General features: G+C 43.0%; 1 protein-coding gene across 2 annotated transcripts; it reads left to right on the top strand.

Annotated features, from left to right (window-relative positions):
- Nucleotides 1–6,953: 6,953 nt before the first annotated feature.
- HAVCR1 (hepatitis A virus cellular receptor 1) lies at nt 6,954–46,795 on the top strand. 2 transcript variants are annotated; one of them, XM_054488393.2, is made up of 10 exons: nt 6,954–7,065; nt 17,289–17,408; nt 17,868–17,925; nt 20,323–20,655; nt 23,184–23,513; nt 26,734–26,841; nt 33,363–33,418; nt 38,465–38,579; nt 42,941–42,974; nt 46,006–46,795. In XM_054488393.2, exons 3-10 carry the CDS (start codon nt 17,880–17,882, stop codon nt 46,112–46,114), a joined length of 1,131 nt encoding a protein of 376 aa, XP_054344368.1. In that variant the 5' UTR covers nt 6,954–7,065; nt 17,289–17,408; nt 17,868–17,879; the 3' UTR covers nt 46,115–46,795. The 2 variants fall into 2 exon arrangements, with proteins under 2 accessions (XP_054344368.1, XP_063521385.1); XM_063665315.1 differs by lacking the exon at nt 23,184–23,513.
- The last annotated feature ends 12,579 nt before the right edge of the window (nt 46,796–59,374 follow it).

Below are 59,374 nucleotides of genomic sequence, written 5' to 3'. Positions count from 1 at the left end.
GGAATTACAGGCGTGAGCCGCCGCGCCTGGCCATGAAATTAATTTTAAGAATATATTTTATTTAACTCCATTCATCTAAACTATTATCATTTCAATAATGGAATAAAGATAAAAATAATTAATGAGGGCTGGGCGTGATGGTGCACACCTGTGATCCCAGCACTTTGGGAGCCTGAGATGGGCAGACCACTTGAGTCCAGGAGTTTGAGACCAGCCTGGGCAACATGGCAAAACCCCATCTCTATAAAAATACAAAAATTAGCTTGGTATGGTGATGTGTGCCCCTAGTTTCAGCTACCTGAGAGGCTGAGAAGTAGGAGGATTGCTTGAGCCTGGGAGGTCAAGGCTGCAGTGAGCCAAGATCATGCCATTGCACTCCAGCCTTGGTGACACAGGAAGACCCTGTCTCAAAAAAGAAAATGGAGGAGAGAGTTTATGTTCTTCCGCTGTAAATTTTCAGAATTCAGTAAAAATTCAGTGTGCACTTTACATTTAAAGCACATCTCAGTTCTGACTAGCTGCATTTTAAGTGCTCAGTAGCTACGTGTGGCTAGTGGCTACAGTATTATCACAGTTCTGCACTATTCTCTATTCTCTCTCTCTCTCATTTATTTATTTGTTTTATTATTATTATTTTTTGAGATGGAGTCTCACTCTGTTGCCCAGGCTGGAGTGCAATGGTGCAATCTTGGCTCACTGCAACCTTTGCCTCCCAGGTTCAAGCGATTCTCCTGTCTCAGCCTCCCGAGTAGCTGGAATTACAGGCGCCCACCACCACACCTGGCTAATTTTTGTATTTTTAGCAGGGACAGGGTTTCAACATGTTGGCCAGGCTGGTCTCAAACTCCTGACCCCAAGTGATCCTCCCACCTCGGCTTCCTAATGTTCTGGTATTACAGGCGTTGAGTCACTGCCCCTGGCCCTGTGTTTTAAAAATAGAGATGGGGGTCTCACTGTGTTGCTTAGTATGGACTTTAACTCCTGGGCTCAAGCAATCCTCCCACCTCAGCCTCTTAAAATGCTGAGATTGCATAGTAACTTTTGGGTAGAAGTTAAAAAACCAAACCAAAACAAGAACCTCCAAAAATAACAAAGTGCTGGATTACAGGCATGAGTCACAGTGAGCCACGATACCCAGTCTCTCTCTCACACACACACATACACACAAACAGATACAGGTTGTAACTTTTTTTTTTTTTAACCATTTGTAGAAGGCTATTAGTCCATGTCAGAATATTTGGGAGAGTACCTTTTATTTAGATAGCTATATAGTATTGAGTAGAATAAACTTGTATGTTCTGTTAAATCATTTCCCTGTTGAAATATATTTATTTTCTTTCTCTGTTTCAAATAAGGCTGTAAGGAACATCCTTTATACAAAAACTTATGTGCATTTGTGTATTTTCAAGGTATAGAGGTCTAGATGTAGAATTGCTTTGTCAAAGGTAATGATGCTGGTGGAAGTATTATGACTATAAAACAATAATATATATTTCAAACCAATATGCCAGCAAGTGTATAGCTAAATATATACCATCTGTTTCAAGGCAATCATTTTAGAAAACCACATTTTAATTCCAGCATGTTCCTTCACTAAAAATAATTTGGTTTTGCTTTTTGAAATTTGACTTAAAAACCAGTTTAAGCTAAAAAAATCTAGGTCAACTGAGTCTCATGAGGCTTGCTCTTTTGTAATCAGAGTTATTTTTATTTTTTGAGGCAAGATCTCACTCTGTCACTCAGGCTGGAGTGCAGGGGCTTGATCATGGCCTACTGCAACCTCCACCTCCTGGGCTCAAGCAGTTCTCCAGCCTCAGCCTCCTAAGTAGCTAAGACTGCAGGTGCTTGCCACCACGCCTGGCTAATTTTTGTATTTTTTGTAAAGACAGGGTTTACCATGTTGGCCAGGCTTGTCTTGAACTCCTAAACTCAAGTGATCCACTCGCCTCGGCTTCCCAAAGTGCTGGGATTACAGGCGTGAGCCACCGGCCCCAACCTGTAATCGGAGTTATTTTTATCTCTCATTCATCCATTTCTTTCCTCCCTTCTCTCTTTCCTTCCTTCCATCCATCTGTCTATGCATCCTTCAAAGAAATGGCTCCTAATTGGTAGCCGCCTAGTCCACTTTTGCTCTCCTTGTAGTTTATTCTCCTCACACAGTAGCCTAAGTATTTCCAGTATTTCCTTTCTTTTTTTTTTTTTGAGATGGAGTCTTGCTCTGTCATTACCCAGGCTGGAGTGCAGTGGCACAATCTCGGCTCACTTCAACCTCGCCTCCCAGGTTCAAGTGATTCTCCTGCCTCAGTCCCCCAAATAGCTGGGACTACAGGCACACACCTCCATGCCTGCCCAGATAATTTTTGTATTTTTAGTAGAGATGGTGTTTCACTATGTTGGCCAGGCTGGTCTTGAACTCCTGACCTCATGATCCACCTGTCTAGGCCTCCCAAAGTGCTGGGATTACAGGCGTGAGCCACCGTACCTGTCGTTCTTTCTCTTTCTTAAATCATTAACTGGATTCAATTACTCTTATTTAAAACCTTTCAATAGCTTGCCATTGAACTGAAATTCTGCTGACCTCACCAACCACTCCTTATTCTCTGTTTCAGCCACACTGATGTTTCTGCTTCTAGAACAGCCCATGTTCTTTCTGATTCCAGCCTCTTTTCAGGCCATTTCCTCTCTTCAGAATACTTCTCTAAGACTGTTTGTAGAAAGCTTCCCCTTTCTCATCTTTTGGTTTCTAGTTTAAATTTCTTTTTTTTTTAATTTAAATTTTTAATTTTACTTATTTATTTTTGAGATGGAGTCTTGCTCTGTCACCCAGACTGGAATGCAGTGGCGTGATCTCAGCTCACTGCAACCTCCTCCTCCCAAGTTCAAGTGATTCTCTGCCTCAGCCTCCCGAGTAGCTGGGACTACAGGCACACACCACCACGACAGGCTAAATTTTTTTTGTATTTTTAATAGAGATGGGGTTTCCCCATGTTGCCCAGGCTGGTCTCAAACTGCTTGCCTCAAGTGATCTGCCCGTCTCGGCCTCCCAAAGTGCTGGGATTACAGGTGTGAGCCACTACGCCCAGCTTAAATTTCATCTAAGAGCTTTTCCCCAACCACCAAATCTAAGTAACTATCTTCCCATCTCTAATTCAGTTTATTTCCTACATAGTTTGTTCCGATCTGAAATTCTCTTGCTTACATTTTTTTATGTGTGTGATCTATCCACCCCAACCCTCAACTGGAAAGTAAACTCTATCATTCATGGCCTCTATCCCAGGGGTCTAGTACAATGCTTGGCTTACAGTGGGTGTGAAATAAGTATTTGTAGACTGAATGAATGAATGAACATATGCCTGCTGTATTGCAAACACAAGCTGCGACACGGGCGCCACAAAAAGGTTTACGTTTTTCCTTCAAGGAAGTCAGAATATGGCAGGGCAGCCTGATCCCTAAGAATATAGTTATAATAAAAGGCAATAAGCATATAGCAGACCCACACACTAGAATCTGAATGATACAGAAAAGGGCTTTTTGGTGATGTCTTTAAGTAAAAATTTAAAGACATTTAAATTTTATTTAAATAAAAAAATAAAAATTTAAAGACATCACCAAAAAGCCCTTTTCTGTATCATTCCGAATAAAAATTTCTGGAAATACAAATCCTTAGCTTTACCACTTGCCTAACTTAACTCTGTAAAACTCCAAATGAGTCTCATAGAATAAGGTTGCCTGGCACATAGCAAGTGCTCAGTAAATATAAATGAGTGAATGCATAAAGTGACAGAGGTGACGCAGATTCTAACAGCAGTCCCTCAAATAAATATATATAGTTGACTCTTGAACAATATGGGGGCTAGTGGCACTGATCCCCTGTGCAGTTGAAAATATGCATATAACTTTTCTGTCTCTCTCTCTCTCTTTTTTTTTTTTTTTTTTTGAGACGGTCTCACTCTGTTGCTCAGGCTGGAGTGTGGTGGCATGATCACTGCTTACTGCAGACTTGACCTCCCCGGGCTCAAGCAATTTTCCCATCTCACCCACTTTAGTAGCTGGAACTATATGTGTGTGCCACTATGCCTGGTTAATTTTTGTATTTTTTGTAGAGATAGGGTTTTGCCATGTTGCTGAGGCTGGTCTTAAACACCTAGGCTCAAGTGATCCTCCTGCCTTGGCCTCCCAAAGTGCTGGGACTACAGGCATGAACCATTGTTCCTGGGCTGTATATAATTTTTGACTCTCCAAAAAATTTGCTAACAGCCTACTGTTGACAGGAAGGCTTACTGATAATGTAAACAGTCTATTAAAACACATTTTTGTATGTGATATATATATGATATATTCTTAAAGTAAGCTAGAGAAAAGAAAATGTTACTAAGAAATCCTATGGAAGACAAAATATATTAACTGCTCATTATAAGGATCATCCTCATCGTCTTTCCATTGAGTAAGCTCAATGTGAAGGAGGAGGAAGAAGAGGAGGGGTTGGTCTTGCTGTCCCAGGGGGAGTAGAGGTGAAAGAGGTAGAGATAGAAGGTGAGGCAGGAAAGGCAGGCACACTTGGTATAACTTTTACTGAAAAAAATCTGCAAATAAGTGGACCCTTGCAGTTCAAAGCCGTGTTGTTCAAGGGTGAACTATAGTGACCGGATGTATTTTCTTTGTAGAAGAACATGTGCTTTGTGGTGTAGCGCTTTTATGTTTATTAAAGCATTATTTCATAATCTTCCATCTTTCTAGATGCTTGGTGATGTCCGAGTCTAGCTTTTGGCAACTTCAGTTGCTATTTTTTCTCTCTGTCTTTCTGGGTAAAAGAAAAGGATTGTAATTAGGCTGTGAAAAATGAAGTACATTATGTGAATGTAAAAGAACTTCCACTTATGGCTGGGCGAGGTAGCTCACACTTGTAATCCCAGCACTTTGGGAAGCCAAGACAGGAGGACTGCTTGAGCCCAGGAGTTTCAGAACAGCCTGGGCAACATAGTGGGACCTTGTCTCCACAAAATATAAAAAATATTAGCAGAGTGTGGTGGCTGGTGGCATGTGCCTGTCGTTCCACCTACTCAGGAGGTCGAGGTGGGAGAATTGATTGAGCCCAGGAGGTCGAGGCTACAGTGAGTAATGTTTGTGTCACTGCATTCCACCCTGGGTGACACACAAATACCCTGTCTCAAAAGAAAAAAAAAAAAAAGAAGAAGAACTTTACTTTTGCAAGAATGTATAGTTTTGGGATTGGGTTTTGCTTTTTGTCATTGTTGTTAAAACACTTTGCATGCATTATATTATATAAACAGTACATTGGTACATTCTTGTAAAATACTGAAATGATACATAAATGGCTGGGCACAGTGGCTCACACCTGTAATCCCAGCACTTTGAGAAGTCAAGGTGGGCAGATCACGTGAGGTCGGGAGTTCGAGACCAGCCTGACCACATGGAGAAACCCCGTCTCTACTAAAAATACAAAATTAGCCGGGCGTGGCGGTGCATGCCTGTAATCCCAGCTACTCGGGAGGCTGAGGCAGGAGAATCGCTTGAACCTGGGAGGCAGAGGTTGCGGTGAGGTGAGATAGTGCTATTGCACTCCAGCCTAGGCAACAGGAGCGAAACTCCCTCTCAAAACAAACAAACAAACAAACAAATGATACTAAATATATAGCCTCAAACTGAAAGTTCCTCTTGTCTCAGCTGGCTTTGCTACCAGATAGGATACTCTGACCTGACTAGTTTCATAGATTCTTTCCAGTAACTTTTCTGTATAGGTACATATGCATATATACATACATATGTGTCATTTTGTTGTAGTGTTTTTGCAAAAATGGATTCCTATAAACTAGGTGGTGGTTGCTGTGTGTGTGTGTGTGTGTGTGTGTTTTAAATCGTGTTTTCCTCTCACCTCAGCCTCTCAAGTATCTGGGACTACAGGCACACGCCACCACACTCAGCTAATTTTTGTTTGTTTTTCGTAGATGCAAGGTCGCACTGCATTGCCCCGGTTGGGCTCAAACTCCTGGACTCAGTGATCTTCCCACCTCAGCCTCCTAAAGTGCTGAGATAACAGGCATGAGCCACCATGTTGTTGTTTTTTTGATCTAATATTTCCTTTTTGTTTGTTTTTGTATTTTTTTGAGACAGGGTCTCCTCTGGAGAGCAATCACGGCTCACTGCAGCCTCAACCTCTGGGCTCAAGTGATCCTCCTGCCTCAGCCTCTCTAGTAGCTGGGACTACAGACACCTGCCACCATGTCTGGCCTAATTTAATATTTCCTGGAAATACTTCTTTTCTTTTTATTTTTAAACAGAGTCTCATTCTGTCACCCAGGCTGTAGTGCAGTGGTGCAGTCTTGGCTCATTGCAACCTCTGCCTCCTGGGTTCAAACAGTTCTTGTGGCTCAGCCTTCAGAGTAACTGGAATTACAGGCATGTGCCACAACTTCCAGTTAATTTTTTTCTTTTTTTAGTAGTGTCTAAAATTCTAAATACTGGCCGGGCCCAGTGGCTCACACTTGTAATCCCAGCACTTTGGGAGGCTGAGGTGGGTGGAACACCTGAGGTTAGGAGTTCGAGACCAGACTGGGCAACATGGTGAAACCCCATCTCTACTAAAAATATAAACATTAGCAGGGTGTGGTGGTAAAAGCCTGTAGTTCTAGCTACTCGGGAGGCTGAGGCAGGAGAATTGCTTAAACGCGGGAGGCGGAGGTTGCAGTGAGCCGAGATTGGGCCACTGCACTCCAACCTGGGCGATGGAGCAAGACTCCATCTCAAAAAAAAAACAAAAACAAAAACAAAACAAAACAAATGCCCAGTGGAGAACAAGTACTGTAACAATCTCCCTGCGATCTGTTTAAATTTGTAAGTGGATCAAATCCAGTAAAAAGATCAGCCAACTGGAGAAATGTAATGTTCAAACGTGCTTCCCCGTATTCTTATGTAAAGGTGTGGCAAAGAGATAAAGAATGGAATTCCGGGAGAAAGTAGTCTTAATCTATAAAGATCTTTGGAGGAGGGCTACAAACAGACCAGGAGGAGGGAGGAGAAGCTGGAAAACTGCCTTCTAACTAACTGGTAAGTGCGGTCCTCTGGAAACTTATGACAAAGAGAAAATCAGGATATAGTTGCTTGGACTTTCGTAGTTTTACATGAGATATAAGGACAATAATGATTGAGCCAAGAAATTTAGGGGAAATTTACATAAAATAGAGTTTTTTGGATTTCCTGAGAAATTGACTTTTATTTAAATGGAATCATGGACTGCCATAGCAGCCTTATTTAAACTTTACCTGGGCAAATTTAGTGTGAGAAATAGGAGGAAAAACTAAAACTGCAGAAAATTGTGTGGTACATTTGTGTTAAGCTGTGTTTATTCAGGCTGGCTTGAAACTGTGACTTTAGGTGCAATACATACTTTTGGTGAGCTTCTCCTTATCTGTAAAATGGGTATTATGTAATAATATGGAAATGTGTTGAGGGCATAGCTCTGTTAGTAGTTTTATGATTTGTAAAGTAAAAATATTAGGGGGTGTGGTGGCTCATGCCTGTAATCCCAATGCGCTGGGAGTCCGAAGCAGGGGGATTGCTTGAGCCCAGGAATCTGAGACCAGCCTAGGCAACATAGTGAGATCCGCCTGAAAAATAATAGAAAAATTTGCTGAGTGTGGTGGCACATGCTTGCAGTCTCAGTTACTGGGGAGGCTGAGGCAGGAGGATGGATTGAGCCTGGGAGGTGGAGGATGAAGTGAGCCAGAAAACTCTGTCTCAAAAAAAAAAAGAAAATTGTAAAAAAAAAACCCATATAAAGATAATGTTCAGTAAAGTAGAAGCCTAGTACTGACTGCTGACTTTTATGACAGAGTCTTGCTTTGTCACACAGGCTGGAGTGCAGTGGCTCAATCATAGCTCACTGTAACCTCGAACTCCTGGGCCCAAGCGATCCTCCCACCCCAGCCTCCTGAGTAGCTGGGACTACAGGAGTGCACCACCATGCCCGGCTAATTAAAAAAATTTTTTTTGTAGAGATATGGTTTCGCTATGTTGCCCAGGGTGGTCTCAAACTTCTGGGCTCAAGCAATCCACTTGCATCAGCCTCCCAAAGGGTTGGGCCTACAGGCGTGAGCCACAGCACGCAGCCTTGCTGCTGACTTTTTGTTTTGTTTTTTTGAGACAGAGTCTTGCTCTGTCGCCCAGGCTGGGGTGCAGTGGCTCCATCTCAGCTCACTGCAACCTCCACCTCCCGGGTTCAAGCAATTCTCCTGCCTCAGCCTCCTGAGTAGTTGGGACTAGAAGCACCTGCAACCATGCCTGGCTAATTTTTTTGTATTTTTAGTAGAGATGGGGTTTCACCATGTTGGCCAGGCTGGTCTGGAACTCCTGACCTCAAGTGATCTGTCTACCTCGGCCTCCCAAAGTGCTGGGATTACACGTCCGGCTGTTTTGTTTTGAGAACAGGTCTTGCTCACTGGGAGCGGTGGCTCCCAGTACTTTGGGAGGCCGAGGCAGGCAGATCACCTGTGGTTGGGAGATGGAGACCATCCTTGCTAACACGGTGAAACCCTGTCTCTACTAAAAATACAAAAAATTAGCTGGGTGTGATGGCACATGCCTGTAATCCCAGCTGACACAGGAGAATCGCTTTAACCCGGGAGGCGGAGGTTGCAGTGGGCCGAGATCGAGCCATTGCACTCCAGCCTGGGCAACAAGAGCGAAACTCCATCTCAAAAAATAAAAATAAAAATAAAGAAAAAGAGAGAGACAGAGAGAGAAAGGGTCTGGTTCTGCTGCCCAGGCTGGAATGCAGGGGTGCAATCACAGCTCCTTGCAGCCTTGACCCCTGCTCAATCGATCCTTCAACCTCAGCCTTCCAAATAGTTGGGACCACACACTTGTGCAACCATGCACAGCTAATTTTTTTATTTTTATTTTTTGTAGAGATGGGGACTCACTCTGTTGCCCAGGCTGGGCTGCTGATTTTTGAAGGTTTGTAGTAGTCTCATGTGTTAGAAATTATTGAGCTTGCAAAGATTAGTGAGTATAAGCAATATGGTTTGTTTGGAACTTTGTGAAGCTTAGAGTGACAGGGTGTGACCAACCTGGGAAGGTGGGCAGCTTTTAGAGTTTGGACTTTGCCTTAAAGGCACTGGCAAGCCATTAAATGCCTTTGAAGTGGAAAAGATGTTTAGAGAAATACATGGGAAGATTAAGAAGTTATCCGCTGATGTGAGTCCTCTTCCTCCCCCATAGCCTGCACCTGCAGGTAGCTGCAGAGCATCAACCTCATGATCTCCTACTTCCAGTGATACCTGAGTGCTGCCAGATGGTGGAACATTTGTCCTTACTTGATTTGCTCTCCTAAAGCTCTCTTCAAATTCCCCAAACCTCTTCCCCATCCTTACTGCTAACCACAACCTCCGCCTCCCGGGTTCAAGTGATTCTCGTGCCTCAGCCTCCCGAGTAGCTGGGATTACAGGCATGTACCACCACGCCCGGCTAATTTTGTATTTTTAGTGGAGATGGGGTTTCTCTGTGTTGGTCAGGCTGGTCTCGAACTCCCGACCTCCAATGATCCGCCTGCCTCAGCCTCCCAAAGTGCTGGGATTACAGGCGTGAGCCACCGCGCCCGGCCCTTACTGCTAACTTTTAACTGTTTCCTTTTTCACTGAGGAAGCAATCAACCTGGAGCTTCCCCAGACATAAGTGCTCACTTAGCGTGTGCACCAACAGGATATCCCTGGTTGTGAATTAGAACCTTCTACTTGGGCAAAGGATCACACTCCTCTGTTGACTTGTTGCCCCAGCAAATTTTCCCTTTCTTCCCCTTGATTGTCTCCAGATCATACAAACATGCTGTTATTTTTATCACTAAAAAAAAAAAAAAAAACACCCAGGATTTTCTCCTTCCATTTTTGCAAAACTTTTTTTTTTTTTTTTGGAAGACGGGGACTCACTCTGTTACCCAGGCTGGAATGCAGTAGTGCTACCATATCTCACTGTAGCCTCAAACTCCTGGGCTCAAGTGATCCCTCCCCCTTAGCCTCCCAAATGGCTGGGACTATAGGCACTCACGTCCAACTACTTTTTTCAATGCAAACTCCTTGAAAGTGTTTCCTGTATTCAATTATCTCCTGATTTTCCTCCTTGTAAACTTTTTACTGCAGTATAAAGTACTGGGCTCACTGATAATCTCCAGCTTGCTCAGTCTATGACAAATCTTAACCCTTTCCTTTGCAGCTTTTGACCCACGATTGCTGCCTGTTCTTTGATGCATTTGCTTCACTTGTCTTCTAGGACCTTTTCGCTTTTTCTCTTACCTCCTTGGGCTGCTTCCATTTCTGTGTTGGTGCCTCTTCCACCTCAGCGCTCTCTCACCCAGGCTGGAGTGCAGTGGCTCACTGCAAGCTCCGCCTCCCAGGTTCACGCCATTCTTTTGCCTCAGCCTCCTGAGTAGCTGGGACTATAGGCGCCCGCCACCACGCCCAGCTAATTTCCACTTCAGCCTTTAACAAATTTTTTTTTTTAATTGATTAATTTTTTTTTTTGAGATGGAGTCTTGCTCTGTCACCCAAGCTGGAGTGCAGTGGCATGATCTTGGCTCACCGTGACCTCTGCCTCCCAGGTTCAAGCAATTCTCCTGCCTCAGCCTCCTGAGTAGCTGGGATTACAGGCATGTGCCACCACACCCAGCTAATTTTTGTATTTTTAGTAGAGACGGGGTTTCACCATGTTGGCCAGGCTGGCCTGGAATTCCTGACCTCAAGTGATCAGCCTGCCTTGGCCTCCCAAAGTGCTAAGATTGCAGGTGTGAGTCACCACACCTGGCCTTAAAATTTATTCTTATGTAGAGATGGTGTTTCACCATGTTGGCCAGGCTGACCTGGAACTCCTGACCTTAAGTTATCAGCCTGCCCCGGTCTCCCAAAGTGTTGGGATTACCTGCATGAGTCAACATGCTTGCCCCCATTTTAACCTTTTGATGCTGGAAGTCCCCAGGACCTAGTCCTTAGCATCAAGCATTCTTTTGAATCTCATCCTTTGAATTCCTACCTCATTCAGGCTCCTGGCTTTAAAATACCATTTCTAAGCCAATAACTTGTAACTGTATCTTTAGCTCAGACCTCCCTCCTGAACTCCAGCAGTCTCCACACGGGCCTAAGACATGTCAAACTCAACATACTTAAAACCCTGAATATTTCCTCTAAAACCTGTGGTCATACAGGTTTTTTTTTTTTTTTTTTTTTAGACGGAATCTTGCTGTGTTGCCCAGGCTAGAGTGCAGTGTCACGATCTTGGCTCACTCCAACCTCTGCCTCCTGGGTTCAAGCAATTCTCCTGGCTCAGCCTCCTGAGTAGGTTGGATTACAGGCACCCACAACCATGCCTGGCTAATTTTTTGTATTTTTAGTAGAGACAGGGTTTTGCCATGTTGGCCAGGTTGGTCTTGAACTCCTGACCTCAGGTGATCCACCCGCCTTGGCCTCCCAAGGTGTTAGGATTACAGATGCGAGCCACTGAGCCCAGCCTTTGCAGCTTTTTTTGTCTTAATTGGTTGGAACCTCCAGTTCTTCCAGTGGCTCAGGCCGAAATCCTTGGAGTCATCTTAGGCCCTTTCTCCTCATATCCTACAGGAAATCCCGTTTGCTCCACCTTCTCCACCTCCTTGGCTCAAGCCATTCTCCTGCCTCAGCCTCCTGAGTAGCTGGGACTACAAGTTGCATGCCAGCATGCCTAGCTAATTTTTCTTTTTCTTTCTTTCTTTTTTTTTTTTGTAGAGACAGGGTCTCGCTATGTTGCCCTGAGCTCCTGGGCTCAAGCAGTCTTCCCGCCTTGGCCTGCCAAAGTCCAGGGATTACAGCTATGAGCCATCACATCTGGCTACTTTAGCTTGAGTGAGGAAAGTTCATTGACCACTTCTACTGCTAACCCATCCCTTCTGGAATCTTGCCATAGTCTCCTGACAGGTCTCCCTGCTTTTCAATCTAGCAGCCACAGTGGTCCTTCTCAAAGGAAGTTAGATCCTATCACCCTATGCATCTGCAGTGGTGCTTCTTTTCATGTGGGGTAAAAGCCTATGTCCTCAGAATATGGCTCCTAAGTTCCATGTGTCTGTCCTCTACCCTCACTCCTCTGTGATCCCTGTCCCTCGCTCTGTTGCTGTCACGCTGGCCTCTCTTGCTCTGTAAACACACCAGGCACCCTCCTGCCTTAGGGCCTTTGCCTTTCCTGTCTGTCTCCATGGAAAGCTTTTGCTGTCTTGGCTAACTCCCTTGTCCTTTGTCTTAGTTCAAATAATCACCTTCTTGGTGAAAGTAATAGAGACTATTCAAACCTGACCACCTTGTTTAAAATTGCAACTCAGTGCCTCCTGAACCCTCCACTCCCAACCACCTTTACCCTGCTCTTGGGTATCCTTTTGCCTTTTTTGTATTAGTATTCATCAACTTGTAATGTGCTGATAAATTACATTTTAGTGATGTTTTAAAAATCTGTATATTTATTTTTCAGTTAAATGTAAGTTACATGAGGCCGGGCGTGGTGGCTCACACCTATAATCCCAGCACTTTGGGAGGCCAAGGTGGGCGGATCGCTTGAGGTCAGGAGTTTGTGACCAGCCTAACCAACATGGTGAAACCCCGTCTCTACTAAAATTACAAAAATTAGCCGGTGTGATGACGCATGCCTGTAATCCCAGCTTCTTGGGAGGCTTAGGTAGGAGAATCACTTGAACCCAGGAGGCAGAGGTTGCAGTGAGCTGAGATCGTGCCATTGCCCTCCAGCCTGGGCAAAAGGAGGGAAACTCCATCTCAAACACAAAAAAAATGTAAGTTACATGAGGTCAGGGGTCTTTGGTTCATTGGTACATTCCAGATGAATAGGCTCATTTCTAACGTATTGCAGATCATCAACAAATACTTGTTAAATGAGTACACTTTTGGTATTTTTATATATTTTCTTTTTTGAGACAGAATCTCATTCTGTCACCCAGGCTGGAGTGCAGTGGTGTGATCTCAGCTCACTGCAACCTCCACCTCCCAGGTTCAAGCGATTCTCTTGCCTCAGCCTCCCTAGTACCTGAGACTACAGGCACGCGTCACCACGCCTGGCTAATTTTTGTAGTTTTAGTAGAGACAGGGGTTTGCCACGTTGGCCAGGCTGGTCTTGAACTCCTAACCTCAAGTGATCCTCCTGCCTTGGCCTCCTAAAGTGCTGGGATTACAGGTGTGAGCCACCATGACTGGCCTTTTATATATTTTCTATGGTAAACATAGGTGGTACCTTGTAATTTTTATATCTTTGTAAAAGATATGAAAAAACAGAAGCATCATATTACTTGTTATGAAATGAGAGGAGTAAGTGAAGGAAAATAACTAGCTTAGGGCAGTGGGCAGGGCAGGAAGAGAAGTGAAAGGTAGGAAGACAGTTTTGGAGGGAATTGCAGAAGTCTGGATTATAGAGGCCTAATATAAAGTGATGGGGATGAGGGAGAGACTGACAGGTACAATGACGTGGAGTTGGTGAGTCCCTAGTTGTGGAGGGGGCCTAAGAAGATCTTGCTGTGGTGAAAGCATGGGGAATATGAACAGCTGAACTGTTTTGCAGGAGGCTGGAGCTGGAGGTACGATGTGCGCTGAGATAGCAGGGAAGTAAGTGGTGGTTGCAAGAAAGAACAGTGAATTATTTTCTTTTCTGAATTCTTTCTTTTTTTTGAGACGGGGTGTCAGTCTGTTGTCCAGGCTGGAGTGCAGTGGCATGATCTCAGCTCACTGCACTGCAACCTCCACCTCCCGGGTTCAAGCAATTCTCCTGCCTCAGCCTCCCAAGTAGCTGGGATTACAGGCACCCACGACCGCGCCCGGCCCATGTTCTGAATCATTTCAATTCACTGCCGTTAATCTTGGTTTACACAGATGCAGTTCCCTAGTGAGCAGCTGGAAATTCAGCTTTGGTGCCCAAGTATTGTCACTTCCAGCTTTACCCCACAACTGGGATGCATCCTTCAGGGGGTCATTAAGTTTGCCCTAAAGAGTAGTGATTCATGGAGGTTATATAGCTCATTAAAAAAATCCACTGTGCTATATTGTTTGGGAGTCTTTAGAACACAGGTGTCTCTCATGGGAGATGGTCCTGTGTCAGAAAATTCAATCCTATGGAATTGTACAGTTATGTAACATCTCAGAGCCTTGGCTCCACGTCCCTGTCTTGCCTCTCTCTGGCTCATCTTTTCCTCCCCTTGAAACACCCTCCACTCATTCTTCTCACATGTCACTTTTTAAGAAATTCTTCCCACCCCCCACATTCCATCATCAAAATGAATGATCTTTCCCTGCGGGTTTGTGTTTCCATTTGTTTATCTATTCAATTAATAACTTTTTTTTTTTGAGAAGTCTCACTCTGTGGCCCAGGCCAGAGTGCAGTGGCAGGATCTCGGCTCACAGTAACCTCCGCCTCCCGGGTTCAGGCGATTCTCTTGCCTCAGCCTCCTGAGTAGCTGGGATTACAGGCACTCGCCACCACACCTGGCTAATTTTTGCATTTTTGGTAGAGTCCGGTTTCACCATGTTGGCCAGGCTGGTTTGGAACCCCTGACCTCAAGTGATCCTCCCGCTTCGGCGGCCTCCTTTGGATTACAGGTGTAAGCAACCATGCCTGGCCTCAACACTTAAATTGCCTTAAAGGAGTTTATGGTCTGGAGTTGGGTGCCACGCAACACAGTCGCTATGTGTGACAATTTAAATTTTATTTTTTTATTTTTAATTAATTTATTTTTTTGAAAGCTCTGTCATCTAAGGCTTGAGTGCAGTGGTGCACGCCCCGAAGACTGTCTCCTGGGCTCAAGCAATCAGAAATTTTAATTAAAATGAAATTAAATAAAAATTTTTAGGCCAGACATGGCGGCTCACACCTGTAATCCCAGCACTTTTGGAAGTTGAGGTGAGCATATCACTTGAGGCTAGGAGTTCCAGTCCAGCCTGGCCAACATGGTGAAACCCCGCCTCTGCTAAAAATACAAAAATTAGCCAGGCATGGTGGCCCGTGTCTGTAGTCCCAGCTACTCAGGAGACTGCGGCAAGAGAATCGCTTAAACCCAGGAGATGGAGTTTGCACTGAGCCGAGATTGTGACACTGCATTCCAGCCTGGGTGACAGAGTCAGACTCTGTCTTGGAAAAAAAAAAAAAATTAAAAATGCCTTAGTTGCCCTAGCCACATTTCAAGTGCTCAATAGTCATATGTGGCTAGTGGCTGCTGTAGTGCACGAAACTCACACAGAATAACTCCGTTACCAATATTCTACTGGAGACAGAATCGATCCTATGGAATTCAAATTCAAATCCTACGGAATTGTATAGTTATGTAACATCTCAGAGCACTGGCTCCACATCCCTGTCTTGGCTCTCTCTGGCTCATCAGTTCCAGAATAACTCCGTTACCAGAATAACTCCATTACTAAAATTCTACTGGGCAGCACTCTATAGGAGGGAATAGAGACAGACACTACATATATTGCACACACAGATAAAATGGATTAAGGAAAACAAGATAATAACAGTGAGAGGGACTGATTGGCTACTTTAGATTGAAGGACCAGTGAAAAATGTGCAGGGAGGTAACATTTAAGCCAGGATAAAAATGAAAAGGAAAAAAGTGAAAATGGTGGGGCCGGGGAGCTAGATGGAGAACACAGCCAAGGAAAAGGCCTTAGGGTTGAGGCAAGTTGGAAGAAAGCTCTAGTGGCTGGGGCTGAGTCAGCAGGGGAGAGAGTGGTAGAAGAAATCGATGGGGTAGGTAAGGGCCAGATCACCAGGGCTTCAGTAATTTGAGTAAAGATTGAGGAATTATTATTATTATTATTTTTCTGAGAGAGGTATGAGAGGGTTATAAGTGGGGGAATGACGTAGTCTGATTATGTATTTACCTTTACTTCACTCATCCTGATTTCATTAGTTGCTTACTTACCCGTGTCCCTGCCCGATTACACAATTCTGGATTTTTGACGTCCTTAGTATATTGAGTCATGTCCCATCAGCTCAATATGTTAGTAATAACTGGTTGAATTGAATTAGCTTTTTTTTTTTCAATCTTTTTTTTCCTTAAGAAACAGGGTCTTGCTCTGTCACCCAGGCTGGTGTGCAGTGGCACAATCATAGCCTCCAACTGCTGGGCTCAAGCAATCCTCCTGCCTCAGCCTCCTGAGTAGCTGGGACTACAGTCATGTACACCAGGCCTGACTATTTTTGTTTGTTTTTTTGCAGAGAGGGAGTCTTGCTATGTTGCCCAGGTTGGTCTCAAACTCCTTACCTCAGGTGATCCACTTGCCTTGGCCTCCCAAAGTGTTGGGATTGCAGGCATGAGCCACTGTGCCTGGCAAGAAATGAATTTTTATTTTTATTTTTGAGATGGAGTTTTGCTCTTGTTGTCCAGGCTAGAGTGCAATGGCTTGATCTCGGCTCACTGCAACCTTCACCTTCCAGGTTCAAGCAATTCTTCTGCCTCAGCCTCCTAAGTAGCTGGGATTACAGGTGCCTGCCACCACCCCCAGCTAATTTTTGTATTTTTAGTAGAGTCAGGGTTTCACCATGTTAGCCAAGTTGGTCTTGAACTCCTGACCTCAGGTGACTGGCCTACCTTGGCCTCCCAAAGTGCTGAGGTTACAGGAACGAGCCACCATGCCCGGTCAAGAAATGAATTTTTAAACACTGCCATACAAAACACTATGCTAAGACCATCCACTTCCCCATGAACCCTGTCATGAGCTGCAAGATATAGAGCATCATTGCCTCCTTGGAAGTTACTGAATTCTTAGACCAGAAGAGGAGTTAATGAAGTACTAGGCAAGCTTACTCATGTTTGTATGGTTTAATGATTAAGAGCAGAAGTCAACCGCCCAATTTAACGCATGTGGGTGCTTGACACAGAGCCTGCTATATAGTATTCTCCAAAAACCTTAGCTAGTGCTATTAGTGCATATGATGTAGGTTTAGTTTTCGAAGTTCTTCCGTGGCCCTTTTTGCTTATTATATCAATCCTTGATGGGAGATAGAGGAAGCATTTTTAGTGCTGTTTTACAACTGAGGAAATAGAGGTTTGAAGAGAACTCAGGGACTCTCAGGGTTACCCAGCATTGTGAGTGACACAGCTTGGATCTGAACGTAAGTCTGCTCCAGACTTCTGTTTCCTGAAGCATTCTCTTGAAATCCATTGGTAAGGAGATGCAGTCTGAATCATGTTGTCTAGGAGCATGAAAGGTTAAGCACAGTGATTCACATTCACTCTCAATTTCTCTTGCTCTGTCGCCCAGCCTGGAGTGCAGTGGCGCGATCTCGGCTCACCGCAAGCTCCGCCTCCCGCGGGTTCACGCCATTCTCCTGCCTCAGCCTCCCGAGTAGCTGGGAATACATGCGCCCGTGACCACGCCCGGGTAATTTTTTGTATATTTAGTAGAGATGGAGTTTCACCCTGTTAGCCAGGATGGTCTCGATCTCCTGACTTCGTGATCTGCCCGCCTCGGCCTCCCAAAGTGGTGGGATTACAGGCGTGAGCCACCACGCCTGGCCGTTTCCTTTTTGTTTGTTCCCTGATCCCCTGTATCAGGACCAGGAGTCAGTTTGGGGGCTATGTGTGGGGAAGAAGCTGAGAAGTCAGGGGCTGTTTCTGTGGACAGCTTTGCCAGTCCTTTGGAAGGCAGAGAGCTCTCAGCTGCAGGGAACTAACAGAGCTCTGAAGCCCTTATATGTGGTCTTCTCTCATTTCTAGCAGAGCAGGCTCATATGAATCAACCAATTGGGTGAAAAGATAAGTTGCAATCTAAGAATTAAGACTTGATCAGATACCATCTGGTGGGGGGTACCAACCAGCCTGTCTGCTCATTTTCCTTCAGGCTGATCCCATAATGCATCCTCAAGTGGTCATCTTAAGCCTCATCCTACATCTGGCAGGTAAGTGAGTAGGTGCCCTGGGCGGGAAGAAGGGAGTAGAGGGGGGTTAGAAGCCAGAGAATGGGGTAGGGGAAGGGGAGGGGATGGTGGTGGTGGATGGATGTAGATGTTCTTTGGGCACTGTTGTGTGGCTATGAGTTAACTGGTGAGCAGGACCAGAATAAAGTTTTAGGCCAAAGAAATTGCTTAACTGCTATGAATTACAACATTCATGGCTAAATGAACAAGGCAAGATGCAGCACAGTGTGTCACAGGCTGCCATTTGTGTTTAAACAAAAAGGGAGTGGTTAGATATATATGCATAGACACATGTATATAGGAAATAGTGACAGTGGGTACTGTGGGATGGGGACAGAGGGTGGGAGGTGGAGGGAGGGTTAATCCTTATTTTATTCTTTTATGCCTTCTGATTTTTTTCAGCCACGTTCAATTCTTTCTTTCCTTCTTTCTTTCTTTCTTTCTTTCTTTCTTTCTTTCTTTCTTTCTTTCTTTCTTTCTTTCTTTCTCTTTCTCTCTCTCTCTTCATGAGGTCTCACTCTGGAGTGCAGTAGGGCAATCTTTTTTTTTTCTTGAGACAGAGTCTCACTCTGTCGCCCAGGCTAGAGTGCATTGGCACAATCTTGGCTCACTGCAACCTCCGCCTCCTGGGTTCAAGCAATTCTCTGCCTCAGTCTCCCAAGTAGCTGGGATTACAGGTACTGCCACCACTCCCAGCTAATTTTTTTGTATTTTTAGTAGAGACAAGGTTTCACCATCTTGGCCAAGCTGATCTTGAACTCCTGACCTTGTGATCCACCTGCCTCGGCCTCCCAAAGTGCTGGGATTACAGGCGTGAGTCACCACGCCTGGCCTAGTTGGGCAATCTTGATTCACTGCAACCTTGACCTCCTGGGCTCAAGTGATCCTCCCACCTCAGTCTCCCAAAGTGCTGGGATTATAGGCGTGAGCCACCACACCTGGCCTAAGTATTTTATTTTGAAATAAACACTTTAATTCAAAACATTCTATGAGATAAGGAAAGATTAAAATAGGCATATCCTAATTTTTAAACACAAATTTCTGGAGTGATATATGCCTTTGGGATTATGGGGGAAAAATAATCTCTCATTATATACTTCTATAACCAAATTGTAATAGCATGCATTATATGTGTAATCCAAAAAAAATGATACTAGTATTAGGCAAAATTAAATAAGAATTTCTTGGTGGCCAGGCGTGGTGGCTCACACCTGTAATCCCAGCACTTTGGGAGGCCGAGGCGGGTGGGTCACGAGGTCAGGAGATCAAGACCATCCTGGCTAACATGGTGAAACCCCGTCTCTACTAAAAATACAAAAAAATTAGCCAAGCGTGGCGGCATGCACCTGTAGTCCCAGCTGCTGGGGAGGCTGAGGCAGGAGAATGGCGTGAACCCGGGAGGCGGAGCTTGCAGTGAGCTGAGATCGCACCACTGCACTCCAGCCTGGGCCACAGAGCAAGACTCCGTCTCAAAAAAAAAGAAGAAATTCTTTTTAACAAGACTAATTTAATTTTTTTAAACAAGACTAATTTAATTTAATTTTTTTTTGTCTAAAAAAAAAATTAAAAGAATGCTAACATAGAAAAATGCTTATAATCTCAAATTTTAAAAATTCCAGCGATATCAGCTAACTTGGAAAAAGGGGAAAAACCTTCCAGCTATAATGTCTATTTACAAGGCTGGGCATGGTGGCTCATGCCTGTAATCCCAGCACTTTGGGAGGCTCAGGTGGGTGGATCACTTGAGGTCAGGAGTTCAAGACCAGCCTGTCTCTACTAAAAATACAAAAATTAGCCAGGCATGGTGGCATGTGCCTGTAATCTCAGCTACTTGGGAGGCTGATGCACGAGGATTGCTTGAACCCGGGAGGCGGGGGTAGCAGTGAACCAAGATCTTTGTGCCACTGCACTACAGCCTGGGTGACAGAGCAAGACTCTGTCTCAAAAAAATAAAAAATAAAAAATGAAAAAATGAATAAAATATTTTTTTAAAGAAACTAAAACAAGTAAAAAAAATTAAGAGAATTCTTTTTCTTTTTGGGGTGGGGGGAGACAGAGTCTGCTCTGTCACCCAGGCTGGAGTGTAGTGGCACAAGCTCAGCTTGCTGCAACCTCCGCCTCCCGGGTTCAAGCACTTCTCCCTGACTTAGCCTCCTGAGTAGCTGAGATTACACCACCACACCCCGCTAATTTTTGTATTTTTTTTTTTAGTAGAGATCAGGTTTTGCCATGTTGGCTAGGCTGGTCTTGAACTCCTGACCTGGGTTGATCTGCCTGCCTTGGCCTCCCAAAGTTCTTGGATTACAGGCGTGAGCCACTGTGCCCAGTCAAGATGAAATATTGAGGCCTCATTCTCAGTTTGTCTTTTCTTCATTGCAGATTCTGTAGCTGGTTCTGTAAAGGTTGGTGGAGTGGCAGGTCCGTCTGTCACACTACCCTGCCACTACAGTGGAGCTGTCACATCCATGTGCTGGAATAGAGGCGCATGTTCTTTATTCACATGCCAAAATGGCATTGTCTGGACCAATGGAACCCACGTCACCTATCAGAAGGACACACGCTATAAGCTATTGGGTGACCTTTCAAGAAGGGATGTCTCTTTGACTATAGAAAATACAGCTGTGTCTGACAGTGGTGTATATTGTTGCCGTGTTGAGCACCGTGGGTGGTTCAATGACATGAAAATCACCATATCATTGGAGATTGTGCCACGTAAGTTTTTCTTTGATATTTCTGGCTAGTTAATTGAATTTTCTGTTCGGTAGTAATTTTCTTTTTTCTTAATAGGGAAAGAGGAGGTTCCTGTAAGTCCTGTTTTAAAATAAACTCTTGTTCTTGGGAAATAGAATAACTTCTGTGTAGATGAAGTTGCAAGGCCAAGCATAATTCAAGGTCAGGCTAGAATCAAACCAGCTCCTAAAGCAGTACAGTTGTTCCTTGATATCCATGGGAAATTGGTTCCAGGACCCCCTTGATACCAAAATCTGCAGGTGCTCAAGTCCCTTATATAAAATGGTGTAGTATTTGCGTGTAAACTATGCACATAGTCCCATATGCTTTAATCTCTAGATTACTTATAACACCTAATACAATGTAAATACTATGCAATTGGTTGTTATACTGCATTATTTAGGGAATAATGACAAACAAAAAAGTCTATATTTGTTCAGTACAGCAGACAACATATCCTTCTTTTTCCACCATACATTTTCCATCCAAAGTCTTGGTTATATCTACAGATATAGAACCCACAAATATGGAGGGCCAAATGTACTTCAAACATAGTAGTTGGTCCAAGAAATAGCATTTACTGCTCCATAGTAAAATACAGTGAATATTTTTATCAAGCTGAATTTATTCACCTTGAAGAACTGTCCTTTTTTACTTTTTTATTTACTTTTTTTGAGACAGAGTCTCGCTGTTGCCCAGGCTGAAGTGCAGTGGCACAATCGTGGCTCACTGCAACCCTCTGCCTCCCAGGTTCAAGCAATTCTCCTGCCTCAGCCTCCTGAGTAGCTGGAACTACAGGCAGGCGCCACCATACCCAGCTAATTTTTGTATTTTGTGTTAGTAGAGATGGGGTTTCACAATGTTGGCCAGGCTGGTCTCGAACTCCTGACCTCAAATGATCTGCCTGCCTCAGTCTCCCAAAGTGCTTGGATTACAGGTGTAAGTCACCACGCAGGGCCTTTTTTTTTTTTTTTTTTGAGATGGAATCTCACTCTGTTGCCCAGGTGGCAGGCTGGAGTACGGTGGTGTGATCGCTACTCACTGCAAACCCCACCTCCTGGGTTCAAGTGATTCTCCTGCCTCAACCTCCTGAGTAGCTGGGACTACAGGAGTACATCACCATGCCCGGCTAATTTTTAAAATTTTTTTTGTAGAGATATGGTTTCGCTATGTTGCCCAGGCTGGTCTCAAACTTCTGGGCTCAAGCGATCCACTTGCCTCGGCCTCCCAAAGGGCTTGGCATACAGGCATGAGCCACAGCACCCAGCCTTGCTACTGACTTTTTGTTTTGTTTTTTTGAGACTGAGTCTTTCTCTGTCGCCCAGGCTGGGGTGCAGTGATGCGATCTCAGCTCACTGCAACCTCCACCTCATGGGTTCAAGCAATTCTCCTACCTCAGCCTCCTGAGTAGCTGGGACTACAGGTGCACACCACCACGCCCGGCTAATTTTTGTATTTTTAGTAGAGATGGGGTTTCACCATGTTGGCCAGGCTGGTCTCAAACTCCTGACCTCGGGCGGTCTACCCGCCTCGGCCTCCCAAAGTGCTGGGATTACAGGCGTGAGCTACCGCCCCCAGCCGTTGCTTTTTCTTAATGAATCTTCTTCCACTAAGGTCTTACAATGATAATAGAACCCAATACCTATGACCTTAATAAGCTGTGTCTCTATTTTCGTTTTAATTAAGAGGAACTTTAATTTGCAGTCTCTTAGCTTTTGGACTTGGATTGTTTCCCTTGTAAGGGTGAGCAAGATGAGGTCAATTCTTTTTTTTTTTTTTAAGACAGGGTCTCGCTCTGTTTCTCCAGCTGGAGTGCAGTGGCCCAGTCTCTACTCACTGCAACCTCCACCTCTGGGGTTCATCAATTCTTGTGCCTCAGCCTTTCAAGTAGCTGAGATTACAGGCATGTGTCACCACACTTGACTATTTTTTGTAGAGATGGGGTTTCACCCTGTTGCCCAGGCTGGTCTCGAACTCTGAACTCCTGAGCTGAAGTAGTCCACCCACCTTGGCCCCATAAAGTGCTGGGATTACAGGTGTGAGCCACCACACCCAGTCTCTACAAAAAAAGTTTTTTTTTTTAAATTAGCCAGGTGTGGTGATGCCTGCATGTAGTCCCAGCTACTTGGGAAGCTGACACAGGAGGATTGCTTGAGCCTGGGAGTTCGAGGCAGCAGTGAGTTGATCATGCCACTACAGTTTGGCCTGGATGACAGAGTGAGACCCTGACCCCAAAAAAGTGCTTCAGTGCAAATATGAGGCATCTGTTCTTATTTGCTGAATATGCATGCACCTTTCAATACATCTACTTTTCTTTTGGAAGGAGGGGTATGTCTCCAAGGCCCTCTCCTGTCACAGTTTCTAGTTGGGCAATGACCAAGATTGACAGTTCAGGAAGTTAACTCCACCTAGGGACAGTCTGTCATTGGTGTGCTAGGGTATAGTTCCAGCCTGAGGCTCTCGTTTCTTGTTTGACTTATGCTCACTCTCATGTTGATTTCTGACTCCAGCCAAGGTCACGACTACTCCAATTGTCACAACTGTTCCAACCATCACAACTGTTCAAACGAGCACCACTGTTCCAACGACAATGACTGTTCCAACGACAATGACTGTTCCAATGACAACAACTGTTCCAACGATGACTGATCCAATGACAATGAGCATTCCAACGACAACGACTGTTCCAACGACGACTGTTCCAACCACAATGACTGTTTCAATGACAATGAGCATTCCAACAACAATGAGCATTCCAACAACAACAAGTGTTCCAGTGACAACAACTGTCTCTACCTTTGTTCCTCCAATGCCTTTGCCCAGGCGGAACCATGACCCAGGTAAAACAGATGTGTTTGGGAGCCCAAAGGCCTTCTAATGAGGAGCTGCAGACCATCCAGGGCATTGTATCAAGGTAGAAGGACAGTCTAGAGTGAGGGGTCTTACCTGGGTTTCAATCAGGGTCTCCTCAGGGTTTGTGATCCTCCCCAACTCCCAAGTTATATGCATCGTTTACACCAATAAGCATTTTTGGAGTGAGGGAACCCATTGCTTTTTGTCAGATTCTCAAAGAAATTGATTATTAACAAAAAATAGCTGGACCACTGATGTAGAACATCTAACAGGGATACTGTGGATCTGACTCAGCTAGGTACGGCTTTATGATGAAAACACAGGGAATGCCAGAGAACCAAGGTCAGATAAATGAGATTGTGTCCTCACGAAGAGCTCTGAAGAGAGATCATTTAGTCTATTCTGAAAGCAGACCTTGATTTCAAAGAAGTTAACATTTACTGTTTTCTATCTACCAGGCACCGTGCTTCATGCATTTAATTCTTAGGATAATTATATTCACTGTAGGTGTGGTTTATAATTGTCAGAACTGAGACAGAGTCTAAAAGTTCATTGTTGAAAGTTACACAGATAGAAGCCAGGTGCGGTGGCTCATGACTGTAATTTTAGCCGAGGAGTTCAAAACCAGCCTGGGCAACATAGTGAGACCTTGTCTCTACATGGTGGTGCATGCCTCTAGTCCCAGCTACTTGGGAGGCTGAGGTGGAGGAATCGCTTGGGACTGGGAGGTCAAGGCTACAGTGAGCCATGATTGCACCACTGCACTCTAGCCTGGGTAACAGAGTGAAAAAGAAAGAAAAGAGAAAGAAAAAAGATATTTACACAGTTAGAAAGTGGTTGAGTCAGGTTTTGATTTCTGTTAGCTTGAAACAGGGCCAGTACTTTTAACTACTGGATCATGCCTCCTATTATGAGCACTGAGTTTTATGTTTGGATGAGTTTGCCCTGATCTAACATTTTTACTGAAAAAAACCCTTAAACAACCACACTGTCTTTTCAGGGTAGTCAATGACTTACACATTTTTACTTCAAAGGTCCTTTAATTTATTTGTGTACAGTGGAAATTGCAAAAGGTGTGATTTATACTTAGGAAAAAGTAACATTGGATTTAAGGGCTTCAGGGATTTAGAATGTACAGGTTTATTTTTTTCAGTTCAGGCCATATAGTTGATACTTCAAATTCCCTGTAAATAAGACATTAGATTTAATACAAATGGAGGATAACTTGACTTATAGGTAGGGAAATAGCTTGTCATTCTGAGGACAAGTATAGGTTCAAATCTTCCATTTCCAGGATTTAAAAGATAACTTTTAGTGGAGATTCTCAAAGCCCTCAGAAATCCATTGACCCCTTAGGGTGGCTCTGGATTCTGAGGCGTAACAAATGTCACAACCTCTTAGCTGGAAAAATCTGATGGAACATATTGATTTCCCTTGACTCCCATTGAATTGTGTGTGTATTTAACCAGGAGAGATCTGAAGGATTGGGCTAGTAGCTCAGTTTGGAAGAGAGGGTGTTAATTAGGTCATACCTTGGATTTTAGAGCCATAAAAGTTTTGTAAGAAAAGCAGTTTTGTTCCAGGCAGCTGCACACACTAGAGAGTCTGTTAGACTTTCTCAATGTTGATTTCACTTTTTAATACTTAGCTTGTGTCTGCTAAGGTGTATAGATGAGTGGACTTGTTTTGGAGAACATCCCCAAGTCACTGACTTCATTTAAAGCCGAGATTTGGGAGAAAGTTGCCTTTCTCCTAAGAGTTGGTTTATATGGCTATAACCTGGAGGATGGTATCAATTGAGGTTTTTCTTGTCTGGGTAGTTTTCTAAAGAGTTTGCGTGAGTTGAACATTACAGTCCAGGAATGAGAGAACCCTGGAGCAAATAGAATGCAGGGACATTTATCTTTGCATCCAATCCTCCCTGCTCAGTGCTGCTAGTACCTGCTCGCTGCCTAAAACATCCATGGAAGAATTGTATGTATGGTTGTAGGAGCAGTGGAGAAAAGAAAGATGCCATAAGGACCCAAACTTAGGAAAGAAGTTAAGCTCAAGAGATCTTTTGCACAGAACTCAATTGGGTACAGACTGCCCACATGACTCTCCTGTGTTATTCTGTTTTTCGTTCCGAAAGAGAGCCACATCCTCTTACAGCTTTGAGCACTAGAGGAAAACAGGAAAAAGTTGACAACAGGAGAAAGAGCGATGTTGAAAAGTGAAGTTATGGAGACTGTGGTGGGGAAGGAGAAACAGACCAGTGAGAGGCAATAAGGAAAGCCCAGGTTTGGGAATTCAACCAGTCACCATCACTAATTGACTCTAAATTTCTGTGGTGCTCTAAGAGAAGGGAATCATGTAAATGCATTGTGAAGAGGCAAGTGATCAACTTTGCAAATAACGTGAGATATCTGATAGGAAATAAAGGAGGGATTTCAGGAAAGGAAAGGTGAATATAGCCCTATGCTGGAGAACTCCTAATGGAAGCTTTACAGTGAGAAGTGTAAGATGAGTCAGAAAACACAGGAAATCACCCCTAAAGGAATGACTAGAATGCAGATGTGGAAGGAGCTGGGGTCAGGGCCTGCCAGGAACCTTACCTTTTAGGGTTGCAAATCATTACCAAGGCTGACGTTGGGCAATATTGTCAGCTTTAAGAGACCTCAAGGAATTAATATTGTATCTATTCTGTTAGTTATTAGATGTGTGGATAATTGAACTTGAGTAAGGCCAGGAAACCCAGAATGGGGCTGTTGTGAAGGGGGTAGGGCATGTTAGTGCAAATTCCTAAGCCCCCATTTTCTGAAAGTGAAATATCACTTGTATGAATAAAATAAAGCTTAATTGGGTGTTCTACATAAAATGCCCTTTTGTTGGCTTTGTCTATTTAGAGGGAACCTGGGAGTATAGAAAGTTTGAGATAATCGTATATATTGACTGTGTAGAACATTATCTAGATCGCATTTCCTCGTGTTAATGAGATAATTAGATAGCAGGGCAATGCCTGAAGGCCATCTTTGAATACATTTCTAAGAGGAGCCGAAAGGTTCAGAAGTGGGTCGGTAGAAGCCCTGCATGCCCACTGTGGAAGGCCAGGAGAAGGGCCCATGGAAAGTTGATGGTAATTCCTGATTCTAGTTTTGTTCTTTATTTTTCTTGGGGTGCACGTTTTCCTCCACAAATGGAACAATTCTTCCATTCTTTTCATTCCAGTAGCCACTTCACCATCTTCACCTCAGCCAGCAGAAACCCACCCTACGATACTGCAGGGAGCAATAAGGACACAACCCACCAGCTCACCATTGTACTCTTACACAACAGGTAACTGCGTTCTCTTTCCTGAACACCTGGGATCATTCAAACCTTGATAACCATTGACTTTGTTGAGAGCACACGCTCTGGAATACGACTGATCTGACTTGAGTGCCAACACCAGCCACACAGATCAGTCATTTGACTTGTGCAAATATCTACCCTTTCTGAATGTTTTGTCATTTTTGTGTGTGTGTGTGTGTGTTTTTTTTTTCTTTTTTTTTTCTGAGATGGAGTCTCACTCTGTCGCCCAGGCTGGAGTGCAGTGGCATGATCTCGGCTTACTGTAAGCTCCACCTCCCAGGTTCACGCCATTCTCCTGCCTCAGCCTCCCGATTAGCTGGGACTACAAGCGTCCGCCACCACACCCAGCTAATTTTTTTGTATTTTTAGTAGAGATGGGGTTTCACCATGTTAGTCAGGAAGGTCTCCATCTCCTGATCTCGTGATCTGCCCGCCTCCACCTCCCAAAGTGCTGGGATTACAAGCGTGAGCCACCACGCCCAGTCTTTTTTTTTTTTTTTTTTTTTCTCTCTTTTTGAGACTGAGTCTTGCTCTGTTGCCCAGGCTGGAGTGCAGTGGCATGCTCTTGGCTCACTGCAAGCTCCGCCTCCTGAGTTCAAGCCATTCTTCTGCCTTAGCCTCCCGAGTAGCTGGGATTACAGGAATGCACCACCATGCCCGGCTAATTTTGTGTTTTTAGTAGAGAGGGGGTTTCACCTTGTTGGCCAGGCTGGTCTCAAACTCCCGAGCTCAAGAAACCCTCCTGCCTTGTCCTCCTAAAGTGCTGGGATTACAGGCATCAGCCACCATGCCCAGCTGTTTTGTCATTTGTGAAAAGGATGTAATACCATGATCTTGCAGAATGCTTGTGAGGATCAAATGGGATGAAAGATTTGGGACATAGTTACAGGGGGTAAATGATAAATATAATAGCAGCTATTATTATTATTCCTTAGAACATCAAGAGTCCAAATGCCTGACTGCCACAGGTAGCTTATGTGATTTGGAAACATCCACATGCATATTACCTTGTTTTTAGAAATCAAATCAACCAGTCTTGAATCCAAACCTATTATTTTGACTTGATTCCTTGGGCCAGGGCCTTAAAACAATTAAATCCAGCCCTCTGGTATTTAGCTCAAACACCAGACCCTACGCTTCTCATAAGTCCCAGACCCCAAAAAGTACCAGGAGGCTTCCACTGACTCATCAAATTTGTATTTACATGAGCATTCTCAGATGGGGCTATGATTTGAATGTTTGTGTCCTTGCTATTAAGGGAAAACTCCCAAACTGGGTTTTCTCTCTCTTCTCACACCACGTCAACAAAAATCATCAACTCAGATGAAGACTTCTGTGACCAAATGTGTGAAGTTTTTCCCCATACACCAAGCAGTGGACACCGGCTGTGTGTTTAATTCAATTCTCACACGGTCTACCCGGAGAGAGGGTCAGATCCCACAGGTTAGGGGCTCAGACCCCAAGACTGCCCCTCCCACCCCCACCACACACACCAGTCACAGGTTCGGGGTCTCTGGAACTTCTGACTGGCCAGTTTCAAGTTGGGGTTCCCACAACCCTCTCTTTGGGTTCTATTAATTTCCTGCAGTGGCTTCCAGAACTCAGGGAAACACTTATGTTTACCAGATATTTATAAAGGATATTGCAAAGGATACTGATGATGAGATGCACAGGATGAGGTATATGGGAAAGGGTTCCATGCCCTTCCTTGGGAACTCTACCTTCTAGGAACCTCCAAGTGTTTGGCTATCTGGAAACTCTCAAAACTAGTCTTCTTTTTTTTTTTGAGACAGGGTCTTGCTCTGTCATCACCCAGGCTGGAGTGCAGTGGCACGATCTCGGCTCACTGCAACCTCTGCTCCCAAGTTCAAGCAATTCTCCTGCCTCAGCTTTCCAAGTAGCTGGGATTACAGGCATGTGCCATCATGCCCGGCTAATTTTGTATTTTTAGTAGAGATGGGGTTTCATCATGTTGTCCAGGCTGGTCTCAAACTCCTGACCTCAGGTGATCTGCCCACCTCAGCCTCCCAAAGTGCTGAGATTACAGGTGTGAGCCACCACACCCAGCCCTTTTGGGTTTTTATGGAAATTTCAAGTCAACATTCCATCCCCCAGGGGCACAGGGGAGGACTCTCTCTGGGAAGTGTCTTATGACCCACAATCAGAAAGGCAGGGGAAATTAAAGTTCTGCCTTGTCAGGTGAAAGGAGAGCTGGAGAAAGTCAAAGATTGTTTCCTGAGGTCAAACATACTTATCATGATAACAAAAGACTATAATCAGGGATATGGGAGTTATGAGCCAGGAACCATGCACAGACATCTATCTATCTATATATGTATGTATAATCTCATAACACCACACCCCTAAATTCATGTTGATAGCTAATTCCCAATGCAAGTATTAAAAGCTGGGGCCTTCAGAGCATGATTAGGTCATGAGAGCCCCACCTTCATGAATGGAATCAATGCTCTTATAAAAGGCCCAAGGTACATTTTCTGGATGGGAGAGAAACAATAAATTAATTAAACAAAAAGAGGCCCAAGGGAACTTGTTTGCCCCTTCCCCCATATGAGAACAAATAGAAGACACCATCTATAGGGAAGAGGACCCTCACTAGATTGAGTAATCAGCCTGTGCCTTGATCTTGGACTACCCAGCCTCCAGAACTGTGAGCAATAAATTTCTGTTTAAATTACCCAATCTAAGCTATCTTATCATAGCAGCCTGAACAGACTAAGACACCCACACCAACATCAAAGAGGCATGCCCCTCTGAGATCCTGCTACTCTGCTCCAAACAATCCTTACTATTCTTTCAAGTCTGAACAGGCCTCTTAGAGTCTCTGCTCCTTGGAATTGTAGAATTGACCTGTCTTTCCTTGTGATGGAGAAAGGTGATACTGAAACCTGTCATCTTTCCCAGCTAACTCTCCTTGTTTCCCTTAGTGGTAAGCTCTGGGAGTGCCCTGTGCTGAGCTCCTCTGTGATGCTGAGCTGGCTCTGTGTCCTTGTGTGGCATCCAAGCAAGGTCACACCTTGCAGGCCTTCTTGTGTGTATGACTCATTGTACTCAGCAGTTGCCAATCTGTAGGCAGCTGCTCCCCAGCCTGCATGGCCTACCTTTTTCGCCAATCATTCCTGGTAGCTGGTTAATTTAAAATGGACCTGCAGTGTGATTCATAGAGGGACTCATTCAACTGGGATTAGATAATGGTGACATTTCATTTTGAAAGTGTAATCCTTAGCGCAAACTGTTTCCAGGCACAAAAGCAAAATGAAAATAGATAAAAACACAGGGTAACAGTGGTAGGAGCAGCTGCACCCCACTCTTTGAGAGTGTAAGGAGGAAGAAAGTAGGAGTGGGGAATCATTCTCTGAAATACTATGTCAGTGAAACCTGGTCAAGGTAGAGTTTTCCAGGGTGGAACAGACAGTGGAGCAGCTGTATCCCCAGGATTTGTGTGGCTGCTGCCATTTAGGCCATGGATCCAAGGCTCTTGGGCCAAGTTCTTACTGTGCCTGTGTTGGCCCTCAGTTGCCTAAAGCCTCATGGAAGCAAGGAATATTAGATCTGGAAAGGATTGGAGCTGTCATATGGCCCACTACCCACCTTTGACAGATGTATGTGCCAGGAAATGGATATATTATCTTGTTTAATTCTTTTAAGGCAGGCCATATTTAATGCTATTGCCAGATTGAGGAGGCCATATAAATCTGCTTTGGAGACACACAACTCCCATTTCAGCTATGAGTTACTAGTTCTGTGCCCACAGGAAAATTGTTGAACATTCCTCTTTGGATGATTAGAGTACATATTTGGAAAGTGCATTGCATAGTATCTATCCCTCTCTCCTCCCCACTCCTCTTCCCATTATATAATAATAATAGCTTAGTGCCAACCACTTTACATGCATCATCTAATTTAATTGTAACAACTTGATGGGCTGTGTACTATTAATAGGTTGTAGTTCATGTGTACTGTAGCTAGAAATATATATATAGTAGTTTTCCCCTTATCTGCAGTTTTGCTTTTCTGTAGCAGTCAACTATGTTCCTCAAATACTAAGATATTTTGAGAGAGACTAAATTCCCATAGCTTTTATTACAGTTTATTTCTATAATTGTTCTATTATATTATTTATTGCTGTTAATATCTTTCTGTTCCTAATTTGTAAATTGAACTTTATCATAGGTGTGTATACATAGGGAAAACATGGTCTCTATAGGGTTTGGTACTATCCTTGGTTTCATGCGTCTGCTTGAGGGTCTTGGAACATATCCCCTGTGGATAAGGGGGCACTACTGTATACACACACACACACACACACACACACCCCTTTATATACCTATACATACATACATAACTGTGTGTATGAAAAGGACCTTGAGTATCAAAGTTACATTGCTAACAGACATTGTCAGCATTGAACTCAAATTTTATCTGACTCCAGTCCATGCTGTTCTTCTGCATCACCCCATCCTCTTCCTGAAACTGTTACTTAAGGTCATAATACCTGTCACAAACAGGGCTGAGATTCTATATATTGCGTAAACCTACATATTGCTTTTGGCTTTCTTTTTTCCTTCCTTCCTCCCTCCCTCCCTCCCTCCCTCCCTCCCTCCCTCCCTCCCTCCCTCCCTCCCTTCTTTCTTTCTTTCTTTCTTTCTTTCTTTCTTTCTTTCTTTCTCTTTCTTTCTTTCTTTCTCTCTCCTTCCTTCCTCCCTCCCTTCTTCTTTCCTTTATTTCCTTCCTTGCTTCCTTCCTCCTCTTTCTTTCTTTCTTTCTTTCTTTCCTTCCTTCCTTCCTTCCTTCCTTCTTCCTTTCTTTCTCCCTTCCCTTCCCTCCCCTTCCTTCCTTCTTTCTCAGTTTCACTCTGTTGCCCAGGCTGGAGTGCAGTGGCACAATCTTGGCTCACTGTAATCTCCACCCCGAGTTCAAGCAATTCTTGTGTCTCAGCCTCCCAAGTAGCTGGAATTACAGATGTGCAGCTTCACGCTGGCTAATTTTTTATATTTTTAGTAGAGATGGGATTTCACCATGTTGGCCAGGCTGGTCTTGAACTCCTGACTTCGAGGGATCTGCCTGCCTCAGCTTCCCTAAGTGCTGGGATTACAGGCATGAGCCACTGCGCCTGGCCTTGCCTTTGGCTTTCTAGAAAGCCTCAGAAGCAGTAAAATGTAAACACAGTAATGTGAATGTTGGGGAGATATTAGTCCAAGTTTATTCATGTTGAGCCCTATAGCATAGTCACCAGTTACACAATTTCATAGACCTAAGTATTTCCATTTGATAGAAGCGCAATGTGTTGTGTAGGTTATCAGCAGAGGCTCTTGTCACTTAATTAGAAATCATCATTTAACCATTTCCTGTGTATTTCTTTATCCATAAAAATGGGATTAAGGAACAAACTGGTTGTTAGAATGTAAAGTGTTCACTGCATGGTAGATGCTCAGTAAGAAGACAGTTCTGTATTTGACCTATAGTTGTCTAGGAAGGCCAACAGAATATACTCTTTTTTTGGGACAGGGTCTCACTTTGTTGCCCAGCCTGGAGTGCAGTGGTGCCATCTCAGCTCACTGAAACCTCTGCCTCCAAGGTTCAGGGATTCTCCTACCTCAGCCATCTGAGTAGCTAAGTCTACAGGCATGTGCCACCATGCCCGGCTAATTTTTTGTATTTTTTTGTTAGAGATGGGGTTTCACCATGTTGGCCAGGCTGGTCTTGAACTCCTGACCTCAAGTGATCCGCCTGCCTTGGACTCCCAAAGTGCTTGGGTTTATAGGCATGAGCCACCCATGCCTGGCTGAGAATATACTGTCTATTACAAAGCAGATATTTTAAAACATGTTGAAATTTTTAAATGTTCAACTGTAAGAGAAATGTATCTTATATATTACATAAAATCTTAATCCTTTTATGGCATGATATGCATTGATCTGGTGGCTGCTATATTTTCTAAAGCACTTCTAGATCAAAGTGTAAGCACATTGGCAACAACACAGGAGTTATATGCCACCTGTTTTTGATATTACAGCATATTTTACTCCTTCTGAATATAAAACCAATATGATGTCCATTCTGAAGAGGGTGGTTCTGGTTTGTGGATGTACATGCCTCTGGGCATTCATTTATAGCTGTTTCAATAGCATAAAAGTATTGATTGCCTTTAAATGGCATTCTTAACCTGGTTCCATGAATGGGCTTCTGTGATGACCCTAAAATAGTAGATAAAATTCATGTGTGTGCACATGCGTAATTTTTTTAATAAAGAAAAAAAAAGAGTCAATTTTCAAAGAGCCTGTGACAGAAAGGTTAAGAAATACAACTTTACAGGAGAAATTAATACAACATTAATAACTTGGTATGACTCTTGCAGTGCCTGCAGCATTTGATCATATTATCATTCAACTTTTCATCACCAGAAGGTAATGTGAATATATTTCGTGTCTGCAGTGAAAATTCAATATTTTTTGTAATTCTAATTAAATTTCCTTCTTGTTGAGTAGATGGGAATGACACCGTGACAGAGTCTTCAGATGGCCTTTGGAATAACAATCAAACTGTAAGCATATTCCCCCCTATTTGATTAGCCAGATTCACTTGTATATCTCCCTGGAAGGAAGTTACATTTAAAGACTATGTCTGTAAGACTAGCCCACAGATTTTTTTTTTCTTCTTAAAAAAAAAGATGAAGAAAACAATTTGACTCTTAAATAGGATGCTTTAATTTGAAAAGTTCATTTAGGTGATCCAGTTTGTTAGGGATGCCCAAAGAGAATATGTTAGTGAATAGCATACTTAGAGACATAGTACACAGACTTTCTGCTGGGAGAAAATAGGGGAAGAAAGAATGAGCTAATTTTTTGAGACAGAGCATCACTCTCTCTCCTAGGCTGGAGTGCAGTGATGTGATCTCAGCTCACTGCAACCTCCGCCTCCTGGGTTCAAGCAATTTTCCTGCCTCGGCCTCCCGAGTAGTTGGGACTACAGGCGCACGCCACCATGCCTGGCTAATTTTTGTATTTTTAGTAGAGATGGGGTTTCACCATGTTGGCCAGGCTGGTCTCAAACTCCTGACCTCAGGCAATCTACCCACCTTGGCCTCCCAAAGTGCTGGGATTACAGGCGTGAGCCGCCGCGCCTGGCCCGAATGAGCTAATTTAAGGAGAACAAGTTAAGATAACACACCAAGGAGGAATTCAATTATCAACAGGGAAACAGCATGCTTTAATGGGGTGGAGTAGAGGCCGCCCCAAACAAAAGTAAAATGTAAATGAAACTAACGTAATATGTTTATTTCCCTAATATATTTCCCCTACCTAATGACCATTTCATGTAGAAATTTTAAAACTTCTATTGATTTTTTTCTGTACATAAACCTCCCCATGGGATGACTTTTTTTCTTTCTTTTTTTTTTTTTTTTTTTGAGACAGAGTCTTGCTCTGTCACCCAGGCTGGAGTACACTGGCGGGATCCCAGCTCACTGCAACCTCCTCTTCTTGGGTTCAAGTGATTCTCCTGCCTCAGCCTTCCAAGTAGCTAGGATTACAGGTGCACACAACCATATCTGGCTAATTTTTGTGTTTTTAGTAGAAATGAGGTTTCGTCATTTTGACCAGGCTGGTCTTGAACTTCTGATCTCAAGTGATCCTCCCGCCTCAGCCTCCCAAGGTGCTGGGATTACAGGCGTGAACCACCGTACCCGGCCCAGGATGACTTTTTAAGATAACAAAGTTCTAGATAATAACTTTGATTCTATAAAATGTTCCCATACTTTTTTTCTCAGTGAACTTGGGAAAAATTTAAGGGACCTAGTCTTATGATGCTCATCAAAGTCTTCTACCTCCCTGTAAGTTAGATTTATTAATAAGATCTTTTCTTTTGGCTTCTGTAAGAAACAATCTGCCTTTTAGTATGTGCAAGTAACTTTTTGAAGTAACAAACAAAAAAAGTCTGAGGTTATGAGAATCATCCTTCTGAGGTTTGTATTTTTTTATTTTTTTATTATTTATTTATTTATTTATTTATTTTTTTGAGACAGAGTTTCACTTTCATTGCCCAGGCTGGAGTGCAGTTTCACAATCTCAGCTTACTGCAACCTCCACCTTCCGGGTTCAAGTGATTCTTGTGCCTCAGCCTTCCAAGTAGCTGGGATTATAGGCACCCACCACCACACCTGGCTAATTTTTGTATTTTTAGTAGATATGGAATTTCACCACGTTGGCCATGCTGGTCTGGAACTCCTGACCTCAAGTGATCTGCCTGTCTTGGCCTCCCAAAGTGCTGGGATTACAGGCATGAGCCACTGCAGCTGGCCCGAGAATAATCTTTCTGATAGCCAGTTGTAAGAAATGACAACATGGCCATTGCATAAAAAATACAAAATGATCAAAGTGGGGCTATTTAGTGTAGAGCTAAATGGCCTTATGCTGTATACCTTAGTGACATTGTGAATGCCATTACATAGGCGTAACATTTAAAAATTTAGCAACTTGTATGACATGCACTGATTGATCTGACATACTGGCTAAATATCAGAACTACCACCATGTATATGTTTAATGTGTTGACATATGGCTAGACTTGTGCTGGATTAAAAAAAAAAACCCTCAGAATAGTGAGGTTGTTCATTTTCATTTCTTTTCTTTTTTTTTTTTGAGACAGAGTTTCACTCTTGTTGCCCAGACTGGAGGGCAATGGCACGATCTTGGCTCACTGCAATCTCCGCCTCCCAGGTTCAAGCAATTCTCCTGCCTCAGCCTTGCGAGTAGCTGGGATTACAGGCACCTGCCACCATGCCTGGCTAATTTTGTATTTTTAGTAGAGACAGGGTTTTTCCATGTTGGTCAGGCTGGTCTCGATCTCCCGACCTCAGGTGATCCACCCGCCTTGGCCATCAAAAGTGCTGGGATTACAGAAGTGAGCCACCGCGCCCGGCCGGTGAGGTTATTCTTGGTCTCAGTTACCTACAGAATAGGTATGTTTAGAAGTAAGAGAAAACAATTTAGAGGCAGGTTCAAGGTTGGCAGTAGCAGAAACTTGGGCTTTCTGTGCCTTGACTGAAGATGTCAAGATTTCTTCTCCCAGGTATCTTGAAAACATGCAGAATACATTTTGACCCAGTAGGTCACCTTCCTGGGCTCTATCTTAAGGAAAAAATTGAACTAATAAATAAAAATGTATGAGGAGGATGTTCATTGTTAATACTTATAATCATGAAAATATTATAAGCAACCTAAATGTTTAATAGTAAGGGATTACTTAGTTAAGCATGTGCATGTATTGCCATAAAGAATGTAGTCATTGGCAGGGCACGGTGGCTCACGCCTGTAATTCCAGCACTTTGGGAGGCTGAGGAAGGTGGATCACCTGAGGTCAGGAGTTCGAGACCAGCCTGACAAATAGGATGAAACCTCGTCTCTACTAAAAATAGAAAAAAAATTAGCTGGGTGTGGTGGCGGGTGCCTGTAATCCCAGCTACCTGAGAGGCTGAGGCAGGAGAATCGCTTCAACCCAGGAGATGGAGATTGCAGTGAGCCGAGATTGCACCACTGTACTCCAGCCTGGGCAACAGAGCATAAGAATGTAGTCATTGCAGTGCATTTACTGACATAGGTTATAGCATGTTATAATATGTTGGTTATAACACAATTATTAAGTGAAAGAAGCAACTTGTAAAATAGTATACAATTAAATAGTATACAATTAGGATATACTATAGTTCATATAGAATATAGTAATTATTTCTGTTAAGAAAAAATCCTAGAAGGGTAAAATTCTAGAAAAGTATATAAAGCAAAATGGCAAAAGTGCTCATTTCTGGATGTTAAAGTTACGGTTTATTTATTTATTTGAGACAGGGTCTCACTCCATTGCTCAGGCTGGAGTGCAGTGGCACGATCACAGCTCACTGCAGACTCATCCTCCCAGGCTCAAGTGATCCTCCCACCCCAAGCCTCCCAAGTAGCTGGGACCGCAGGCACGCATCACCATGCCTGGCCAATTTTATTTTTTTCTGGAGACAGGGTCTCACCAAACTGGTCTCAAACTCCTGGGCTCAGGCTATCCTCCTGCCTTAGCCTCCCAAAGTGCTAGGATTATGGGTGTGAGCCACTGTCCCTGACCTGGTTATGGATTTTTTTAGTTTTCCTTTTTTATGCTTAGCTGTGCATTCTAAAATGAGCATGCAGTATTTGTGTGTTGTAATTAAAAAATGAAAGCAAAGCCTGCCTCCTGAAACCCCATTCTCCATCTACCCACATTACACTTCCCTCCCACCCCATAGGTAAAGTAATAACAATATAGTTTTGCACTCCCAGACACTGGCTATGCCGCTTCTAAGCAAGCATGGCTCAAATGCTGTTACTCCACTATATTCATAGTGTTTATCAGAAAGGACCTAAAAGTACCCTTGCAAAGAACCCTATTGAATCTGCTGTTGCTAGACATAGAAATAGATTCAGAGAGGCTAAACAGCTTGTCCATGGTCACATAGTGACTAAGTAGAAGACCTGGGATTCTGACTCCAGGGATTAAGATTTTACAAATGAGAAGACTTGTCCTTCACTCAGATTCTCCCCGTTCCTTCTATTAAAATACCTACCCGGTGGGCTCTCTTTAGGATTAGAACTATGCCATGAAAGGGGGACCAGCATGAAGCCAGGCACATTTCAGGCCTATTCCAGGAGGTGATGATCTCTTGTGATAGGCACCAGAAGACTTAAACAATTTTACATTTCTTCATGATTGCATAGCATTCAATTAATCATGGCCATGTCTGTATGCAGCTACTCTCAAATCTATTTATTTAGATAGAGACAGAATCTTCAATTACAGGTAAAAAGACAAGTAAGGACTGTAATCAAGGACAAAATTCAATAACTGAGCACATTAAGATAACATCACATCAAATCAATTTATATAAACAATTTTTTTTCTTTTTTTTTTTTCTTTTTGAGATGGAGTCTCACTCTGTTGCCCAGGCTGGAGTGCAGTGGTGAAATCTTGGCTCACTGCAACCTCTGCCTCCCAGGTTCAAGCAATTTTTCCTGCCTCAGCCTCCCAAGTAGCTGGGATTACAGGCATGCACCACCACACCCAGCTAATTTTGGTATTTTTAGTAGAGATGGGGTTTCACCATGTTGCCCAGGCTGGTCTCGAACACCAGGCTTCAGGATGCCTGGGCTCTCAAAGTGCTGGGATTAGAGACGTGAGCCACCATGCCCGACATTTTTTCTCTTTTAATATCACAAGAGGATGTATTTGTGGAAATAGCCTATTGACTTTTAAAACAGTAAATTAAAAAATTTACATACAAACCCATTTTAAGCATACAGTTTTAGTTTTGACAAATGTGTACACCTATGTAAATACAACCTCAAGCAAGCTAGAAAACACTTCCTTCATTGTAAAATATGTTTTGCATTTCAAGTTGTCCTAGATTTTCACCATATTGTTATAAACTCAGATCATTTGGTCTTACCCTTATATTCCAGAAGTCCCCAAGCACCAATACAGGTAAATGTGGCTGGGTAAGTGATTCTGGGAAATATTTTCTCTTCATAACTTGCTAACGAGATGCTTTTTTGATCTGTTGTTGTTTCCTCAGCAACTGTCCCCAGCACATAATCTACAGACGGCCAACACCACTAAAGGAATCTATGCTGGAGTCTGTATTTCTGTCTTGGTGCTTCTTGTTCTTTTGGGTGTCATCATTGCCAAAAGTAAGTCATTTCAAGATTGTTCCTAAGGGACTAGAACAAGGGATGTACAGCCAAATTGCCTGGGCTCACTAGTTTCATAAGTCACAAGATTTTGATTTCACAGGACTTCCCTTTGTCTCCCCAAATCCTCATTTGTAAAAGGCACATGATAATACCATCTACCTCAAGGGGGAAGGGAAATGAAGTTTAAATGCATTGGTACCTACAAAGCACTAAGAATGGGAGCTGGGTGTGGGGTCTTATGCCTGTAATCCTAGCTACTTGGGAGGCTGAGTGAGGCAGGAGGATTGTTTGAGCCCAGGAGTTCAAGACTAGCCTGAACAACATGGTGGGACCCCATCTCTTAAAAAAAAAAACAAACAAACAAATGAAAAACAAAACAAACAAACAAAAAAAAAACCATTAAAAAAAGTACCAGCCAGGAGCAGTGGCTCATGTCTGTAATCCCAGCACTTTGGGAGGCTGAGGCAGGAGGATTGCTTGAGCCCAGGAGTTCAAAACCAGCCTGGGCAACATAGTGAGACATTGTCTCTAAAATAAAAGGAAAAGAACAAAAAGAAAAAGCACTGAGAATGGTTCCTGGCACATGAAAAGTGCACAGCAATCTTAAACTGTAATTGTAGTTAGAAAGATCCTTTTGCCATAAATCTCTATAAATCTCGTGGAAGTTACATTCTAGTGGAGTTTTCACTTAAAATCACTATTTTTTAAACTTGTTATTTTTCAATTATTATTCCCCTATGGAAAAAATTTAATTTTATAAGAAGTTTTTTGAGACAGAGTTTCTCTCTTGTCTCACAGGCTGGAGTGCAATGGCATGATCTTGGCTCCCTGCAACCTCCACCTCCTGAGTTCAAGCCATTCTCCTGCCTCAGCCTCCAGAGTAGCTGGGACTACAGGCGCCCGCCACCATGCCCGGCTAATTTTTTGTAGTTTTTAGTAGAGATGGGGTTTCACCATGTTAGTCAGGATGGTCTCGATCTCCTGACCTTGTGATCTGCCCGCCTCGGCCTCCCAAAGTGCCGGGATTACAGGCATGAGCCACCGCGCCCGGCCGAAATTTTGTATTTTTAGTAGAGATGGGGTTTTGCCACATTGGCTAGGCTGGTCGCAAACTCCTAACCTCAGGTGATCCACCTGCCTCGGCCTCTGAAAGTGCTAGGATTACAGGCATGAGCCACAATGCCAGGCCAAGAAAAATTAAATACAGATGTTCCTCAGTACCCTTGGGGGATTGGTTCCAGAGCCCCTTGATTCCAAAATCTGCAGATGCTCAAGTCCCTCATAAAATGGTGTAGTATTTGCACATAGCCTACTTACTTCCTCCAGTATACTTTAAATCTTCCCTAGATTACTTAGAACACCTAATATACAATGTAAATGCCATGTAAATAGTTGTTATATTGTATTGTTTTTATCTGTATTATTGTTGTGTATTATTTTTATTGTTTTTCTAATTTTCAATTTGTGAGTGGTTGAAACTGAGGATGCCAAACCTGTGGATATCGAGGGCCAACTGTATCAAGAAATAGGAGTTTGTTGGGTAGTGTTGCGATCTGGAAGTCAACACACCATTGTGATATATAAGATTTATTCTCTCCGCCCTACAAGATCTAATTTTTTTCCCTGTGGGGGTGATATTGTTAAAATTTTGCAACACTCATTTAGCAGAAGAGGCACATGAGACACTGGGAGGGGAAACTGATAGCAAGACACAGACTAAAAAAGTAAAACAAAAGTCTTCAAAAAGCAATCACCCCGGGCTTCATGTCTCCTTTCTGCTAATTGTGTGTGTGTGTGTGTTTGTCTCAGTATAACCTGCCTCCCATAAAAGAACCCTAGTTAGCTATTTTGCAAGATGCGGTGTTTGAAGCCATGACTGATTTAGTTCATGGGTTTGGGCAGAGGAGAATCAGAAAATTAAGAGTATGTTTGGCAAATTTGAGGAAGTTTTTATATAATTATTTTGGAGCTTGGTTAGTCAAAGTTATTTAGAAATTGGGTAAAATACCTTGCAGGGAAGTTCAAACTTTCCCTCTGAAATTTCGATACTTGAGTATGCCAAAAAAAATAGATTATTAGGAGATTAACAGGAGAAAAGGAATACATATTTATTATGTGTACAGAAGCCACACAAAATATGAGATGGAAGAAAGGGCCAGATGACTGGAGCTTAAATACCCTTTTCTTTCTTTTTTTTGGAGACAGAGTCTCTTGCTCTGTCACCCAGACTGGAATGCAGTGGTGTGATCTCAGCTCTGTGGGGAACAGAAAGAGAGATCAGACTGTTACTGTGTCTATGTAGAAAGAAGAAGACATAAGGAACTCCAGTTTGTTCTGTACTAACAAAAATTCTTCTGCCTTGAGATGCTGTTAATCTGTAACCCTAACCCCAACCCTGTGCTCGCAGAAACATGTGCTGTGTTGACTCAAGGTTTAATGGATTAGGACTGTGCAGGAGGTGCTTTGTTAAAAATGTGTTTGCAGGCAGTATGCTTGGTAAAAGTCATCGCCATTCTCCAGTCTTGAGTACCCAGGGACACAATGCACTGCGGAAGGCCACAGGGACCTCTGCCCAAGAAAGCCTGGGTATTGTCCAAGGTTTCTCCCCACTGAGACAGCCCGAGATATGGCCTCATGGGAAGGGAAAGACCTGACCATCCCCCAGCCCACCACCGGTAAAGGATCTGTGCTGAGGAGGATTAGTGAAAGAGGAAGGCCTCTTTGCAGTTGAGATAAGAGGAAGGCATCTGTCTCCTGCTTGTCCCTGGGAATGGAATGTCTCGGTGTAAAACCCAATCATACATTCTATTTACTGAGATAGAAGAAAACTGCCTTATGCCTGGAGGTGGGACATGCTGGCAGCAATACTGCTCTTTACTGCACTGAGATGCTTGTGTAAAGTCAAACATGAATCTGGCCTACCTGCACATCAAGGCACAGCACTTTTCCTTAAACTTATTTGTGACACAGAGACCTTTGCTCACATGTTTTCCTGCTGACCCTCTCCTCTCCATTACCCTAAGTCCTGCCACATCCCCATCACTGAGACAGTAGAGATAGGGATCAATAACTACTGAGGGAACTCAGAGACAAGTGCCGGCGTGGGTCCTCCATATGCTGAGCGCTGGTGCCCTGGGCCCACTGCTCTTTCTCTATACTTTGTCTCTGTGTCTTATTTCTTTTCTCAGTCTCTTGTCCCACCTGATGAGAAATACCCACAGGTGTGGAGGGGCTGGCCCCCTTAAAGCTCACTGCAACCTCCGCCTCCCAGATTCAAGCAATTCTCCTGCCTCATCCTCCTGAGTAGCTGGGATTACAGGCTCATGCCACCACACCTGGATAATTTTTGTGTTTTTAGTAGAGATGGGGTTTTCACCATGTTGGGCAGGCTGGTCTTGAACTCCTGACTGCCTGCCTCTGCCTCCCAAAGTGCTGGGATTACAGGCATGAGCCACTGTACCTGGCCTTAAATACCCTTTTCTTAGGGGAGAGAAAAGTGATGGATGTAGGCAATTTTAGAGGAAGAGTAAATGATTTTTAGGGGAGATGAATGGGCCCAAAGAACAGACTATAGGGCAGGACAAATTCCTCTGGACTCTGGATGTGTTGTCAGCTCTAGTTTCCTTCCTGTGATGTGCATCAGTTCCCCCACCACCCCCACCCGCCCCTTCCCTGCCATTGATGAGATATCGAGATATCTGGGGAAAGGATTCACAACAACAGAATATCTTCTGGAGGATCTGGCCTTTAGCTAGATAAGGGAGCTTCAGAGAAAGCCATTCCCTAAATATGCTCCTCCCCAGGTGCTCTCACTTTGAATTCCAAGGAAGCCTATTTGAGGGTATTGTATTCTGAGCCCTAACAACCTCAAAATATACTTTCCTCCTTAAGCAAAAATAACTCATTATTTCCTTCTTTAGGAGAGAGATGACTGGTAGTACAAACTCTTGCAAAGGTATCTTTTGATAGAGGTGACTCTTAAAGTATATGGCTTTATGACCCAGTTCATCTAAAACAAATCTTGGTTGATGCCTGTTGTTCAGCAGCCTATCAGAAGGATCTTGGACTTACTCATTTTTTTAAAAAAAATGACAGATAATTTAAGAATTGCATTAAAGTTAGGGAGGATATGTGGATGAATACACCAAACCATTAATGAAATTGAGATACTGGACAGTAAATGGCTTGTTTGGGTCCTGCAGAATCAAAAGGGACATGGGAAGGAGACACCTCAAGGTACCAGGGAAAAATCCAAGTAATAACAGAAACAATACACTTGATTGAAAAAAAGATTATAAACTCTTGCTGAGATGTTTAATTTTCTCTTCAACTCCCCTCTCCCCACCCCTTCAATTTAGAGTATTTCTTCAAAAAGGAGGTTCAACAACTAAGGTAAGCTCTAAAATATTTCTATCAATACTTTTGAGGTTCCTACACTGGTAAAATAGATTTCTGTCTCTCTCCTAAACTCTCCATCATATACCTTAGATCCTGACAGTCCACTTTAATGAGCAATTCTATTATTTACACCTTCCAGTGATATTTGTAGCTTTGTGTATTTCCCTGGAGTTGTGGCAGAGCTGGTACAGAGGGAGCGCCTCAATCCTAAGCAAACCCCGTAGGGCAAGATAACTAAATTGCAAGATTTGCTTGATGGAACTAAACATCGAATGAGTTGCTTTAGTTTGTTCTTTTATTTCGTTTAATACTTTGTCTTTTTTTTTTTTTTTTTTTTGAGACTGAGTTTCACTCTTGTTGCCCAGGCTGGAGTGCAATGGCACCATCTTGGCTCACCACAACCTCCACCTCCCGGGTTCAAGCGATTCTCCTGCCTCAGCCTCCCCAGTAGCTGGGATTACAGACATGTGCCACCACGCCCAGCTAATTTTGTATTTTTAGTAGAGATGGGGTTTCTCCATGTTGGTTAGGCTGGTTTCAAACTCCTGACCTCCAGTGATCTGCCTGCCTCGGCCTCCCAAAGTGCTGGGATTACAGACATGAGCCACCGCGCCTGGCCATTTTTTCGTATTTTTAGTAGAGACAGGGTTTCACCATATTCGATGCTTTGTCTTACTGAGTGTTATTGGCTATTATATTCCAAAGAGATGACTAAAACAGACAAAAACCATGTAAGCAAATAAGCATGGTTCTTTTACGTGCTTACAGATAAACACCATGGGGACTATAGAACAGGATAAGGGTCTGTTTGAGTGAGTGCCCAGAAAGCAGCTAATTTGGAGGAAGATAATTCCTGGCTGCAGGGGCAGGGAGTGCAAAGGCACTGAGGTAGGGCAAATGCCTCCAGTTTTCCATAGCTTCCATCATTCCCTGCTGCTCCCTACCCAGCCTGCTCCACTGATCTATATTAGCTGTCTAGCCTTGCAGGCACTTGAATTTGCCTTTAAAGACCTTTCAGTCTACCCTGCTGCCTAGTTGCCTTTTTTTTTTTTTTTTTTTTGAGACACCCAGGCTGGAATGCAATGGTGTGATCTGCAACCTCCACCTCCTGGATTCAAGCAATTCTCCAGCCTCAGCCTGCTGAGTAGCTGGGATCACAGGTGCCTGCCACCATGCCTGGCTAATTTTTGTATTTTTAATAGAGATGGGGTTTTTGCCATGTTAGGCTGGTCTTGAACTCCTCACCTCAGGTGATCCGCCTACCTTGGCCTCCCAAAGTGCTGGGATTATAGGCATGAGTGACCACACCTGGCTCCAGGTACAATTTAAATCCCCTTACTGCATCTATGCCTCAAGGCCATCTGCCCCATTGCCCATAATGGTAGGAGACAACTACCTAGTTCTAAAGCCAGCCAGCCTGCTTCATTTGGTTCAGGCTGAGTTTTAAGCAACGACTTTCTCTGATTCAGAATCCATCCCTCTTACTTAGGCTGCCATCTATTAAGTCTAGTTCTCCTTCATTGGTGCTTGTACACAGACTTTGCTGAGTCTGAGTTAATTACCTGAGCCAATCCACAGAACCTGTCTGAACAGTGCTCAGCATATTGTAAGTGCTCAATACACATCGACTTTTGTTATTGCATTCAAGCCCTTCACAGCAATAAACTGCGAGAGAGGCACTATTCTCATTTTACAGATTGGAAAACAGTTTCAGAAATGTTGAGTGACATCTAAGGTCACATCACATAGCATATAAAGGACTCAATCTCAGGAATCTGTGCTCATAAATATTTCTGGAATGGAAGAGAAATGTGTAAAGTATAAAAAAAGCCAAAAAAATAAAAAACCCACACTAACAAATTATGAACACTTCTTCATGACATTATCTTCTCGGCAGTTATATCACACTGAGTCATTTGAGCTCATTGACACTTAAACTAAGTGCCTTCACACATGTATGACTGACCTGTTTAGGGACCATAGTGGAGCTTTGTTTTTCACAGTTCTTTAAATGTGTGGACATGTGTTTCATCTGCAGCTGAATGAAGACAAGTTCCATATTTGGGGGGCAGGCTTTGGTAACAAATAGTCACTATATACAAATATATTATATAAAAATAACCAGTTACATCAAAATGCTACACATAAGTTAAAATTAAGTCCACTTTCTTCCCTCACTTGTATTTCCACTGTTTCTACTGATTTCTTTTTTTGAGACAGAGTCTCACTCTGTTGCCCAGGCTGGAGTGCAGTGGTGTGATCTCAGCTCACTGCAACCTCTACCTCCTGGGTTCAAGTGATTCTCCTGTCTCAGCCTCCCAAGTAGCCAGGATTATAGGCACAAGCCACCACACCTGGCTAATTAAAAAAAAAAATCTGTAGAGATGGGGCCTCGCTATGTTGCTCACGCTGGCCTCAAGGGATCCTCCTGCCATGGCCTCCCAAAGTGCTGGGATTAGAGGCATGAGCTACTGCATCCAGCACAGGAAGATTTTTCACACTGTGATCCAGTGTACACTTGTGAAATGGTACTATTTAACTATACTCAATGTTTCTCTATTCTGTTTTTATCTTGAATATAGGATGTAGATCTCTAAGTAGATTTAACAACCCTCTCTAAAGGATCACAAGCTACAGCTGGAAAAGCACCAGTTATCCAATTCTTAGCCACATTTGAAAATGTGCATCTTGATTCAGCCACTTAGTTTGATGTCAGAGCTCTGTATTTTTAGATTTTCCATTTTTGTATTCTATTATGCGAGTTTCAAAGAGACCAGTCTGAGTTTTTGAACACTTCTTAGATTGTCTATCTACATGCTTATTAAACAGACTTTTCTTCAACTTAATAACAAAAGCCACACTTTTTACAACTCTGGAAGGCACTATTTTATACTTTGTGTGAATGGGGCTCCTGGAGTCTTGAATACCTGATATTGCCTGATCATAAACAAAAGTGCGGCTCATATGTGAGAAGTGGTCTGCTTTTTTTCTTACTCATGTTATTCTTCAACAACTCTTTCTACAGTGTTTCGTTTAGCAGCCTTCAAATTAAAGCTTTGCAAAATGCAGCTGAAAAGGAAGTCCAAGCAGAAGACAATATCTACATTGAGAATAGTCTTTATGCCACAGACTAAGACCCAGTGGTGCTCTTTGAGAGTTTACGCCCATGACTGCAGAAGACTGAACAGACATCAGCACATCAGACGTCTTTTAGACCCTAAGACAATTTTTCTGTTTCAGTTTCATCTGGCATTCCAACATGTCAGTGATACTGAGTAGAGTAACTCTCTCACTCCAAACTGTGTATAGTCAACCTCATCATTAATGTAGTCCTAATTTTTTATGCTAAAACTGGCTCAATCCTTCTGATCATTGCAGTTTTCTCTCAAACATGAAAACTTTAGAATTGTATGTTCTCTTTAGACCCCATAACTCCTGTATACATCAAAGAGAATAGTCCCTGGAAACATAGCAAATGAACTTCTATCTTGGCCATCAGAGCTGTCCAGAAGGGGGGAATCTGTCTTAAAAATCAGCAAATCCAATGTGAGACTTAATTTGGAAGCACTGTATGATTATCTCTTGTTTCCATGTTATACTTCCAAATGTTGCACTTCCTATGTTTTCCAAAGGTTTCAAATCATGGGTTTTTATTTCCTCCATGGGGAAACAAAGTGAGTCTAACTCACAGGTTTAGCTGTTTTCTCACAACTCTGGAAATGTGATGGATTAAGCACTGGATCTCTGAATTGGGGTAGCTATTTTACCAGTTAAAGAGGCTACAATAGTATGGAACACATAGACACCAGGGGAAGAAAATCATTTGCCAGGTGATTCAACATATTTATGCAATTTTTTTTTTTTTTTTTTTTTTGAGATGGACCTTTGCTCTTGTTGCCCAGGCTGGAGTGCAATGGTGAAATCTTGGCTCACTGTAACCTCCACCTCCCGGGTTCAAGTGATTCTCCTGCCTCAGCCTCACGAGTAGCTGGGATTACAGGTGTCCGCCACTATGCTCAGGTAATTTTTTGTATTTTTTTAGTAGAGACAGGGTTTCACCATGTTGGCTAGAATGATCTCAAACTCCTGACCTCAGGGGATCCAGCTTCCTTGGCCTTCCAAAGTGCTGGGATTACAGGCATGAGCCACCATGCCCAGTCCATTTATGCAATTTTTATTACATGTGTGTCATGGTGCTAAGCATTTAAACAACCATCAGGCTTTCTGAACAAATTTTTAGAACCAAGAAGGTCAGCAATAAAAGCAAAAAAAAAAAAAAAAAAAAAAAGAAGGCGGGAGTAGGGAAAAGACTGCTTTTTCTGCCTTATAAGTTACATTGCAGATATAAGTGTTTGAAACTCACTAGTTTTGACCCAAATTCTAAATCGTCTCCAAACCACTTTCATGTTTAAAATTGTTTTGGAGTCTAGCGCTGTGGCTCATGCCTGTAATCCCAGCACTTTGTGAAGCCAGGACAGATAGCTTGAGCCCAGAAGTTTGAGACCAGCCTGGGCAACATGGCAAGACCCCATCTCTATTAAGAAAAAAATTTAAGAAAAAATAAAATAAAATTGTTTTGGAAAGGCAAAGTGTCTTTCTCATATCTAATCAATTCCTGTATTTTTTTTTTTTTTTTACAATTCAATTAGGCTTATTGTAAGGATATCTTTAGTCAGTATAAAAATATATAAAAAACAATTATACTAAACCAGTATAATTGTTTAGAAGTATATATTTGCCGGCCGGGTGTGGTGGCTCATGCCTGTAATCCCAGCACTTTGGAAGGCTGAGGCAGGCGGATCACTAGAGGTCGGGAGTTTGAGACCAGCCTGACCAACATGGAGAAACCCTGTCTCTACTAAGTATAGATTTGCAAGGGCTAGATTTGTCAGAAAAGAAACATTTCTACATGAACAGTTAAGGCTGGGTATTAATTTCAATTTCAGTTTGAGTAAACTCTGAAATAATTCACAGTTGAGGTTTAGAGCTACCCATACCATAGTTGTCTGGGGCAACAGGATGCTTGCTTTCAGAGGAAACTTTTTGTTTTCGTTTTTGTTTTTTTGAGATGGAGTTTTGCTCTTGTCACCCAGGCTGAAATGCAATGGCGCAATCTTGGCTCACTGCAACCTCCACCTCCCGGGTTCAAGTGGTTCTCCTGCCTCAGCCTCCTGAGTAGCTGGGATTACAGATGCCTGCCACCACGCCCAGCTTATTATTTTTAGTAGAGACAGGGTTTCACCATATTGGCCAGGCTGGCCTCCAACTCCTGACCTCAGGTGAGCCACCTGCCTTGGCCTCCCAAAAGTGTTGGGATTACAGGCATGAGCCACCACGCCCAGCCAGAGGCAACATTTTTTAACACCGTTATCATTCTAGGAAATTTATAGGTCCTTTGAAGGAAAATTCTGTGGGCAAATAAGATTGTGATACATGGTATTTCAGTTTTCCCAAATGTGGCCAGCCCGATCTGGTCAAAAATTTTATTTTTTTAAACTATAGTGTCTTTTTTTCTTAAATTTGAGGCAACATGCACAAAATTGGAGATTTGAAATTAAAGCCAAGATTTGTAGCTTCTCTGGAAAGACCTGGCAAGATTGTACTGGATTGCTATGTGACCAGGGTCCCACTAGATGGGGCTGCATCCTCTAATCCCCAAGTCCTTACTTTCCCTGCATGCTCACCTTTGTTACCTGCCTGACACCTGTGGGGCTTTTAACTTTATGGCACCTGCTCTATTCTCTGGATCCTTCCTGGGGATTTATGATGCATAATACTCTGGGAATCTGGCTAGCTTTGCTTAACACATTTCCAAAACTTGTTTGAATGGGTGAGTACAGTCACTAGTAGCATTCTGTGAAGTGCGATGTATGGGTACTTAGGAGTTTAGGGTAGTATACAGGATTAGGAATAGGACTTGAGTCTAATCCTAACTCTTAGCAGTTACACTGGATGACATTAGAGCAAATAGTTCTTTATGTCTACATTTTTTTCATCTGTTAGATGTAATAATTTCCATATCAACTATGATGTACAGTGGTAATTCCAATGAAATGTTACATGTGAGAAGTCTTTGAAATGTAAAAAACACTACAGATACTGAAGCAGTTTGGAGAATTAAAAAACACTACGAAAACACAGCTTGGTAAATAATCTTTTTTTTCTTTTGAGACAGAATCTGGCTCTGTCATCCAGGCTAGAGTGTAGTGGCACAATCTTGTCTCACTGCAACCTCTGCCTCCCGGGCTCAAGCAATTCTCCTGCCTCAGCCTCCTGAGTAGCTGGGATAGCCACCATGTCCACTTAATTTTTGTATTTTTAGTAGAGACAGGGTTCCACCATATTGGCCAGGGTGGTCTTGAACTCCTGATGTCAAGTGATCTGCCTGCCTCAGCCTCCCAAAGTACTGGAATTGCAGGTGTGAGCCACTGTGCCTGGCCAGGGCCTAGTAAATAATTTCAATGGTGTTACACCTATAAGTTTCTTGCTGTATGGTATCTTTTAAAATAACATTTCTTTTTTGAAACAGTTGATATTGGGTAATTTGGCCATCATCATATACTGTAGAAAAAAATTTTCAAGTGAGAGGGAGAATAGGTAAGAAAGAAGAAAGGGGAGGAATTTAGTGAATATGAATTATTTTCCTTTAAATATATTAGTCTTATAGATCACATTGAATTTTTTAAATTACTATTTAAGATATTGTTGAGATTCTATTACCTCCAATCAGTCTTGGGACATTAGAACACTGATATAATTAAGACTGTATGTTTAAATTGAGAAACTTTGCACAACTTTAACAAGTAGCAGAACTAATCGTTCACTGATGGCTTTAAAGATGAAATAATTCTGTGAATACATGAAACTGCAAGAGACTCTTGGTGGTTGTCTAGGTTTATTTTTTGCATACTCATTAGTAAAAGTTTTTTTTTGTTTGTCTCTTGAAAACAAAACAGCTTTGTTTTAACAAAACAACAATGGAACAAATTTGAAAACTGACTCGATATTTTCTCTGGCTCATCTTTTAGTTTGGGTCAGGCATCTTCAACTTGCTGTGAGCTCTAGTCAAAGTGGATCAAATTTGTGGCAAGTCACATAGGTGTCAGGTGCTCTTCAGGAAACAACCCTGAACTCCAGGTTCTAAGGAGCTTAGTAGGGAAGAAATACAAAACCCATCACTTCTGATATTGATTATTACTAAGAGAAAGAATCTTGTGATAGAGACTGGCTTCTCAACTATGGCATTTGGGGACAGAAATCTCTGTTGTAGGGGGCTGTCCTGTGCCTTGTAAGGTATTTAGCATCATCCCTGGCCTCCACCCACTAGATGCCAGTCACATCCTCCAGTGGTGACAACTGACAATGTCCCTGTGGGCACAGTTGAGAACCACTGAGGTAGACGGTGTTTGTTGGGGGGTAGGAAGTGGTGTAGCTTTAGCTGGTTGGTCAGCGGCTGCTTCTAGGAAAGAGGTGACATTTAAGTTGAAACCAAGAAAAATGTGTAGGTAGCAGCCACATGAAAATCTAGTGGAAGGAAAACAAATGCAAAGGCTGTGGGGCAGCAGGAAGCTTGTGTATTAAAAGAGAGGACGTTGTGTTCCAATAAGTAAAAAACTAGTGAGTGAGGAGAGATGAAGAGAAGCGAGGCTGAAGAGATGTGCAAGGGGTCTGGCCAGGTGCTGGATGAAAAGGAATCTATAGGCCAGGCACAGTGGCTCACACCTGTAATCCCAGCACTTTAGGGGGCCAAGGCTGGAGGATCACTTGAGCCCAGGAGTTCAAGGCCAGCCTGGGCAACAAAGTGAGCCTCCATCTTATTAAAAATTTAAAAAAGAAAGGAAAAGGGCTCTATGAAGATGTCTGTTTGGAAGAGTCCCACTCTTAGAAAACCACTTTTGCATATTAAAGGCTAAACCTGCTACCCATCACCAAATTCTATGTTAACATTCACTAACATGCTTCAGTGACACTATTCTAAGTCAGGTATAGCTCGAGAGTCAGGTTTGTTGGGATGACAGAAGGATATAGGCAGGGGAAAAGAGGGGGAGAAGGGAACCTCTTGGCAGCAAGGGGCTTTCCACGGGGCTGTGAGATACCCCCAGGCCTTGCAAGAGGGGTTGTGAAAAAAGAGGGAAATGGCACCAACGTTTGGCTCTAATTGGTTTGGACCCAAACTTGCTGCTTTGGGAGGCAGTAGTGGGGTGGTACAGGAGCTGATTTTATCCAGTCCACAAATGGATTTTTAAAATAGTTTTTTGATGTATATTTTTTAAGATGCATCAAACCCATGATTTAATGGGTATTGATTAGGATGAGTAAAATGTTAAAGTTAATTAATCTAAAATAATTTGAGTGAATAATAGCAAAAAAGCAATGTGAATACAGCAAAGGTTATGTAGATGCCTGAAGTCGGAGAGTCAATAGATCAAAATCAGCTGGGAGTTTGTTAAAATACACATTTCTTGGCCCTATTTCTAGACATTCTGGTTTAGCAATACAGATGGGACTTGAGAATTTTTGTTTGTTAAATGACAGAAGACAAGCTACTATAAAATATTTTACATTTCAATAAAAGCATTCAGACTTCATGAAAGAACATGTGGAAATAAAAGCATACAATCATCCTTTACTTCTACTTATTTCAGATGTAAATCTCAGGAAATAAACCCAAAGTCTTTCTTGCAGGGGACTTTGGGTATTGCACTGCCACTTTTGTTTATTTAGTTACTTTTTGAGACGGAGTTTTGCTGTTGTCGCCCAGGCTGGAGTGCAATGGCTCAATCTCGGCTCACTGCAACCTCCACCTCCTGGGTTCAAGCCATTCTTCTGCCTCAGCCTCCCAAGTAGCTGGGATTACAGGCGCCTGCCACCACGCATGGTGAATTTTTGTATTTTTAGTAGAGATGGGGTTTCACCATGTTGGCCAGGCTGGTCTTGAACTCCTGACCTCAGGTGATCCACCCACCTCGGCCTCCGAAAGTGCTGGGATTACAGGCGTGAGCCACCATGCCCAGCTTTGCACTGTCACTTCTGAGGCTAAATAAAATTACCTGGAGTCTCCAAAATATAGGAAGACCCAAAAATGTGGGGGAAGCTTATTTACATTCTGGTTTTCATGGTCTAGTTTGTGGATGTTTCCTACAGGTTCATAGTGCTCTCTGGAAGGAAAGGAATGACAATTAGTCATTTGATCTCCCTCTGATTAAGGTTTTCTTTGGTCGTTGATTTCCTTTCGCTTTTTTTTTTTTCCCTTTGAGACAGGGTCTTGCTCTGTCACCCAGGCTGGAGTGCAGTGGTGTGATCACGGCTCACTGCAGCCTTGAAGTCCTGGGCTCAAGTATCCTCCCACCTCAGCCTCCAGAGTAGCTGGGACCACAGGTGTGCACCACCTTGCCCGGCTAATTTTTGTGATTTTTGTAGAGATGTATTTTCACCATGTTACCCAGGCTGGTCTCAAACTCCTGGGCCCAAGCAATCTGCCCACCTCGGCCTCCCAAAGTGCTGGGATTGCAGGCATGAGCCACCACACCCGGCCCTTTTGCCATTAATTGTAAACAGTTTTGGAGGGTCTCAGTAGTCATATCCTCTTAAAGCCACCATGCCTGGCTAATTTTTTTTTTAAGTAGAGATTAGGTCTTGCTATGTTGCCAGGCTGGAGTGCAGTGGTGTGATCATGGCTAAACCTAAGCGCAGCCTCAAACTCTTGAGCTCAAGCGATCCTCCTACCTCAGCCTCCTGGGTAGCTGGGATTACAGGCATGTGCCACCATGCCTGGCTCATTTTTGTATTTTTTTGTCTCTCTATGTTGCCCAGGCTCTCTCAAAACTTTATTTCTTCTTTGACTATTGATCACATTAGATTTTCTGAGGATATATATACAAAGGCTGTTGCTCTACCCACTGCAAAAGTAATGATAGCCAACCAGAAAACATGAGGGTGCCCTTGGTAGCCTTGACGCAGAATGTGAGCACGGTGTACATGGGGCTGAGAGAGAAACAGTCTATAACTCAGAACTCCTGGGAATCTAATTGTAATGTTCCCTTGGGGATTCTCATGGATACTAAGGACCTTTCCAACTCTTACTTAGAGTCTTGGGTGGCTACTTGTGCCTTACCGCAGTCACTCCTGAGTCCTTCCTCTGCAGGGCCACCAGCATAATCTCAAAGCCAAGATCTGTTTGTGTTACATCTTAGCTGGAAATCCTGCAGCTACTCCCAATTTGGTAAAATTCTCAACTCCACAGCAAGCCCTCCACTGCTTATCCCCAACTCACTTAGCCTGCTTCATGGAGTCCCTTCCTGCTAGGTTCCAAAGGCTATAAATGCCTCAGATATCCACTCTCTACTCCATGGGTCATCCCACCTGCCAGGAATGCTTGTTCCCTGTTTCTCCAAGGGGCATGTCATTCCTCAAAGTCCTGCTCCAGCGTCACTGCTTCAGCCCTTCTGGTCCTAATCCTCCTGGACAGAATTAATCCCCTCTTCTGAATAATTCTGGGCAGCCCTTTTTAATTACTCAATAAACATGGAAAAATAGAGTACCTCCCATATTCTAGGCATGGTGCTAGTACCTAGCTGAGATTATTCTGCATGAGGCCAGGGTTCTGCCTAGCCTGTGGGGCACCTTAGGGTAAATTACAAAGAGGCCTTCCTCTTCTTTCTGGCTGACACAGCCCTGAGTCAGGACAGAGCTTGTAAAAAGGAGTGTGACTTAGGATTTTTGTGCTGTGCAAACTAAAACCATAAATGGTGATCCTATAACTTTGTCCCTTGTATTAGAGATATTTGCATTGATGGTGCTTTTTTTTACTCAACATTTCAAGGGACGTGTCTGTATTTTCTCAGCACCTAGCTTATACTTAGTAGGTGTTCAATATATATCTATTAAAATTAGTTAATAAATGGATAGGGCCAGGTGCAGCGGCTCACCCATGTAATCCCAGCACTTTGGGAGGCTAAGAGGGGGCGGATCACTTGAGGTCAGGAGTTCAAGACCAGCATGACCAACATGGTGAAACCCCATCTATACTGAAAATACAAACATTTGCCAGGTGTCTTGGCGCACGCCTGTAATCCCAGCTAGTCTCAGGAGACTGAGGCAGGAGAATCGCTTGAACCCAGGAGGCTGAGGTTGCAGCGAGCCGAGATTGTGACACTGCACTCTATCCTGGGTGAGAGTAAGACTCTGTCTCAAACAAACAAACAAACAAACAAATAAATAAATAAAAATAAAAAATAAATTGATGAAAGAATGTTTCTTAGAACCTTCCTGTGTACTCCAGGGATGGGATAGAGCAAGGAAGAGTGTCTCTTTTACAAGTCCATTTATATTACTGGCTGGAGCTGGTGTGAATCTCAATGACTCTGAGATCAGTAATTTGCAACCTTAGCTGCGTATTAGAATCATCTAGGAAGGTTGAGAAACTACCCATGCCTAGATCAATTAAATCAGAATTTCAGGAGGTGGGTCGCAGGTATTATAATTTTTTCAATCTCCCCAGATTTTTTATGTTTTTGAGACAGATTCTTGCTGTGTTGTCCAGGCTGGAGGGCAGCGGTGTGATCAAGGCTCACTGCAGCCTCAAACACCTGGGCTCAAGCAATCCTCCTGTCTCTGGCTTCAAGTAGCTAGGACTACAGGCACACCACCACACCCATCTAATTTTTTTATTTGTAAAGACTGGGTCTCGTTATGTTGCCCAGGCTGTTCTTGAACTCCTGGGCTCAAGAGATCCTCCGATCTCAGCCTTTCAAAATGCTGGGATTCCAGGCATGAGCCCTGTGACCAGCCTTCCCCAGGAGATTTGAGTGTGTAGCTGAGATTGAGAACCACTGATCTTGAGAGACTTGGGAAGGGGAGATGACAGCATGTTTCTATGTTGTGTGTGTCAAGTGCTCTGGAAGGACATAAAAGACACAAAATTAAACAGGAAAATGTCCACAACAGGCTAGAGCAGGGGAAAAACCAAGCAAGAAAAATGGCAAGAGGCTGGTGACCACAGGCGTGTCCTATGTCTAGCACCCATTACAAGAGCATGATGTTGGTGGCACCCCTGGGAACAAGAAGGCTGAATGCTGCCATGCTTTTGGAAAGCTTCCCAGGAAGCTGGCTCACAGCTGTTCAGCTGACTTTGTCCCTGGGCCTCCTAGGAACTAAATGTTTCCCCTACAAACTGGTAAAAATAAATAAGAAAGTCCCCTTTGGACTGCGAGGAAATGCTCTAGGGTAACCCCTATTTTGTGCTGTGGACAGCTGAGATGGGGCTTGCTCTGCCTGTAAGTGCCTGCACCTGCTTGAGCCTAAAAATACTTAAAAAAAATTTGGGAACGAGGTCTTGCAATATTGCCTGGGCTGGAGTGCAGCGGCTATTCACAGGCATGATCTTAGTGCACTACAGCCTTGAAATCCTGGCTTCAAGCAAACCTCTTGCCTCAGCCTCCAGAGTAGCTGGGACTCCAGGTGAGCATCACCATGGTCAGCTCTAAAAAATACTTTGATGATGACTGATGCACACATTACTTAATGGACTTTAATTTTTAGAAAAGTTTTAGGCTAACAACAAAGTTGAACAGAAATTATAGAGTTCCCACATAGACACCTTGCTCACACAATACACACACACATGATTTTGCCGCCATTGTTAACGTTCCCCACCAGTGTGGCATATTTGTTACAAAGATGAATCAACATTGACACATCATTATCCATTGAAGTTCATAGTTTACATTAGGATTCATGCATTGTGTTGTGCATTCTATGGGTTTTGATAAATGTATAATGACATGTACCCACCATTATAGTATCATACAAAATGGTTTTGCTGCCCTAAAAACCTTATAGATCCACCTAGTCATCCTTCCCTCTCCCCAAATCCCTGGAAGTCACTGATCTGATCTTTTCACTGTCTCCATAGTTCTATCTTTTTCAGAATGTCATATAGTTGGAGTCATACAGTGTGTAGCCTTTTTAGATGGATTTCTTCCAATTAACAATATGCATTTAAGGTTCCTCCATTCTTTTTGTAGATACACAGCTCATTTCTTCTTGTTGATACATAATATTCCATTGTCTGGATGTATCACAACTTATTTTTGTTTATTCATTTGTTTTAGTTACTTCCAAGTTTTGGAAATTATGAATAAAACTACCATAAACATTCATGTGCACACAGGCTTTTGTATAGACATAAGTTTTCAATTGATTTATGTAAGTATCAAGGAACACAATTATTGCATTGTCTGATAAGAGAATGTTTAGTTTTGTAAGAAACTGCCAAACAGTTTTTCAAGGTGGCTGAGCCATTTTGTATTCACACCAGCAATGATTGAGAGTTCCTATTGCCCCACATCCTTGCCAGCATTTAGTGCTGGATGTTAGCCATTCTAATTGGAATGTAGTGATATGTCATTGTTGCTTTAATTTGCATTCCGTAATAACATAAGATGTTAAACATATTTCCTATGCTTATTTGCCAGTTGTATATCTTGAAAAAATGTTTATTAAGATTTTTTGGCCATTTTTTAATCAGGTGGTTCGTTATCTTACTGTTGAGTTTTAAGAGTACTTTGTATGTTTTATCAGATATGTCCTTTGCAAATATTTTCTCTCAGTCCATAGCTTGTCTTTTTACTGGTGGTGTCTTTTGCAGAGCAGAAGTTTTTAATTTTATTAAATTCCAACTTGTCACTTTTTTCTTTCATAGATCATGTCTTTAGTGTTGTATCTAAAAAGTCATTGCCAACCCCAAGGTTATCTAGATATTCTTCTGTTATCTTTTATGAATTTTGTAGTTTGGCATTTTACATTTAGGGCTATGATCCATTTTGATTTAATTTTTGTGAAAGGAATAAAGTCTGTGTCTAGGTTCACTTTTTAAATGTGTGGACATCCAATTGTTTCAGTACCATCTGATAAGACTCCATTTGCTCTGTTGTATTGCTTTTACTTCTTTGTCAAAGGTGAAATGACTGTATATATATAAGTCTGTTTCTGGGTTCTCTATTCTGTTGTACCTATCTCTTTGTCTATTTTTTCACCAATAATAGTTTGATTCCTGTAGCTCAAAGTTATTGTAGTTCAATTATGGTAAGACTTAAAAAGTTGGGTAGTGTCAGTCCTCTGACTTTGATCTAACCTTTAAGTTTTGTATTGGCTCCTCTGAGTCTTTTGCTTCTCCATATATACTGTAGAATCAGTTTGTCAATTTTCACAAAAACAACTTTCTAGGATTTTGATTGGAATCTATTCATCAAGTTGGGCAGAACTGACAGCAATATTGCCTCTTCCTATCTGTGAACATGGCATACCTTTTTATTTAGTTAGTTCTTCATTTCTTTAATCAGTTTTTTAAAGTTTTCTTCATACAGCTCTTGCATAAAATTTGTTAGATTTGTACCTATTTTCTTCTTTTGGTGCTAATGTGTTGTTTTTAATTTTAAAATCCAGTTTTTAATTTCTGGCATATAGGAAAGCAATAGACTTTGGATATTAACCTAGTATTCTGAACCTTGATGTAATTGCTTATTGATTCCAGGAGTTTTTTTTTTGTCAAGTCTTTGAGATTTTCTATAGACAATCACGTCACATGTGAACAAAGAGCTTTATTAATTCCTTTGTAATCTGTATGCCTTTTTCTTGCTTTTCTTGTCTTATTGCATTAGCAAGAACTTTCAGTGTGACGTTGGAAAGAAATAGTGAGAGGGAATATCCTTGCCTTCTTCCTAATCTTAGTGAAAAAGCATTTACTCTTTCACCATTATGTATGGTATTAGTTGCAGGTTTTTTGCAGATTTAAAAAATCAAAATACAAAAATTAGCTGGGTGTGGTGGTGCATACCTGTAATCCCAGCTACTAGGGAGGCTAAGGCAGGAGAATTGCTTAAACCCAGAAGGCAGAGGTTGCAGTGAGCTGAGATTGTGCCATTGCACTCCAGCCTGGGCAACAGAGTCAGACTCCGTCTCGAGAAAAAAAAAACAAGAGAAAAGTAAGTTAGTTACATGAGGCCAGGAGTCTTTGGTTCATTGGTACATTCCAAATGAATAGGATCGCCCAGTTTGGACTGCAGTGATGTGATCTTGGCTCAATGCAACCCCTGCTTCCTGGGTTCAAGCAACTCTCCTGCATTAGCTTCTTGAGTGGCTGGTATCACAGGCACATGCCACCATGCCCAGCTTTTTATTTTGTATTTTAGTAGAGGGGGTTTTTTGCCATGTTGGCCAGGCTGGTCTTGAACTCCTGCCCTCAAGCTATCCACCCACCTCAGCCTCCCAAAGTGCCACTGCGCCCAGCCAGATTCACACTTTTTTGCTTTGTTTAGTTTTCCATAGATTCAAACCTTCTTTTTTTTGAGACAGGGTCTTGCTCTGTTGCCCAGGCTGGAGTGCAGTGGCATGATCATGGCTCACTCCAGCATCCACCTCCCAGGCTCAAGCGATCTTCTCACTTCAGCCTCCCCGGTAGCTGGGACTACAGATGTGCACCACCACACTAGGCTAATTATTGTATTTTTTTGGAGAGACAGGGTTTCACCATGATGCCCAGGCTGATCTTGAATTCCTGGGCTAAAGTGATCTGCTCCCCTCGGCCTCCCAAAGCTCTGGGATTGCAGGCATGAACCACCACACCCAGCTTCAGACTTTTTCTTTTTCTTTGAGATGGAGTTTCACTCTTGTCACCCACATTGGAGTGCAATGGTGTGATCTTGGCTCACTGCAACCTCCGCCTCCCAGATTCAAGCAATTCTCCTGTCTCAGCCTCTGGAGTGGCTGGGACTATAGGCACCCGCCATCAAACCTGGCTAATTTTTTTGTATTTTTAGTAGAGACAGGGTTTCAACATGTTGGCCAGGCTGGTCTCTAACTCCTGACCTCAGGTGATCCACCCGCCTTGGCTTCCCAAAGTGCTAGGATTGCAGGCATGAGCCACCACTTCCAGCTGCAAACATTTTAAGAAAAAAAAACTTACGTTAACTTTTCTTTTTTCTTCTTCTTTTTTTTTCTTTTTTTTTTCTTTTTTGAGATGGAGTCTTGCTCTGTCACCCAGGCTGGAGTGCAATGGCGCAATCTCGGCTCACTGCAACCTCTACCTCCCAGGTTCAAGTGATTCTCCTGCCTCAGCCTCCTGAGACCAGCTGGGATTATAGGCACCCGCCATCACACCCTGCTAATTTTTGTGTTTTTAGTACAGGTGGTATTTCACCATGTTGGCCAGGTTGGTCTTGAACTCCTGACCTCAGGTGATCCGCCTGACTTGGCCTCCCAAAGTGCTGCGATTGTAGGCATGAGCCACCGTGCCTGGCCTACATTAATTTTTCTAACCTCCCCCACTCATTGATCTTTCATTCAAAATTTAACAAGTCTTTATTATGCACTTGCCATGCAAGGCATTTAAAGAA

This window comes from Pongo pygmaeus, chromosome 4 (assembly GCF_028885625.2).
Source record: "Pongo pygmaeus isolate AG05252 chromosome 4, NHGRI_mPonPyg2-v2.0_pri, whole genome shotgun sequence".
Lineage (NCBI taxonomy): Eukaryota > Metazoa > Chordata > Mammalia > Primates > Hominidae > Pongo > Pongo pygmaeus.
Note: the sequence above shows the minus strand (reverse complement) of the source record. Positions and strands in the feature narration are given on the sequence as shown.

Excerpts from the sequence above, each read along its gene's own strand:
- HAVCR1 (XM_054488393.2), top strand. The coding sequence starts at position 17,880 with ATGCATCCTCAAGTGGTCATCTTAAGCCTCATCCTACATCTGGCAG. Across the intron at positions 23,514-26,733 it reads CAGGCGGAACCATGACCCAG|TAGCCACTTCACCATCTTCA; the intron begins GTAAAACAGATG and ends TTTTCATTCCAG. Across the intron at positions 26,842-33,362 it reads ATTGTACTCTTACACAACAG|ATGGGAATGACACCGTGACA; the intron begins GTAACTGCGTTC and ends CTTGTTGAGTAG.